A 72,089-nucleotide genomic window follows, 5' to 3' on the forward strand; every position below is an offset into this window, starting at 1 on the left:
ACAAACTGTTAATGATGAAAATATTTTAACGGGTAGGTAGTACCAGAGGAATATTTAGATTTCACATTAATAAGGTACATTGTACACTCTTCGAATCTGATTCAACAGTCATCTACTATCCTACTTACAACTACCGATATACGTATCCGTTCACCACAAAATAACCATTTCCATTCAAATTTCATATTTGGATTTTGACCTATCAGAATCCAACAAGTAGCATAATGAAGAAAACATTAGATATAATATAATTTGTTAGAAACAAACGGATTAACTAATTGAAATATTGTTAAGATTCCACGCTAACTGTTCCTAGCTAACTATTCCCAGCTAACTGTTAATTCCGTATTACATTTTATTTATCGCAATTTAATTTATCGTCATTTAATTTCTGTTATTTACTTTTACGCATTTTAAATATGGACACATGTACACAATACGTCGGATTAATTCTGAGACAATACGTTGTACACGGGTCATGATATATATTTATTTATTTTACGTACTTTAAATAACGGGACACGTATACAAGGTTTCGACTTATCATATCGACCCATCTATATATATATTTTTCGGAACAACCATAGACACTCTATATGTGAATGTTGGAGTTGGCTATACAGGGTTGAGATTGATTCCAAAATATATATATGGTTTGAGTTGTGATCAATACTGAGACCGGTACACGGGTCACGATACGTATTAATTAATTCGAATATTATATATTAAACTATATACGAACTATTGGACAATTGGACTGCTAACTTTGGACAATTAAAATGAATTAAAATATTGATTATAACATATGAAACTAAACGATTCTTCAAGTTTGCCACTTGATTTCATCTTAAACCTCATTTGAATCTCGACGATTACAATCCGCGTTCAAATCTTTCATAATCCTTGAGAATACCTCAATCGAGAAGTTGAACCAACCGCACTTCATCTACGGAAGAAAAGATATATGCACCTGAAAAACTCTCGAACCCAAAGTCATAGTTTAACACGTACCACGTCGAATTCTTTATCATTTATTAGCAAAAACAACCTTACGATTCCTTTTCAAAGTAGCCAATTTTGTCACAGCCCCAGCAGAACAACTTCGACCTTTCATTCGAATAAAGTCTTATTATAACTTTGATATATACGATTGGCTTTCCTCATCGTTACAGGGGAACCTTTCATATTCCATCATGTTATCATCAGCGTTTAATCATCTAAAAACACAATTCTTCTGAAACCACCTCGGTTTGATAACCGATGACCCAGATCCGTTAACTTTGAAAATGCTGACGAAGCAGCATGTTGTAGCCAAAAGTTGAAGACAAAGAATGGAGTATTGGAAACACTCAATAGAAAATTTAGCACCAAAAAGTGGATTATGCGAAACTATGAAGGAAACCGTGAACAAATCACAAAGAATAAGTTTGACTTCAAAGAATCTAAATGATTCAGTACCTGCTGAAACCGTTAGTAAGAACCCTACTCATTATTCTAAACCTTCCCAGATGATATTCTTCATCATCATCTTATCTTAGATATTATAAGATATCTTCATATCCTCCGTTATATGTATTCACCATATATCTGGAGATATTTTCACAACTATTCTTATCTGAGATCATTTATCTCTCCGTAATATCTGTGTTACAACATAAAAGAAACTGTGTTAGTTTCTAAATTCTGAAACCTTCGAGTTTAAAATAGGAATGTTTTGAAGCGGTGTTGGGAACTGATGCACGAGTTAGTATAATATAATGACACTTGATCAACGTCATTATATTACAGTAAGTCATGTTGAGTTTCTAATGAAATGTGATGATTTACGGTACCATCATCATGTGACATGTTACACGACTCTTTCATTCTACTCGATCTCTAAGCATATCACGGAAACATTTCCTTGATATTTCCGTTCTCCCGTAATTCCAACAGTTGCTAATAAATCGTGCTATTACATTTCCTTTCTAATTAGAAGATTTCCTTAAATTCCTTGAATTTCGAAAATCCACCGTGACTATGTCAAAAGTTAAATCTTTATCTCGATCTTTTGTGATAGCTCCACTCATACGCTTCAAGTAATCGAATTGTTTTATCTATATTAATCAATAATGATAAAACTCTATTTATCAACTCATATTCGTCATAAAAACAATTTTATTGTTAGCCATGACGACCTTTATCAAATTTCGGTGACGAAATTTCTTTAACGGGTAGGTACTGTAATGACCCGGAAATTTCCGACCAAATTTAAACTATAATCTTTATACGTTTCCGACACGATAAGCAAAATCTGTTAAGTTGAGTCTCAAAAATTTTGAACTATTTCATATATTCAATTAATCTTCGACTGTCCTCGACGATTCAAGAACAACTATTTGTAAATAGATACATATATATATTTAAATGTGTATATACCATTTAATTTAGAAATATTATTAGAAATAAATTTTACTATAAATCTGTATATATATAAAGTATATTGAATATACATATTTGGGTATGAATTCATTTAGTAAGCGGTGGTATCACTCGTTCATCATTTGTTGGTTATTTAAGCAAGTTAAATTCAAACTTATATTATTTTAAAATAAACGGTGATCCGAAAATGAGTTTTATAAATTTTAGGCTTATTAATAATATATTTGGAAGTAGTTTGACAATTTTCAAAACTTTTTATATTTTACTTAGGGGATGTGGGTGAATAATTAATGTAATTTTTATAGTTAATGACCAAATTTATACCATAATGATTGGAATAAATAAATATAATTACTGTTAAAATTTGGGAATGTTTCGAAGACTTTTAATCCGCCACTAGTTTACAACGGAGTACGATACAATACCCGTGTAAGAGTATCGGTAGATTAATAGTAATTTATATCCATGACTCTTGAATAATTACTCAAAGAGAACTGTGTTTGTCTCCCATTTAAGTGCCTCTTTCTTTTCTTTTCTATATATTATATGCTTATATGTACATGAAGAGAACTTAAAACTCAACTGAGTTTCTCATTTACTTCTTTACTTTCGAAAACACCCGACAACCACAACCATAACCCATCGATCATCATCATCATCATGTTATTATTGGATCACCTCTTACTTGATCATCACCACCACCTTACCACCTTAACTCACGACACCATTTTTCAACTTGCAACCATCGACCACCGAAACCATTCTCCATCAACAACCATGATCACCACCACACCCATATCAACACCATCGCCTCATCCACCATTTGAACCACCAACGAAAACCGATTGCAAAATACTGTTTATGTTACTGAATCCGTGACCCATGGTCATCATATCCGCCATCTCTCTCTCCCTCACTAGCTAGTCCATCTTTTGAACCTCTAAACCGACACCTCTTCTATCACTAAAACCACCATTGATATCCTTTCTCTCTCATCTTTCTCTCTCTAAATTAAAATCACCACAACTACCTGCAACGATCCTTACTGTTGGGTTTCAAACCATCAAGAACCAAAACCCTATTTAAACGAGCTTGTACCTGCTGTTACACGTTATTGATTGAAACCATCATCCTATCGCTATATTTTTTTTCCTCGCTACAGCCACTGCTATTTTCCTTCCTGTTTTGATTTCTGTTGCAAACGAAGAAGGAGGAGGAAAGTTTGACTGTTGTACAGCGAATAAGTTTTTTTTTTTCTTTTCTATCACCCATCACCGACACTCTTTAAATTGTTTAATTATTTATGATGGAAAGGAAACATAGTATGAGCTGTAAAGGAAAAAAAAGGGGATGGGATATATATATAAATAATACATGACGGTTAATGAACCGATGGTTTTTCCATTTTATGTTTTTAACGGGCCAAAATTTTTGATCAAGTGTAATGATGGGTTTAAAGTTGGGCTGAAATATTTTATTTTGAAGTTGGGCCGACTATGGCTGCTGCTTGTTCGCTTATAGATCTGTTACCGAAGAATCAAACACAATCTTCTATTTAATTTCGTTTATACGTTCTATAGTACAAGATTATGTAAAACGATGATGATTATGAAACGTTAAAAGGTGATGATATCAATGATGATATACGAATTCGAATGACGATGATGGTTTTGTATGATGTTTAGATGATTAAGTATGGTGATGATCAATGAAGATAATATTAGATGATGATATTAGGATTAATGATTTGAATGATGAGGGTTACGAATTTTGATGTTATTGAATGATGATGTAGAAAAGATTAAATGGGTTTTGCTAGGAAGAAGAAGTAAGACAGAAATGTTACGGGTTAACCATAATTAAAATGGAATTTTAATCACAAAAATAGAAATGGTTGAATGGTTGGAAGTATTGTCGGGTTAGCGAGACGTCGCGGGTTCAAACCCGGACTTGGGAATTTTCTTAAGGGCTACTCCTTTAAGGTAGTAAAACTATTATTATTATTATTATTATTATTATTATTATTATTATTATTATTATTATTATTATTATTAGTATTAGTATTACTAAAATAAGAATTATTATTAATATTATCATTATTATTATTAATATAAATATAAATATTAGTATCATTATTATTAGTAAAATCAATATTTTTATAACTATTATTATTAACATTCATTATTCCTAAAAGTAACATTTTTTAAAGAGTATCATTTTTATAAAAATTATTATTTTTATTATTATCATTAAAAGTATCATTTTTATAGAAATTATCATTTTTGTTATTATTACTATTATTATTATAAAGCAAAAAACAGATATTTATTTATATTATTTTAACAATAATTGTTATCTATATAAAACTATAATTACTACATCTAACATAACTATAGTAATATTTTACATTAATTAGGTTATCAATGAAACACATAATAAAAATTAAATCACTAATAATAGTATATATATATATTTATTCGATTATAATTCTATGTCTTAATGTATATACAAATAATATAGGTTCGTGAATCCGAGGCCAACCCTACTCTTATTCAAAGATGTTATATGTATTTTTACTACAAAATACATTAGGTGAGTATATAGTCCCTTTTAAACTCTAAATATTTTGGGATGAGAATACATGCATTTTATGATTTACGTTATGGACACAAGTGATTAAAAATAAATTCTATGTTGAGTTGTACCATGGCATATTTCTTTATACTTGGTAGCTAATATTTACATGAGGAATGTAAATGCGAATCCTGTTGATAGATCTATCGGGCCTGACAACCCCAACCGGGCTAGACGACCAGTTTTCAACGGTTGCACAGTACTTCGTTTTTGTATACTACACTTGGTACGGTGTAGCGATTATTTAAGAATATGCTGCGATGATTTAAATGTTAAGTATGGTTACCAAGTGCTCAACTACTTTTACATACACTTGCGAGTGTATTATGTTTATAAATATGAAATCTTGTGGTCCATAGTTATAACGCTGCTAGCATCAAACCTATATCTCACCAACTTTATGTTGACGTTTTAAAGCATGTTATTCTTAGGTACGAATTAAGTCTTCCACTGTGAATGTGCTCATGTTAAGGACATTACTTGGATTCGATCATCGCGATGGAACTAAATGTTGATGACTTCGTCCAGGAGGATTAGGACGGGTTGTTAAAACATGTAGCAAGCGCGTAATCAGGCATAATAACTACAGCAGCCTAGATCGTTTACAGCAGCACCTAGCATGGCAATAGTAACAGTATCATACCGAAGTAACATGTTAAAAGCAGATAGTAGCATGCAGTAGCGAGAGTAAGCAAAAGCATACATCAAGTTTACATAGCAGTAAAAGGAAACGGTAGCATGCAGTAAGTCCATACAACAGTAGAGGTAAGCAGTGGCATGCAGTAGTATAACAGTAGCATGCAGCAGGTTCCGCAGAAACAAGTAAACTAGCAAGTTGTAGATTAGTCCTATTAGTGAATCCTACTCGAGTTGGTCTTAGACTCACTAATGCATCCTAATTCCCTACAACCAATGCTCTGATACCAAATGTGATGGCCCGTACAAAACCATCGTGTACGAATCATCAACAACAGGATCATTACAAGGTTAAGTACTATATGCTGTAATAAAAGAAGTTGCATTCACGATAAAAAGGTGACGTCATAACCGACATCAAATGTTTTACACCAACAGTATGCTTCTACGAATAGAAAACATGAATAAATGTATGTGACCCTTAGGTCGTTACAAAACATAGTTTCAAATGTATTAAAGTTTGAATGCAAGAATAACAGTTCATGCGGTGATAACACTAGAGCAGCGGGTGTCTACGACAAGACTAGCACGACAGCGGAAGCAAATAACCTTAAGCACCTGAGAAAAACATGCTTAAAAACGTCAACACAAAGGTTGGTGAGCTATAGTTTAAGTATAACAGTAATGTAAGGTAGGCCACGAGATTTCAGTACTACAAAGAGCGTTTCAAAAGTAATCCAAATCAGTATGTTTAAGTATATGCTCAACCGTGGGCACTCGGTAACTAACTTAACGTTTAATAATATATAATACCCCCTGAAAGTACACTTGGCAAGTGCGTATGTTTACGAAGTATTAAACACTCGTTAAATGCTAGCGCGACTAGCCCGAGTGGGGATGTCAAACCCTATGGATCCATATCTAAGATTCGCGTTCACCGGTTCAAAAACCAATGACTAAACGTTACCGAGCTAAAGGGAATGTTTCTGCCGTTGTATAACCCACACATATATAAGTTTAAGTACTCGTGCCTAGTATGTAAAACATAAAATCCGCATGTATTCTCAGTTCCCAAAATAAGTTAAAGTAAAAAGGGAATGCTATAACTCACAATGATAAAGTAGTCGTAAAGTCGAGTCGGGAAAAGTGTGCAAGTAATCGGTCCGAAAGTCCTCAACCTAAGTCAAATAGTACTAAATCAGTAAATCGTCCGAAAAGGTTTAAAAGTATGTAAATAAGGTCTTAAGGGTCATCATCATTCACCATCAAACAAAAGGCGTAAAGTAAGTTTCGTTTATGAAAGTAGTTTAAAACAAAGGCTGATTTCAGTCATTCACCACGGCCTCTACCCTTATTGAATTAAGGTGATACCAGTGGCCATGGCTCCGTATATGAGTCCTTTAAGTGTGGTAAAATTTACATAAGCAAACTCATCTTTGTTTGACCGTGGCGACGGTCTAAGTGCGAGTAGGTCAGAAATTTCTGCACAACGTTAAAAGGACATAGTGACGATCAAAGGGCCATAAATCCTAAACCGTAACTCGGATTAAGACGAGTCCTATATGAAAAGTTATCTACTCGAAAATATCTATTTGAAAATCATAATCACAACAGCCTAGGTCTACTGGTCTGTTACAGAAACAGCAGAACAGTAGGCTGTAAACAGAAACAGAAAGATAAATGGGTTCCGGTGGTTTTGGTGCTTGATGTTCATCATGGTTCTCATCCTTGATGCCTATAGCTTCAAGTGTACAACTCAATGATGTGTTTGCATCATCTTGACCAAGATTTGACCATCATAACCCAAGTGCAAGTCTAAGACATGAAGCACAACTCACTTAAGAGTTGTATGAAGTTTGATGAACCAAAGTTACATCAAAGTCTTAGATCTAACACATATATGAACTTTAAAACTAATAATAAGTTACAAACTTGAAATAAACTTATGAAATCAAGATCTTAAGTAGTAGAACATAGTTCTTAGTTAGATCTTGAAGATCCAAGACTCAAAAGTCTAGATCTAACATAAGTGTACAAAGTTATAATTAAAAAGTTTCATTTGCATGTTCTTGAACTTTTAAAGTTACTTTTAGTTCAAGATAAATGAGATCAAGACTAACTTGTAGTACTTGACCATTTAACTAACAAACATGAAATTAAAATGCATGATATAAAGAGATAAACTAAGTAAATAAGTAAAAGGTTCATAGTTGTTCATATTCAACCAAAGTTTGATCTTTAAGTAAAGTAAACTTTAAGTTTACTTCAAGAACTACAAGTATGATTTCAACACATAAACTTACAATCTTTGAAACAATAAAAGTAGAACATAAACTAGTAAGTTTAGTTCTTGGGTGTTCTTGAAATTACAAGATAAATGAAGAACAAACTAACAAGTTTGGTTCTTGAAAACTAGTAAGTAATAACAACAAGTAACAAAGTAACAACAACAACTAACAAAAATCAAGTAATTATACAACATCAAAGAACAAAGATGATGATGATTTGAGATGTCTAGGTTCGGTTTTACAAAGAAAAGAAGAAGAGAAAAAGTCTTCAAGTTACTTACAAGTTGAGAAAAAAAAGAGAGAAAATGTTATGCAAGTAAAAGTGTGTTGTTGTAATGAGAGAATGCAAGTAAGAAATAATGAAAAATTTTGAAACAAAACTCCCTTTATGCTATTGAGAGTGGACGGTTTAGAAGAGAAAGGGGGGAAGGAATTAGTTCAATGGACACTAGCATGTAAGGCTTAAAAGGTTTGGTTATTAAGGGTGCATGCATGGGGATTATGTGCAAGTATGTTGCAACTAGATTCTTCATGATATAACTAACTAGTTATAACTCTAAGTAATACTTACACATGGAATACATGGGCTATTCATCCATTAAAGTGTAGGGTGGGCTTATAAGGCCATATTCAAGAGTCCATTAACATTAATCAAGCCCAAGTTCCATTAATTCACAAGTTAATCCAATTAAAGCCCAAGTAATTAACTAACAACTTTAGTTAATTAAAATGATTAATAAAATTAATCATGAATGTAAATAATATTCAAAAATATTATTCGTAAAAGTTTCGTGTGTCACAAAGACGTTTCGGGCAATTTAAAGTCAAGTACGGGCAATCATAGCAACATGTAAATGTAATAACATACATTCGTTTAATCACACGTATTAATAAAAATAATTATTAATAAATAAAAGTTGGAATTTCCAGGGTCGTTACAGAATATCCGACCATACACTTGGTCACCCCGTTTCAAAACACGCAATCATCAAACTTCCCCCGATACTCTCACTATCGACTTTCAACCGATGCATCTTGTTCGTTACCTAACCGCTCTAACCCGAGAGAAAAACACCCTCTTGAGGCTCCCATAACAAACTCACATCTGTGAAAACACAACTCATATCGCTCGAAGTTTCCAAGACAAAAAACGTTTCTCACTAGCGTCATCAAACCTGAAAAACTTTCACCCTAAAAAACTGACCATATTCGAAAAATTATAAAATCCAACTGTCAGATCAGCCTCAAATTTTTACCGCGTGTAGATCAGTATGTCTTCTACCCGCAACCAAAAAAAACAAGTCGATCCAAGGGTTAACGAACCCCATATGAAATTTCTTCTACAGTAGCTCATGGAACTTCGAATTTGAAAGTTCACTCATTCTTTCGCACGGGATCACGAAGAACGAGAAAACAGATCCGACACCCGGATCTCCCAAAAAATCTCTCCGCAACGAACCCGTCGACCCAACCTCTGACTCCGTAACCCTTCGCGAAAAAATCACCATCATGATGCAATTAGCGTCCCAATTACACCATAACTTTTAAGAACCGTTACCCGAATTCCGATGTTATCTCGGTCCCAAAGTTTGATCGTTAACTCTATATGAACATTTTTAAATAAACATTGCATCCATTTAAGAGAAAAGATTACCCAAAAAGGAAATCCAAACATTTAAAAATTTTAAGACAAACCAACAGTAAATAAAGTTGACCCAAAATATCAACCAATACCCACAGTAATAAATGTATAAAAGCCTAATGCAATATAAATGTTTAAACATAAATCTACGACACAATATGCAGACTCTCTAGCCAGCGGAAGCATATGCAAAGCAATTAAGTACCTGAGAATAAAACATGCGAGTAAATGTCAACAAAAATGTTGAGTGAATTATAGATTTAGTATAACAACTGTATAAAATTAGACCACAAGATTTAATGTTAAAAAACATATAGTGAGCACTGAGTCCACCATTAACAGCAACTTCCTTTTTTATTTCTTTCTTTTTTTCTTGCTTCCAATTCGCCACCGTGCCAGTAAAACCAAACTTAAGTTCTGATACCACTTGTTAGAAATTCGGAAGGCCCCATCAAAACAAGTGATTTAAACCAATCACTTACCCACGAATGATAAACGAATAATAAAACATAAATAAATGAAGATAAACGACACGGGATTTAACGTGGTTATATCCCAACTTCAAAAAGCGTAGAATGGTTTACTCCACGGGTGCAAACCATCAATTTTTCACTATATTTTTCGTGCACACAATTACAATGAGTCAGGGTTACATTACATAGACAAAACTAAATAAGGAAATAATCTAAACTGACTTGTTGGCCAAGCTAGGCTCGCGACCGGGAAGCTTCCCTCGTGACCGCGAGATCTTCACTGAAGATTCTGGAACTTTCCTTTTCACGTCTTGATCTTGTTGCCCAAGTCATCCGATTTCTTTCCTTGTTTAAAGTTTTCATATCTCAACAAATAAAAGTGTTGCTTATCTTGATCAGGCATATAACTTTTTATTTTTCAATCATCTAACAACATAGCCAATACCATTGCCGCTTGAAAATCAATGTATCAAACAAACTGAAACTGAACCGGTGCATAATAAAGGTCATAAGCACCTAAAATGATTACAACATGAAAATAACTTGCCAAGAATTTTCAAATTCACTAACATAACTTATAGCAGCAATTTCTTCACATTTAGGAACAAATCAATCCGACATATTCATGTCAAAAAACAATTTTTAAAAGCCATCCAACATTACCCACAACCATCACAACCAAATTGATATTGCTCATTATATTATATTATATATATATATATATATATATATATATATATATATATATATATACATATATATACATATATATATCGCAATATCGGTCCTAAATATCATGGTTTCACGTTCGTTGTGTGAAGTTTTGGTACTTATTTAGATGGAAAACTGAGCTTGCGTATGATAGAGGGAAAACTTGGATTCATGCTAATTTATGAGTTTTTATTTGAAGTGTATTTGTCATCCGAGCAGATCTAGTGAGCCGAAAGAAAAAACGCCTAAAATAGTAGCAATCCCCATCAGGGAACTCAACACATCCCCATTGGGGATCTACATGATTTTATGAGATTTTGATCAGAAATACTTCCCTAATGGGGATCTCCATAGATCCCTATAAGGGATCTCCAAGCCAAAAACTTGATAAAAAGCTGAAAAAGAAGGATCACCATCAGGGATCCCTACTTCCCTATCCGGGATCTCTACTTCCCTAACCGGGATCCCAACTTCCCTATCCAGGATCTGCTACAAACGGGGAAAAACTTATAAAACCTAAAATTCGAGCTGCATACGGGGAACTTATTTTTGACGATTTGGGAGCTAGGGTTGGGCGATTTTGGTCATTCAAAAGCCATTCTCACCAAATCTAAAGGGCTTTCATCTAGAATTGAAGATTGGATCATTACAACACTGTTGGTACTCTAGATTTCATCTCTTTAGTGATAAAACTATGAATTCTTATTATTTTCATTGTTTGTTGGATTTTATGATCATGTTTGGCTAAAACCCTTAGTGTTTGCTCAGATGTAATAGCTTTTGATTGTTGGATTGTTCTTTATCTCATGGGTTTAATGTTTGATTGATTTAGTTTATTTAAGTTTGGTCAAAGAACCATTGCTATGCATGCTTTCTACTTTAATTCAATTATATATGTTATCAATTAGTTATTGTGAGATAATTGATGGTAGATAACGTGTACTTCAACACATTTAGTGATCTAGACGATTTGGGCTTTGATTTTAAGTGATTGTATTAATGAACTAATCGGTAATTGAATGGTAGGTTCGCATCATAATCATGATAATTACATTGAGTGATCTTTGTAGTTAGGATTTTAAGTGATTTTAATCTGAATCAAATCTTAATAGCTAAATCTAATTGATTAATGATTATTGTGTTCAATCAAAAGATCCATTATTGTGCAAATTGGTTACTTTACTTTAATTACATAATTTGTTACCTAGTTTATGTGAATTTATTAATGATAAACGGATTATGCTTCAACTCTTAGGAGATTTAGACATTTACATGTGAGTGTGAATGGTACGTAATTAATTGGTAATTTGATAGCACAGTCGTGTATTTGCTCCGAATGATCGGTGTAATTAAGGTTTTATGTGAGTTTAACCTAGATTGAATCACAATAGTTTTATCATGTATGATTTGATTGTTTCGAATGAGATTAATGTGAGCTAGTCAAGTTTGAATAATTGAATTATAACTTATCAGACATTTAATCGGTTTTAATTGAAAGAACAATCCACGTCACTAGTGAATCATCTGAGTGAACACTGTTTCGTCCATCTGGTTATTCGTTTTATTTATTTTCAGGTTATTAGTTTATTCAAACCCCCATTTTACAACATAAATCTTCAGAATAATTATCAGTCTTAAAATCTTAAACGCTGATCCCTGTGAACGAATTCGTAACTATATTACAATAAGATTAGGTGTATCTAACGCATATCACAAATACACCAAGATTACCACCAGTAAACAAATGTTTGCAAAAATTGAAAAACAATAATGATAATCAAACTGTTGGGGGAAAATGTGGGTTAACATGGAATTATGCTTAATGACTATACTAATCTTAACCCATAACAATAAGTGTTTTGATGATGACATATGCATATAGCTAAAGGTGATGGTAGACATCTTAACATAAATAAACAAGTTCACTAATCCACATTTACTCTAGCGAAAGACCAAAAACCAAATAAAACTTAAAACTGAAAACGTAAACTACACGGTTAGGACCAAGGTCAACTGCAGGTCAGACTGTGGAGACTTGCACTAAGATTTACGAAATCTGAGTTGCACGGTCGACTCCACGACTGACTGTGGATCAGCCGCAGAAACCTACTGTCCCGATTTTGATCAAAAAATGTTTGACCACTCCCGGGCATCTATAATTCATGAAACCTGTTCAAACATGCTTAGGATAGTTTTGAAACAACCCAACCCGTACTCCATACGATAATTTTTTTTTTAATACACATTTATGCGCCAATTAAATATGTAAATCATTTCATAAGTTCCATTTAAACGTACATCAATTTAAATGTTTACAAAAGGCACGAAAGCCATTAATTAAGTTTAATACTAGTTTGACCAACAACAAATGATAGTTTATAATCCAAACGACCTCGAGCATGGTTTGGGGCTAAACTACCCAAAACGTTAGGCCAACTTCAAAAGCTAACACCAAAAGCACCCCCGACAACATAAGCGGGAGACTACTAGTCCAAACGTATGCCCTTACCCTTGTCCAAGCCGGAACCTATAAAATGGTAAACAACGAGAGGGTAAGCAACGCTTAGTGAGTGCAACAATTATACATACATATATATAACCTACTTACTTGCAAACACTTACCAAATCTGCATACATACTAGTTACATGCTTAGCATACATTTCATAAGTATAACGCTAAGTACCACGATAGCAAGGCTAGTATAACAATAGCATATATCACAACAACACATTATGCTAAAATACAAGTATAACGATGATGTTCACAACATCCATAGTACTCAAGATCTCAAGACTAGCCCAACGAATGGTATCGTCAACATCGAACTTAAACCCCATTCACCTACATTAATGTGGTATCGTCAACACCGAACTTTAAACCCACATATGAGGTATCATCAACATCGAACTTTAAACCCTCATCAACTCACTACAATAGTCGTATGGCATCGTCAACATCGAACTTTAATTCCATACGTGAGGTATCGTCAACAACGAACTTTAAACCCTCATCACAACACAATATACTCTAGTGTATGGTATCGTCAATAACGAACTTTAAACCCACACCCCACAAGTAAATAAATTATATACATACACATATAATTATTCCACTCACCTTGTCACAAAGATGATGATTTAGCACTTCCGAGCTTCAACGCAATGTACCTAAATCATTAAGTGCACATTCAATTTCACAACTAGTGGGATTAACCACAATACTCCCACTTGAGCATTTAATGACCCAAATTGCATTAAATGACTCAACCACTCACAACCGCCCATAAATGGCCAAGTCTCGACTTTAATCACTAAGACTAGTGAATTAAAGTCTATTAACTTCAATTAACACAAAACTTAGGGTAATCCATACCCATTTCATCTAATTAGGTCAACTAGTACATTTGACCCATTTTACATTACTTAGACTCATAATCAAGTCAAACTTACCCATTTACACTTCTTTCATAAATCTTAAAGTGCATTAGTGACTAGCAACACCAATTGGCACTTACAACCTCAAATCACAAGGCCAAAACCCTAGATTATGGCTATTAGGGTTTCATTACAACAACATAACCCAAACTCACCCATTTTACCCTCAAATGGGTCATACAAATCTCTAGTAACCCAAACCCTAGTCATTAATCAATTAAAACTCAAAACTTAGAGTTAGAACTTACCGAGACTATCCACGTGTAGCTAGAGACAAGGAGAACAACTTTAAATCTCGCTCCTAGGTTTGATTCACAAATCTCCAACTTCAAATCTCAAGATCAGGCTAGGTGGGTTTTGTGTTTTGGGAGAGAAATAGGAAAGAAAATGGAAATTGTGACGATCGCTCCAAATCCATATGGACGAACATGTCATTCATTGATTTCATTGCGAGATATTTGATCGCTATATGATACGTTTTGTAAACATTGCATTCTTTTGAAAAAGCATACCATAAATGAATATTTAATTCCAAAGTTTTCGACATCTGATGATTTCTACATATAGATAATCACCGTAAATAATAGTTTACAATAATACTTCCGTTGACAATGCAGTCAAAATGGATACATGATGATGGTTTTGTGAATGAAATGTTTTCTTGAATAAAGCATGCAAGACTCCATGCACATAGCTTGTATCACATATAAGCAAACAGCGGAAGACTTCTAGGGAACCTGAGAATAAACATGCTAACAAGTGTCAACACAAAGGTTGGTGAGTTCATAGTTTTAGTGTTTCGCATAATCTGTATATAAAAGTGGATCACAAGATTTCAGTTGTTTCATCCAGAAACGTTTATCAAAATATTCTACAAGATTGAGCACCCTGGTAACTAAACTTAACGTATATATAATTTGTACCCTTTGTATAATCATCTTAATAATACACGCAAACCAACGTGTACGCTTCTCAAATAGCATACGTCCGTTAAAAGGCTAGTGCTCTAGCTCGGACGGGGATATCAAGCCCTATGGATCCATATACTACTACTCGCGCCCACCAGTTCTTATAACTGACAGTTACTAGTTACCAAAGCTAAGGGATTTTCGGTTCAAACTCAGTGTAGAATTAAGTATGTACTTGTATCCATTGCGTTTAAAATAAAGTGCATGTATTCTCAGCCCAAAAATATAGATTGCAAAAGCAATTAAAAAGGGATCATATGAAACTCACGCATATAAATCTAGTATTTTCAGTATTTATAAACAGTCACATGTATTCTCAGCCCAAAAATATATTGAGTAAAAGGGATCATATGAAACTCACCTTAGCAGCACATAAAGTTGTTCATCGTAATGTGACCGAAACTCGGAAATCAAATAATTGTAGATTTCAACCTAGAGAACATATGTTGGTCAATAAATGTCTATCAAGCTAGGTCAGGTCATAGTGTATCACAATCCTAATGCTCGAGATCGACATACAAAAGTTATCCAAAGTCGTTTCAAAAAGTCAATTTTGACAGTTGCTTAACCAAACGAGACGTGTTTTATATAAGGATTCATTTACTCGGCTGGTAATATTCAAAAATCCAGTTTATCAACCTTACAAACAAGTTGTTTAAATATTAATTGCAGATTCAAAAGCAAATCCAATTATCGTCAATTATAATTCAGTTGACCATATCTTTTGATTCGTTCTTCGAAACTATTCGATATCTAAATGAAAAGTTATTGATTTTTCGCTAGCTTTCCAAAAACATGTATATCATATACCTTTTACCAGTAATATATGTATTTAATTCATGATTCATTATAAACTGTTTAGCGATAAAATTTAGCATACAAGCATGTATAAATATATATACTCGAGCACTAGACATGGATACACAATTAATATATAAAAGATAAAATATAATTGCTTACGTATCAATATTGTAGAAAAGTACGTAGACGCAACGGAGATGATAAACACTAGGTTTGATTCATATATATACCCCCGAACATTACCCATAACCTCCTTGGCAATAACCCATAATTTCCTTAGCTCTAGCTTGCTCGTAAACCATTTTTGAAATCGTTTAGACATAACCTCGTCGTAGTATTTTATGTATAATACTAATAATTATTATACTACTGATAATAATAATAATAATAATAAGATTAATAATAATATTAATCTTAATAATAATAATAATAATAATAATAATAATAATAATAATAATAAATATAAATATAAGAGTGTGAGAGAGAGATGGATGGAATGCATCAAAAATCAGAAACGATCGAGCTTTTATACATGTTTGCTGAAACTGATGCCCATGCAATCGCATGGGCTTTCAGTGCAAATGCCATGCGATCGCATGGCCTGTCTGGACAGCTCACTTTCGTTTGTTTTCTTGCTTGTCGACATATTATTTAATTATATATATAATATATTTAATTTATATAATTAATTATATATTATATTAAATTCACATGCATAGTTGACTTGTACTTTTTATTCCGATAAGTCGTACATCATCACTCGACTTATGTCCCGGTTCCGTTTTTTCGAACATCCTTTCGTACGCTGAGAAAACTTGTACATTACGTTTCGCGACTCGTACCTTTGTCAAAATATAATCTTAAATTGTCCATAAACTATACCACTCGAGATATAACTTATACTTTTGAGTGTTTTGGTCATTTACTTCTATAAATCATCTTCTCGTTATTTGTTAATATATATATAATAACAATTCGTTTTATGACCAAGTTAATATTATATTTTATCGTATTGTTAAATATATATTTTCAATATTAATAAACACGTTTTAAAATACATATCGCAAGTTTATTCATATCTAATTCCAACAGTTAATATTCCTTATTATTGTATGTGTCCAAATTACGTTATTTAAACAAACACTTTAATATTTATTTCAAATATCGTTAAAAATGAACGATTTCTTAAATCAACGTGGACCTCACAACAGAGACTCGTAATAATATTATAATCCTTAAGGGATTCAATAAATATCTTTTAATTCAATCGTTTTGCATAATCTTTTATCTCCGTAGTTAAATATATCGATCAGGTAATCAAACCAATAAATTTTAATTCACAGTATCATATACTCAACACTTTGTTACGTTTTCAAGTTATAGTATATGTATCTATTTACATATAATTGTTCACGAATCGTTGAGAACAATCGAAGGATAATTGAATAGTTCAAAATTTTTAGATACAACTTCATAGACTTTGCTTATCGTGTCAGAAATATTAAACCATATTGAGAATTTAGTTCAGAATCAGTCGAAATTTTCCGGGTCATCACAGTACCTACCCGTTAAAGAAATTTCGTCCCGAAATTTGAGTAAGGTCGTCATGGCTAACAATAAAAATGTTTTCATGACGAATATGAGTCGATAACTAGAGTTTTATCACTGTTGAATAATATGGATAAAACAATCCAATTACTCGAAGCGTATGAGAGAAGTTATCATAAAAGAGTGAAGATGAGTAAATACATGTTCACCTTAGCTGGTGACGTAGTCACAGTTGATTTCCGGAATTTAAGGAATAGAAAAACTTCGTAATCTAAATAAGATTTGATTCTTTGGGACTTAAGGAGATTAAGATCTTCTTTAATTATATGCGGTCATCTGTCTTGATTGCTCTGTCTGTTATTTCGCTATAAATTGACCTCTTCCGTTTCATTATTTTCACCACTCCTACATCTTCTTCCTCATTTCATACTTCCAAAAGATCGTGAAATGCTTCATCCAGTTCTGATTCTTGATATACTTCTAACTTTCATATCTGTCATTCTTCTCTTTCATCTACCACCGGAGGATTTTATTTACTTTTACTTTTACCTTGGGGTTATAGTGTTTTTAATTCTCCCGTGTCTTTATGTTGCAATACATATTGATATACACGGTTTGTAATTTATGTATTGCTGTCGGGCTTTATATCTTTCCTTATTTTTCAGAGTCTCTGCTTCTGTCTTTCTATAATCATCGACATCCACAGTTAATGCTCTCTTTTATTTGCTACGATTTATACCCTAATTTCTGTTTCGGAGCTTTGTCCTTTTGTTTCTTCTTCTTGCGATTAAGCACCGCTTGTAATGGTCCAGAAGTCGCAGATTTAAATTTCGAAATGAACATTGTTAATGTTCTAAGAAAGAAATGGTAATGGCACGATCTTGATTTGTTAAATTACCAGAATACCCTGGAAAAGACCGAATCATCAAGAAAATACTTTCTTGATATTTTTAGAGGTTAAATAGAATACAAGAGTCGTGTGACATAATACATAATGATGTTATGATCTGTTAATCATCACGTTCCATTTAGAAACTCAACATAACTTACTGTAATATAATCACGTTGATCAAGTGTCATTATATTATACTAATTTATGCTTCAGTTCCCAACACTACTTCAATAACATTCATATTTTAAACTCGAAGGTTTCAGAATTTAGAAACTAAAATAGTTTCCTTTATGATGATACAGATAATGCAAGAAGATAAATGATTTCAGATAAGAATAGCTATGAAAATATCTTCAGAAATATGGAGGATATTTATAATGAAAGATACGTTGATATCTTAGAATTTCTAATATCAGAGGATGATGAAGAATATTGTCCATGAGGGTTTAGAGTCAGGAGCAAGGTATTCGTTAATGACTTCAGCAGATACTGAATCATTTGGATTCTTTGAAGGTAGGATTAGTCTTTGTGATTTGTCCACAGCCTCCTTCATAGTTTGCTCAATCCGTTTTCCAGTTCCAAACCTTCTCTTTTTCTGAGATTTGCCAACACACTATTTTTTTATTATCAAACTTTTGACTGTTACGGTTGTCTACAGTTTCTGCTGCTTCATTCAGCTTTTTCAAAGTTCCAAGAACTAGTTTGCAGTTTAAGGTGTTTTTCAGAAACTTCACATTCGAAGTATGTAAGTCCAGGAGATAGACGTTATATGTACACATATATCTGTTGGCGTAGACATGCTGCGAAATTTCAAAATACTGATTGCTGATTCCCAGTAATTGACATGATAATTCTTGTTACAAGATGCGGATAAGTAAATGATGGGGTTTCGATAAATATAATGATTTTTCGAAAAATCAAGGATCAATGAAGTTGTTGGTAAGTTTACTGCTAATGTGGTGGAATATAAACGGTTCCCCGGTAATGATGACGAAGGGCAAACTTATATATTAAGGTTATAATGAGGCTTATTCGAATGAAAAATGGGTGTGACAAAATTGTCTATTTTAGAAGGGATTGAAAAGTTATTTTTAGCTAATAAATGCCAAAAGGTCTAACACAAATACGTGTTAAATTATGACTTTGGTTTCAAGAGTTTTTCAGGTACATAACTGTGGGTATCATGTGGTTGGATCATCATCTCGATTGTTCATTGTTTGGAATGTTTTCAGAAATTTCGGATGGTTTGAACACGGATTGTATATATGATGTTCTAGCACAGTTTTGAAGTCAAAGTATAGCTTTGAAAGATGTAGGAATCTAAGAGTGATGATATCGATTATATTTCGACTTGGATTCTGATATGTTAAAATCAGAATATGTAATTGAATTTGAACGAGTATGGTTGTTTTGATTTCTACGAAAGAATATATCTCGTTGTGAAAGTAATGAGTATAATTGATGATTGCTGAATCAGATTCGAAAAATGTAACATATTAATTGTGACTTTATAAATCTCTCGGGTATTACCTACCCGTTAAAATATTCTCACTATTAACAATTTGTACAAAAGAATTACAATCTTCATGAAAATATACCTTCATATATATTTTCCTTAGAAGTAATCCTGGATTTAATGAGTTAATCATAATATTAATCTCATCTGGTTTTCGACTAGAACTAGAACATATAATCTTTAAAACTTTTAGAAACTACATATTCTCTGCAGAATATTTCTTTGATGAAGTTATGAATCAATACTTCATCATTTGTTGTTATTGGTATTCCTGTGTATCTACAGGGCATATGACACCGATGTTCGTGGAACGGATTGTAAAGTTGAGGTTTACGATACTGTTGTGGTTGATGGTGGTAATGGTACTGTTGATGCCGATGATGCTGTTGGTGCTTGTAACCTTTGCACCATATTCTCTAAAGCCACTACCCGAGCGCGAAGCTCGTTGACTTCTTCTATTACACCGGGGTGATTGGCAGTTCGGACGAGCGGATGAATAAGATCCAGAATTTGTGATAGTATATAATCATGACGAAATACTCTGGAGAGAGAGAGAAAATGGTATCTCGAACAGGTTCGCCGGTGAGTGCTTCAGGTTCATCGCCAATAGGGCAATGTGGTGGATGGAAGGGATCACCTTCTTCTTGTCTCCAATGATTGAGGAGGCTACGAACCCATTCCCAATTCATCCAGAATAGATGATGGCTGATTGTCTGATCCATTCCGATTATGCTACTTTCGGAGCTCATGTCAAATTCCATATCGGAATAGCTGTCGAAATCTGAGGAATTCGAACTTGATACGTGATCCATCTTGTATAATCAGAGAATTGATTTTTGATATGAGATAGATTATAGGATTTAGTTTGGTATTCTCCGATACATAATTTACATATGTATATATAATACCAAAATTCCATAAATTACGGAGAAATTTTTAGAAGATGTCAGGAAAAGTTTACAGTAACCGATATGCTAAGATATATATTAGCAGATACGCTAAGATATGAATTTTTTCTATACACTATTCATGCAATAGTTGCAGGTAAACGTGTCTAGACTTAAGAATGATAAGCATGTAATTTCTGACAAGAAATGATAAGCAAAACTCGGTAAAAACAGATACGGTCATAGTCCAGACTCACTAATGCATCCTAACAATTACCAGTTAAACACACTAATGTAAATTCTGGTTCCCTATGACCTCAAGCTCTGATACCAACTGTGACGATCGCTTCAAATCCATATGGACGAACACGTCATTCATTGATTTCATTGCGAGGTATTTGACCTCTATATGATACGTTTTGTAAACATTGCATTCTTTTGAAAAGGCATACCATAAATGAATATTTAATTCCAAGGTTTTTGACATCTGATGATTTCTACATATAGACAATCACCGTAAATAATAGTTTACAATAATACTTCCGTTGACAATGCAGTCAAAATGGATACATGATGATGGTTTTGTGAATGCAACGTTTTCTTGAATAAAGCATGCAAGACTCCATGCACATAGCTTGTATCACATATAAGCAAACAGCGGAAGACTTCTAGGGAACCTGAGAATAAACATGCTAACAAGTGTCAACACAAAGGTTGGTGAGTTCATAGTTTTAGTGTTTCGCATAATCTGTATATAAAAGTGAATCACAAGATTTCAGTTGTTTCATCCAGAAACGTTTATCAAAATATTCTATAAGATTGAGCACCCTGGTAACTAAACTTAACGTATATATAATTTGTACCCTTTGTATAATCATCTTAATAATACACGCAAACCAACGTGTACGCTTCTCAAATAGCATACGTCCGTTAAAAGGCTAGTGCTCTAGCTCGGACGGGGATATCAAGCCCTATGGATCCATATACTACTACTCGCGCCCACCAGTTCTTATAACTGACAGTTACTAGTTACCAAAGCTAAGGGATTTTCGGTTCAAACTCAGTGTAGAATTAAGTATGTACTTGTATCCATTGCGTTTAAAATAAAGTGCATGTATTCTCAGCCCAAAAATATAGATTGCAAAAGCAATTAAAAAGGGATCATATGAAACTCACGCATATAAATCTAGTATTTTCAGTATTTATAAACAGTCGCATGTATTCTCAGCCCAAAAATATATTGAGTAAAAGGGATCATATGAAACTCACCTTAGCAGCACATAAAGTTGTTCATCGTAATGTGACCGAAACTCGGAAATCAAATAATCGTAGATTTCAACCTAGAGAACATATGTTGGTCAATAAATGTCTATCAAGCTAGGTCAGGTCATAGTGTATCACAATCCTAATGCTCGAGATCGACATACAAAAGTTATCCAAAGTCGTTTCAAAAAGTCAATTTTGACAGTTGCTTAACCAAACGAGACGTGTTTTATATAAGGATTCATTTACTCGGCTGGTAATATTCAAAAATCCAGTTTATCAATCTTACAAACAAGTTGTTTAAATATTAATTGCAGATTCAAAAGCAATTCCAATTATCGTCAATTATAATTCAGTTGACCATATCTTTTGATTCGTTCTTCGAAACTATTCGATATCTAAATGAAAAGTTATTGATTTTTCGCTAGCTTTCCAAAAACATGTATATCATATACCTTTTACCAGTAATATATGTATTTAATTCATGATTCATTATAAACTGTTTAGCGATAAAATTTAGCATACAAGCATGTATAAATATATATACTCGAGCACTAGACATGGATACACAATTAATATATAAAAGATAAAATATAAGTGCTTACGTATCAATATTGAGATTCAATATTGTAGAAAAGTACGTAGACGCAACGGAGATGATAAACACTAGGTTTGATTCATATATATACCCCCGAACATTACCCATAACCTCCTTGGCAATAATCCATAATTTCCTTAGCTCTAGCTTGCTCGTAAACCATTTTTGAAATCGTTTAGACATAACCTCGTCGTAGTATTTTATGTATAATACTAATAATTATTATACTACTGATAATAATAATAATAATAAGATTAATAATAATATTAATCTTAATAATAATAATAATAATAATAATAATAATAATAAATATAAATATAAGAGTGTGAGAGAGAGATGGATGGAATGCATCAAAAATCAGAAACGATCGAGCTTTTATACATGTTTGCTGAATCTGATGCCCATGCAATCGCATGGGCTTTCAGTGCAAATGCCATGCGATCGCATGGCCTGTCTGGACAGCTCACTTTCGTTTGTTTTCTTGCTTGTCGACATATTATTTAATTATATATATATATAATATTTAATTTATATAATTAATTATATATTATATTAAATTCACATGCATAGTTGACTTGTACTTTTTGTTCCGATAAGTCGTACATCATCACTCGACTTATGTCCCGGTTTTGTTTTTTCGAACGTCCTTTCGTACGCTGAGAAAACTTGTACATTACGTTTCGCGACTCGTACCTTTGTCAAAATATAGTCTTAAATTGTCCATAAACTATACCACTCGAGATATAACTTATACTTTTGAGTGTTTTAGTCATTTACTTCTATAAATCATCTTCTCGTTATTTGTTAATATATATATAATAACAATTCGTTTTATGACCAAGTGAATATTATATTTTATCGTATTGTTAAATATATATTTTCAATATTAATAAACACGTTTTAAAATACATATCGCAAGTTTATTCATATCTAATTCCAACAGTTAATATTCCTTATTATTGTATGTGTCCAAATTACGTTATTTAAACAAACACTTTAATATTTATTTCGAATATCGTTAAAAATGAACGATTTCTTAAATCAACGTGGACCTCACAACAGAGACTCGTAATAATATTATAATCCTTAAGGGATTCAATAAATATCTTTTAATTCAATCGTTTTGCATAATCTTTTATCTCCGTAGTTAAATATATCGATCAGGTAATCAAACCAATAAATTTTAATTCACAGTATCATATACTCAACACTTTGTTACGTTTTCAAGTTATAGTATATGTATCTATTTACATATAATTGTTCACGAATCGTTGAGAACAATCGAAGGGTAATTGAATAGTTCAAAATTTTGAGATACAACTTCATAGACTTTGCTTATCGTGTCAGAAATATTAAACCATATTGAGAATTTAGTTCAGAATAAGTCGAAATTTTCCGGGTCATCACAGAAATAAAAATGAAATAAATGGATGTGTGGTGGAGAGTTAATGCTCCCATCAGATTTACATGTCAAATTACCATTTTGTCCCTCAAAGTCATTTAATTTAAGCTAAAACCGGAATCAGAACTGCAGAACTGTCGCGGCGCGACCTTAATCGTCGCGGCGCGACACATAAAGAGAAAATATACCCTTCTTAAGCCAACTTCTGATCCCAATTTGCTTGTTATGCCGCGGCGCGGACCCAATTGTCGCGGCGCGGCCTAAGGCTAGAACTGGACAGCTCGGCCAACTTATACACTTTTCGATTTTATTTACATTGCACAATCCAAACCCGCTTCCTATGTTCACCTAGCCTTCCACAAGAGTCTCACAAGACTTAACGCTAACCAAACCCATGATTAAACTTATACATGCACACATTATCAAGTGCACATATATGTATATATATATATATATATATATATATATATATATATATATATATATATATATATATATATATATATATATATATATATATATATATATATATTCATACATTTACGCATAAGCTAACGAGTTATAAACGTACAAATGATTAAGTAGGTACCTTTCGATACGTACGGGAAAAACGGGATGTTACAAGTTTCCTCCTTCATTCCCAAAGGAGTTTTGGTCACCAGAACACTAATCTTGGTTAATCACGCCTAATGACACAGTAATGACGATTAAGCCTTGATTAAGGAAAACACATAAGTATTTTAGAAAAACATGTACATCTAAAATGCATCTAGACATTTTTAGGATGGTCACCAAATCCTAACCAAGAGTTGCTATTTCCCTGTACATGTGTCGGACATTAATGTATGTTTATACATTAATCTTGCAAATGCCACTTTGCAAGTAAAACTTACAGAGCCTTAGTTAATTGTTATGATATCACTATATGGTTTATTATAAGATTACTTTGTGATCTCTTGCTAGTCATTGCATGAATATTACTTGACTACTTGCTATTAGTACTTGTGTATTATTTGACTACGTGTTAAGTGTTAAATGATAAGTAGTTATTTAATATATGTATGTATGAACCATGTCTTGCTATGTGTTACAAGTTGGATTCCACCAACTAGTATTTGGACTACTTCATTATATGCTTGTGTTACTTGAATAATATTTGGAATGTCATAATCTAGTAAACTTGAAAGAGAATAAATATTAACATACATAGGTTTGCTTAAGTCTAAAATTAAGTCTATGAATAAGTTTAAACTTGATTATGTTTAATTGTTATTACTTGCTTAATTTGTCAATACATCATTAACACACTTAATTAATTACAAACAAGTTCAAATTTGAATACTAGCATGCCTTGTGATTAAAGTGGGTTTGTGTCATCAATGACATGTTGACCAACCAATATAGATTTAGCAAATGTGTTAATTACAAATAAAAGATTACGACAAAACTGAGATTGCCTCAAATGATTATCATGACTTGTATCCAAGAATGTTAGACTTTTCACTTTGAACATGATAAGTCACTATCAAGGCAATACATCAAAGATAAATGGACATTTAATGCATATAGTACTTGTATATGATGTTGACTATCTTTTTGCATGTGTTAAATGAAGTAAAGTGTCCAAGGAGTGATCTCCAAAACTGATTCAAACGGCCTTACAACGGGTATATAATTTGGATTAAACCGCGTGCGGTCGACCCACGGTCAATCGTAGGTCAAGCCGCAGACAGGGCTGACTTTTTATATCTCCATATAAATAGCAAGACTTGGAGAACTTTGAAGACTTGGATCTCTTGCATGCTACAACTCAAAATCATCATAGAATCACAAGAACATAACATTCATACATATGTTTGTGATTAGCAAGAGAAGTTTTATAATCTCACAGATTATAAAAGGGGTGTTTGTAAACTTACTTTTAAATTCTAATCTTTGTAAGTTTGCATAGTGTTGTAATAATCCTTAGAATTATCTTAGGATTGTCATCACTATAAAAGAGTGAGTCTTTGTACTTTGTAATTAAAAGCATATGCTAGCTTAGCTATCTTCTTCCTTAAAGGGAACTAGGGAGTTGATTAATCTCATTGGAGATTAATACTTGTCCAAATTGAAGACAAGTTGATCTAAGTTGGAAGTAATCTTTCAAAGGGATAGAAGGATTATGTTTGTTGTCTAAGGAGAAGTACAAGGCTTGTAAATCGGATTTCCACCGGATTTGGAGAAAGGTGTTTAGTGAAGCAAGAAATCTCGATTAGTGAATCGGAGAGTGGATTAAGGTGGATTAGTTAACATCCACCCGAACCACTATAAATCCTTGTGTTTATGCTCTTTACTTTACTATTACAAACATAAACACACCACAGTTTGAGTTGATTAAGGTGCTCAACTATTGTTCAAATCTTATTGATCATCGAAAAAGTTTTAAAAATCGTATTAAATAACTATTCACCCTCTTTAGTTACTTACACTAACGTATTTTCAATGTAAAATCACATAACCAAAGTTCTGCTTTAAAAAAATAAAATAAAAAAAAAAAAAAAATAAACCCACCTAAGATGTAATCAAGATTTTTCAAAGCAAATATCAAATAATCAAATACGCAATCGATCAGAAATTACCTACTAATCATTAGCGTAAAAAATTTAAGGGGAAGAGATACTAACAATTGAATCGAACATGTATGGTGGTCATAATAACAATGACGACGGTGATTGGGATGAGAACCCTAAAACTTACCCATCTGAAAAGATTGATGAGAAGGGTGTAAGAACCTTAACAAGTTTTCACTACCTTTACGATATTGATAAGAAAATCTATATACATAAGTACAACATACATCCTTATATATTCTAGATTGACAATTCATGATACTTTTTATGGACAATAATACTAACACAACATTATAGCTTTCTCTTAATTTTTTTTTTTTATTTATGAAAATCGTTATTTTAAACTTTAATAAGTTATTTGCAACTTACGAAATTTATTAGTTATAACTAACAACATATAAAGTTTAAATGTAAACATAGATTGTGTTCTCTATATTCAGTATATCTATAACTTAGAAGGGTAAAACCGACCCTCTGGTGGCCCCATACTGACCGTTCCCACGACCAACATCTGAGAGGTAAATCGGGTAAAACTTAGAAGTTTATCTCATGGATTGAAATATTGTTGTATTTAAATTAGCTTGTTTCGTACTTTGAAATAAAATGGCGTAACTTAATAAAATTTTGTTAGCACATTTATCAGATGTTTCCCATAGAGCATCCAAAACGACGTGACCAACCCTAATTGCACACTTTTTATTGTGTCAAAAATCCTAGATGCGTCATTGCTTACAAATTATCATGATAGTCTAAACAACAGTCCGAATATTTCTTCAAAATATCTGGCATTATGTCTTTCATCAAATATTTCTTCAAAATATCAATAATGTTTGTTAGGTGTGGAATCTGCAATGAGAAAAGAAATGAAAGGAAAAGTGTGTGAAAGTAAACAAAATAATACTATTTCACTCTATCTAACAAACTAACTTGCACCAAATGACTACATATGTTTCTCAAGTCTGAATACAACTCTAACCGAACTTGTATGATTGTTGTCCACATATATATGCATAAAATATTTACCCAACAAGAAGCATACATCAATTATTCACTTCTGACTACTTCAGACGAGTTCTTTCATGCCTGAAAATTATAGAAAGTGACAAGTATTTGGTGCACCATTGTTAACACATTGCTTAAATCGACTTTTCGGTGTACCATTGTTAACACATTGCTTATATCGCCTAGATCGCAAATACATTGGTACATTATGTACATATTGAGACCGCTAAAATCTAAAGGCTTAGGGTGCGTTTGTTTACCTCTTAATGGAATGGTTCAGCGAGCTTCAGCATTCAGCTCGTTTGTTTCTGACCTCTGAATGACTGATGATGCTGAATAGTTCAGCATTCAGTGTTGAACCATTCAAAGCTGAAATCCTCTCTTAACCATTAAGCACCTACTTATTATTAAATATTCTCTTTAATTTATATCATTAACACTTGTTAATAAACTATATTGTAATTTTTATTCATGTCAATGATTAATAAGGTAATTTTACATCATTCGTTAAAAATGATTATCAAACAACTTATTGTCATTCAAAAGCAACATCATTCAGAACATTTGAATCATTCAGATTCTGAACCATTCAGCGCTAAATCATTCAGTTTTATCAAACGCACCCTTAGTCGGTCACCAACGCTTAAATTTGTCGCTGAATTTATTGGGTAGGAGCAATAACTAGTCCTGCAAATGTCACATTTTACATTCAACAGGAAAGCAAATAATTCAATTTTACAAAAATACCAAATTCATCATCACAAATGCAAAACAAAAATCTATCTTCACAAAGAAGCAAGAAGTAAAAAATACCACAGAAAACAACATTCCTTTCATATCGAAATGAACGCTCCAACTCTAAATCAGCTATTATGATAAATTACAACCCAAAAAGAATCTAGTAATACGAAAAACAAAAAGAAGAAAAAAAAACAATTCTCGGTTTATAAAGAAGCGCTCGTTCATGAAGATGTTAACAGTCGCTTGATCCCCGTTTTCTGCTCAGTAGTAAGTCTTGTAGGAAACTTAATGTTAAATTTGACCCTTAAGTTACCTTTTTTAGTAGGTTCTTTAGGTATAGGCATACCTTCACCTTTAACTACCTCTTCGTAAGTCGGGCTTATAACCGAGTTGACCGGGATGGTCAAATTTCGACCATCGAGCGTTGTGACTTGTGCAGTATAACCAGTTAGAGCTTCTGCTAGTGATATCTTTTGGGTAGCAACTAGATCATTGCCATCTCGTTTGAAGACGGCATGTGGTTTCTCATCAATAATGAAAACAAGATCGGATGGGATTACACCTCGTTGCTCGTTTCCTTTTTCGGGGAAGGTTATTTTTGTACCCTTTTTCCACCCAGGTTTGACTTCTATTGTAAGAATTTCTTCCACTGTGGTTGTTCTCCTGTAGTCAAAATCGCACAAGACAAACAAGTACAAATCCGTGAGCCAACAGTTTATGATAAAATCTGATTGTTACCATCCCATTACCCAAACGGCGCGTTGGCATGGGAACTAACCCGTCCGCTTTGCCTACAAAGGCCCAAAAAATTGGTCAACGCTAAAAAATCGGGTCCGAGTCGATAAAAGCCAAAGTTCGGCAAAAAATTTAAAAACTAGTGTTCTAATCTATTTATGAGATATTTATGTTTAATACATTTACATGTGTAATACATGAATGTTTATTTTATTTATTGCTAAAAGTTAACGTTGGTCAACGCCAGACTCCCGTTCGTGTCTCGACTATTTCCCTCTAGTCATGTATAGTAATCAACCAAATAGAAATACAGGCAAAATGTCACTACGTTACAATCCTAGATTGCTAGATAAGTTAAAAGTTAAACGTACTAACATAGATTGCGCATTAATGAATACCAGAATCAAAAATCCTATGGACATAAAGATTAATACTAGCTCCGGTTAGATTCTCATTAAAAGTAAGGCCAAATGATTCGGTAATAATTTCTTGTAGCGTTTAGCAATTGAAAATTAAAACTAGCTACTCCACAATGCAATGAATATTATCCACAAATCTTAGGACTAGAGACCTAGAGTTCGCAATGTCGACAATTCAATTATGGTCGAATCGATTTGGCTTGTGTGTTACGTAAAACACGTAAATTAAAAACATTTAACTAAAAGGGGCAAGTGGTCCAAATTGCAGTCATTAGTCTAATTCATGATCATAGATCTCCTAAATCATTTTAGTCACAGATTTGCATCATTATCGTAATTCGTACTACTGTTTTTGTTCACAATTAACGCATTGATTACAAAAATGATAATAATAATTAATAACTAATATTAACATGTTACTCGACCCGCCCATCTCACAACCTTTACCTAGAACTATCCGTGTTACAATTGAGCATGGCCACCAGAAATATGTCTGAAACAACATAGCCTGATGGTAAATGCAGTACGATGCATTAAATAGAAGATTAAACGTATGCTACGGTTCCTAATATTAAAAACAACTTTGGAAATATTTTTCCAATTAATCAAGCCCACAAGTCAGAAGTCAGATCTTTGCTGCTCGGGCTAATTTATCCCATAAACATTGTAGCATTAGGTAAGCCACTGAAAACAGCTAAAGACGTTTTGAAAAGCATTTTTATCACCAATTCAATATCATTATATTAATGAAAAAAGGAATCAACTACGAAGTTCGTTCTTGGGCTGATGTGCACACACCTTATGATAAACCTGGTAAAAAAAATTAAAGAAAAAAGACAGTCATATATAGCCATTCTGTTCAATCAATTTTGAACAAACTTGTGTCGTTTACAAACTTCCCTTAAGTTGGTGTCTCAAAGATCACAAATTACAAACATGAACTACAATGCGTTCTAGAATCTAAACCATATATTCTAAGGCCTAAAAGAGAAAGAAAAAAAAAAGATTGAAAACTAAATTACTTGCGACCACATAAACTGAAGCTTCATACACCATTAACAGAATGACATCTACCACACCCAAAACTCGTGATTGAATGCTTTACACCCATGTGTAGCGACCAGCATAAAACAACTATTATATCTCATTTAGTATACAACAACGTTTATGGGAAGTCTATTAAGATAAATAGAGATATATATGTGTGTATACGCATTTTTTTTCAAAAAAAAAATTTAAGACTTTTAAAAAAATAAAATAGACACTAAACTTCCCCTTGTGGAATGCATTTGAGTATCTAATACATCAATCTTCAAAATACCTCTGTTACGTAAAGAGCCACTATATGAACACCAAGGGGCTATACTGAAAAAGGGCATGGAAAGCAAATAAGATCACCTATATTTGATAGTTGTGTGACAACAAGGGCCATTATAAACACGTAATAAACAGATAAAAGGTGAAAAGCTAAGTACTTTCCATAACACTCTATGTTATATCCTACTCGTAACTATTGCTCGATTTCAATGGAAACAATTTTGTAATGTTAGCAGTACATAGTTGAGACATGAGTCTAATATGCAGGCAAGTTTACCAGGACTCTACATTCGTTAAAAAGAACGCTGTATTTATTATATTTTCAGTATTTTTAGCAGGAAGCATGCATATATAAATGGCTTAAATGCTGACATAACAAATCATCTTTCTGGGAATCGCATGTGTTTATGACAATTTACAAACTTTAAATGGTTTAACAGTTTTTCAATGTTGCATGTTGTATTAACGACTTGCGAAGTCTACTGACCATGTACGTGAAAGTGAGTTTCTATTTATTGCAATTTTCCATTTACAGAAAAAGAAAATTAATCGAACTAATTTACCACTCGTTGATGTTTATCGACCTATATTCAAATCATGCATGATTCCCGGTAATTATTTACCAAATTAGAAAACTTTATGCAATTAGCATCCTATCTAAACGGTGCTCCGCAACATATGCAAACTAAACTCATATTTCCCCTAAAATTTCTTCATGATTCTTATTATTAGCGTCACTAAACTGGTTATAGTTTAATGTAATCTTACAATTCAAAAAGCTGAATGTTCAAGAACTATTATATCACATTGAATACACATTGACCGAATTCATTAAATAGCCTAATACGTCAAGAAACATGACATTAATTCAATGCACAAGTAACTTCAAAACATAGTAAACACAAATCAATTATCACACAAACCAAAAACTTACCCAGTAGCATCGGTACCGTCCCTCGAGATCTTCATCTTCTTCGTTGTCCCTTTATACAGATCCTCTAAACTACACGGCAATGCACGTTCAATAGCAGCTCCTTTCCTAGGCGGCATACTACCAGACCCTTCACCACCACCACTAGCACTTCTAAACTGCGAAAATATATCATCACCAAACATACTCCTCGGAAACTGCCCGCCCGGCCCGCCACGTGACCCGCCCATATTATCTCCCATTCCTCCAAACGGACTCGAAAACCCAAAAAACTCCGAGAATATATCGTCAGCGTTTCTCGGATTAAATCTGAAATTCGCCGAACCACCATCACTTGACATACCCGAAAACCCACCAGCACCTGGTGGTGGCATTTGCCCCTTGAGTCCCTCCTCACCATACTGATCATAAATAGCCCTCTTTTGTGGATCACTCAAAACCTAAATCAAACAAAAAATACAAAACCCTAGCTAAACTTAATCAATAAATAAAAACCCCAATAAAAACACATAATTCACCTTCAAAGTTTGTAAATTTAAACCTTAATTCCACTAATTAATACATACCCATATCAATTTCAGTTAAATTAATCAAATTTCAAAACTTAACGGAATTCACAAAACTGAAATTGAATTAAAAATTTCCAAAATTGGATGAGATAATATGAAATTAAAGTGTGGTAAACAGAGATAATGATAGACATACATCATAAGCTTCAGAGATAGTTTTGAATTTGGCTTCAGCATCTTTTTTATTATTAGGGTTTTTATCAGGGTGCCACTTCATGGCGAGTTTACGATAAGCTTTTTTCAAGTCATCATCTTTAGCGCTGCGATCGACTTGAAGGACCTTGTAGTAATCAACACCCATGATTATGATGATTTTAAGGTTTGATTGTTGTTGAGGTTGGTTTGTTGATGAATATTTGTATTTATGGGCGTATTTAGTTCAAGTTTTTATTATTAATAATGGTGGTTTCGAGAAGGTTTTTTGGTATAATGATGACGTGGAATGTGAATGTATGGGTGACAAGACGCTGTGTTTGGACGAAACTAGCTGGAGCTTATAGTTGGAGCTGGAGCTGGAGCTGTAGCTTATTTTTGAAGGTGGTAGAGGGAGCTTATTATTTTTTATAAATGTTTGGTAAGCTAGCTGGAGCTTATTTTTCAGTTCATAAGGTCTACTTTTTTTCATAAGCTACTATAAGTAGGGTGTGTTTGGATGAAAGTAGCTGGAGCTGGAGCTTATGAGATAGAGCTGGAGCTAGAGCTTATTTTTTAAGCTGGTAGCTGAAGCTTATTATTTTTTATAAGTGTTTGGTAAACTAGCTAGAGCTTATTTTTCAGTTCATAAGCTCTACTTTTTTTCATAAGCTAGCTTATTTTTTCAGAGCTTATGATTTTCATAAGCTCTACTTTTTTGGTCTACCAAACGAAGCTTATGATTTGGAGCTTATTAAAATCATAAGCTCAAGCTCCTATAAGCTCCCATAAGCTCCAAGAAACTCGTCACCCAAACACACCCGTAGCTTATTTTTTCAGAGTTTATGATTTTCATAAGTTTTACTTTTTTTGTCTACCAAACGAAGCTTATGCCTTGAAGCTTATTAAAATCATAAGCTCAAGCTCTCATAAGCTTCCATAAGCTCCAATAAGCTATGCGCCAAACACGGCTGAGTTGGAATGATTTAGGCCCAACAAGCTGCTCTTTCCTTCTACAAACGCCACTTTGGATTTTGCACGCCTAATATTCATAAAAAACAAAAAAATAATATAAAAAAAAAAGGAAACATTGTCATCACCGTAATTATCCTTCCAAACTTTACAAGCTTAAAACTTTCGAATAAATAGTTAAATAATAATTAACGGCGAGCCAGAATATCATATGGTTTGTCACAACATAATACTATGTAATTAGTATAAAAATATATATGGTTTTTTTTTTTTTTACATAAAGCTAGATTTTGAATAATCATTACTCATTACTCACAGAACTTAAACTAGATCTTTGAAAAATTATATCTTTGTGAATTAATTTTTCAAAACCCTTTTGACTTTTGACACATTAAACTGACTAGATGGGTATTCGTTGGGCCCATGAATATGGATATTATAGGCATAGCTTTTTATCTATAAATTATAGCTTGTTAATTGAATTGAATTTACTGGGTATTTTTTAAGGGAGATGATTCTCACACACTGTTTTTTGATCCTCACACACCCTTTTACCCTATTATTATGGAGGAGTTCAAGTAAATTGGTGTGTGAGTATCAAAAAACAGTGTGTGAGAATCATCCCCCATTTTTTAAGTTGGGCTTCAATTGATGGTGTCACATTTAAAAATAGCCCAAATTGATGGTGTCACTCTTAAAGATCGCAAGTATTATATACTAGACATCTATCGGGCTGTTACTATTTTGCCTCATTGGTTGGTGTCACGTGCTCACACAAGAGTGTGTGTGGCTCCGCCTCTGATTTGAAATGTCCCGTTCATATTGATTATAAACGTTTCATATTAATTAATTTCGTTGCGAGATTTTGACCTCTATATGAGACGTTTTTCAAAGACTGCATTCGTTTTTAAAACAAACCATAACCTTTATTTTATCGACAAGGTTAAAAGGACACCACCTAGATTATCCAGAAATGATAATCTAAAAATATCACACTTACACACTACCAATACATATTGGTTTACAATATTAATATGTTACAACAAAGTAAATCTCGAATGCAGTTTTAAATAATATCACACAAGCATGCTGACACCAAATCTTGTCCATATTTTAGCATGCAACAACGGAAGCTCTTAATAATCACCTGAGAATAAACATGCTTTAAACGTCAACAAAAATGTTGGTGAGTTATAGGTTTAACCTATATATTTATCAAATCGTAATAATAGACCACAAGATTTCATATTTCAATATACATCCCATACATAGAGATAAAAATCATTCATATGGTGAACACCTGGTAACCGACATTAACAAGATGCATATAAGAATATCCTCTATCATTCCGGGAAATCCTTCGGACATGATAAAAACGAATTCGAAGTACTAAAGCATCCGGTACTTTGGATGGGGTTCGTTAGGCCCAATAGATCTATCTTTAGGATTCGCGTCAATTAGTATATCGGTTTACTAATTCTTAGGTTACCAAACAAAAGGGGCATATTCGGCTTCGATCATTCACCCATATAATGTAGTTTCAATTACTTGTGTCTATTTCGTAAAACATTTATAAAACTGCATGTATTCTCATCCCAAAAATATTAGATTTTAAAAGTGGGACTATAACTCACTCTAACAACCCGTCCTAATCCATCAGGACGAATACATTACATTTGATTACATCGCGAGGTACTTGACTTCTATATGATACAATTTTACAAACATTGCATTCGTTTTTAAAAGACAAACTTTTATTACATCGAAAGTTGACGGCATGCATACCATTTCATAATATATCCAACTATAATTGACTTAATAATAATCTTGATGAATTCAACGACTCGAATGCAACGTCTTTTGAAATATGTCATGAACGACTCCAAGTAATATCTCTAAAATGAGCAAATGCACAGCGGAAGATTTCTTTCATACCTGAGAATAAACATGCTTTCAAGTGTCAACCAAAAGGTTGGTGAGTTCATTAGTTTAATATAATCATTCATTTTCATCATTATAATAGACCACAAGATTTTCATTTCTCATAAATATACGTCCCATGCATAGAGACAAAAATCATTCATATGGATTGAACACCTGGTAACCGACATTAACAAAATGCATATAAGAATATCCCCTATCATTCCGGGAAATCCTTCGGACATGATAAAATAACATCGAAGTACTAAAGCATCCGGTAGGGGTTCGTTAGGCCCAATAGATCTATCTTTAGGATTCGCGTCAATTAGTAGATCGGTTTACTAATTCTTAGGTTACCAAGCAAAAAGGGGCATATTCGGCTTCGATCATTCAACCATATAATGTAGTTTCGATTACTTGTGTCTATTTCATAAAACATTTATAAAAATTGCGCATGTATTCTCAGCCCAAAAATATAAAGGGTAAAAAGGCAAATGAAACTCACCTATTGTATTTTGTAGTAAAAATACATATGACGACATTGAACAAAAGTAGGGTTGGCCTCGGATTCACGAACCTATATCATATATATATATATATATATATATATATATATATATATATATATATATATATTAAAACATATAAATGGAGATCACATCATTTTATTTATTATTATATATTATTTATATATATATTTGTAGTTATATAGAATTTATTTTAAATTCCATTTAAAAACATATACTTATATTATATTTTAAATTATATGTTATATATATATATATATATTAAATTGATTAATATCTATTCATTTAGTTATATTAATATATATATATATATATATATCTATATATATATCTATATACATACATGTATGTATATATATTATTATTATTATTATTATGTTTGAAAATCAATAGTTTTTACCTGTAATTATTTATTTAGATAATGTTAATGTATATAGTTATATGAAGAAAAAAAATCAATATAGTTATAGTATATGTATTAAATACATTTTATATATAAAATTATTTATTTGTAAAAAAAATAATAGTTTTTAACATTAGTGAGTTACTAATAATAATAACTTTATTAATAATGATAACACTAATAATAATAATAATAATATTATTATTAATAATGATAATAATAAAATACTAATAATTATAAAATGATACTAATTAAAGAAAATAATAATAAATTTTGTTGTTTTTATGTTAATGATAATAATAGTAATCCTAAACATGTTAATAATAATAATAATACATATATTAGTAATGACATTCATAATAATAGTTATAATCCTGATAATAATAACACTAATTTATAATGATAATCATAATAACAACCCCTAGTTTCATTAAGCATATTAATAATACTAACAAATAATGATAATATAAGCAAATATTAATTATATTATCAATAACAACGATAATAAAATTAATATTAACAATAATAATAATAATAGTAATAATAATAATTTTTAAAATTTAAAAACTACCTCAAAGGCTCTTCTAAAAAGAAATGTCTTAGACCGGAATCAAACCCGAGACCTCTCGCTCACACCACAACACCCTCAACCATCGGACCATGTTTGTGTAACACCCTCAACCATCGGACCATGTTTGTGTATCTGTTATGTTCTAACATTTTATAAATATAAGACGTATATACTTCTGTTTCCCTCTTCATCTTCATCTTCATCTTCTGCACCATTAATTCGACCATGTTACGATTTAACAAACATCACTACTAATATGAGGTTTGAATTAAACCTAAAACATAAATGAAAAATGCCTGTAATTGAATCTGTATTAGATTAAGCAAAAAAATAAAAAATAAACATAACAGCAAACTGTTGTATCTTACGGTTTAGAAAAGAAAAAAAAATTGATCATGAGTTTTACAAAGTTTTAGCAAAAGGTTATAAAATGACTTGTGTTTCAAATGATCTATAAAAACGTTTTCAATCATCAATTGAACTCAAATTATAACAGATATCTCAAATTTGATCAAAGAACATTCGTTTGACTTTTTACCTTTTAAACTTTGACTCCACAATTCTCGATCAAAACAAGGAATTGGCTCTTGAAGCTTTGCAGAGAGATTGTATAGATTATTCCTAACAAGACTACATTAACAAATTTTGACAAATCATTCGAATTCGAATTTTTGGTAAAAAGATAATACGCACAGGGTAGCGGTTTTGTTTAATTGAATTTTGATGTTATCTTTTTGAATAGCAGCAAATAAATAACATATATCAGTAATTGATTGATGTATATAGCATGTATTATTGGTGAGTTGTTGTTTTGTTGTGAAGATGGGTCGACATGGAGTCACAGACTCACAAACGAACAGAATGACAGGGAAAGCACAAATAACAAAAAAATATATATATATATATATATTAAGTCTGATGTGATTCTCATACGCATAATTATTTTAATTTTATATATTATGAATTATTATTAATAATTAATAAATATAAATACATTAATAGTAATATTACTTATAAAATAATAATAATAATAATAATACTGTTATAATAATAATATTTAAGACAACGATAATAATTTTTAATAACAATAATGTTAGTAAGGATAATAATAACAATAATATTTATATGATAATCATGCTCATAATCGAATAAGTGAAATAACAAATTAATTGGATTCAAGTTTGTAATTTTGTGATGGTGGGCTACATATATTCACAGGTGTAATAGCATAATACATTTAAAAAGAAAAAAAGAAAGAAAACTGAATCCTATGTTGAATAAAATAAAAAGAAAAAATTACGTGTATGATTATATATATATATATATATATATATATATATATATATATATATATCAGTATTATATTCTGTATATGTAATTAGCTGTATTTATACATCTATTTATATATATCTTTATATATATATATATATATATATATATATATATATATATATATATATATATATATATATATATATATATATATATATATATATATATAATTTATATGTTTTGATAATTATCAAGTATAAATATATTAATACTATTAATAACACTAATAATAATATTACTAATAATAATAATAACAAAGATAATAATAAAAATGATAATAGTAATCTTATTAATGATACTAATAATAATAATACTAATCATTTTAATAACTAGAATCATAATTATAATAATAATAATATTAGTATTAATAATATAACTGGTAGTTTTTATAATAATACTTATAAAAAAATGATAAAGAATAAATAATGTTAGTAATGAGAATAATGATAATTGTTAATAACAATATAATCAATGAAATTTTTAATAATAATAATAATAATAACTAAGGATATTAAATCTTAATTAATTTAGACTTTTAATTTTTCTTATAATAATCTATATATAAAATCTTTATTTTGATAATCATAGCTTTACAATTAATGATAATAATATTAATATTAATACTGAAAGTGATAATATTATTATAAAAACAACTACGTCTTAACTTGTAATTTCATATAATATATTAATATCACATATTATTAATTTTGTAATATCTAATAATTATTTAATGTATACAACATATATTGAATCGTCGGGAATGGTCAAAAGTTAAATGTATTCATATAAACAGTTCAAGAACTATTGAGACTATACAATACAGACTTTGCTTATTGTGTCGGAAACATATAAAGATTAGGTTTAAATTTGATCAGAAATTTCAGGGTCGTCACACTCACTTTCACAGATTTTTACTTCGTCGGGAAGTAAGACTTGGCCACTGGTCGATTCACGAACCTATAACAAATATGTATATATATATCAAAGTATGTTCAAAATATATTTACAACATTTTTAGTACGTTTTAATGTTTTAAGTTTATTAAGTCAGCTGTCATCGTTAGTAACCTACAACTAGTTGTCCACAGTTAGATGTACCGAAATAAATCGATATATATTATCTTGAATCAATCCACGACCCAGTGTATACACGTCTCAGGCTAGATCACAACTCAAAGTATATATATTTTTGGAATCAACCTCAACCCTGTATAGCTAACTCAAACATTACTGCATATAGAGTGTCTATGGTTGTTCTAAATAATATATATACATTGGTCGATATGATATGTCAAAACATTTGCATACGTGTCTATGGTATCCCAAGATTACATAATTATTAGAATACATGTATGATACAATATAAGTTAGCTAGGATATGATTAATATAGATTTGTTACCAATTTTCACGTAGCTACAACAAGCAAAATTATCCAATCTTGTTTTACCCATAACTTCTTCGTTTTAAATCCGTTTTGAGTGATTCAAGTTGCTATGGTTTCATATTGAACTTAAGTTTATGAATATAAACAGAAAAAGTATAAGTTTATAGTCAAAAATACAGATTACAAGTCGTTTTTGTAAAGGTAGTCATTTCAGTCGAAAGAACGACGTCTTGATGACCATTTTGAAAAACATACTTTCACTTTGAGTTTAACCATGATCTTTGGATATAGTTTCATGTTCATAAGAAAAATAATTTTCCCAGAATAACAACTTTTAAATCAAAGTTTATCATAGTTTTTAATTAACTAACCCAAAATAGCCCGCGGTCTTACTACGACGGCCTATATCCGATTTTGCGGTGTTTTTTGTGTTTTCAGGTTTTAAATCATTAAGTTAGCATATCTTATAGATATAGAACATGTGTCTAGTTAATTTTAAAAGTCAAGTTAGAAGGATTAACTTTTGTTTGCGAGCAAGTTTAGAATTAACTAAACTATGTTCTAGTGATTACAAGTTTAAACCTTCGAATAAGATAGTTTTATATATATGATTCGAATGATGTTATGAACATCATTACTACCTCAAGTTTTGTGGATAAACCTACTGGAAATGAGAAAAATAGATCTAGCTTCAAAGGATCCTTGGATGGCTTGAAAGTTCTTGAAGCAAAATCATGACACGAAAACAAGTTCAAGTAAGATTTTCACTCGAAATAAGATTGTTATAGTTATAAAAATTGAATCAAAGTTTGAATATGAGTACTACCTTGTATTAGAGAGATATCTTAATGTAAATAAGAAAGATTTCTTGAGGTTGGATGATCACTTGAAATGGATTTGCAAGATTGAAAGTAAGCTAGCAAACTTGGAAGTGTTGTTGGTGTGTTCTTGAGTAGTTGTTTTGTATCTTGGTTTATGTATAGATTTATGAACTAGATTGAGCTAGATCTTGATGAAGATGATGAAGAACACTTAGAACAAAGGAAGAACACTTGAGAGAGAGTAATTTGATTCAAGAAAATTGAAATGTAAATGTGTTTGTGAGTCCTCTAGTTCATGTGAATTTAGGGGTTCCATATAGGCTCCATTAGTTTGTAATTTTGTGAGATATTTCATGCTAGATGTTAAATTATGGTTCCCAAATGGTTAGGTGACTCACATGGGCTGCTAAGAGCTGATCATTGGAGTGTATATACTAATAGTAAATACATTTAGAAGCTGCATATTGTACGAGTACAAATACGAGTGCATACGAGTAGAATTGTTGATGAAAATGAATGAGGATGTAATTGTAAGCATTTTTGTTAAATAGAAGTACTTTGATAAGTGTCTTGAAATCTTTCAAAAGTGTATGAATACATATTAAAACACTACATGTATATACATTTTAACTGAGTCGTTAAGTCATCGTTAGTCGTTACATGTAAATGTTGTTTTGAAACCTTTAAGTTAACGATCTTGTTAAATGTTGTTAACTCATTATTTATTATGTCTAATGAGATGTTAAATTATTACATTATCATGATATTATGATGTATTAATATATCTTAATATGATATATATACATTTAAATGTCGTTACAACGATAATCGTTTCATATATGTCTCATTTCGAAATCCTTAAGTTAGTAGTCTTGTTTTTACATAAGTAGTTCATTGTTAATATACTTAATGATATGTTTACTTATCATTTATCATGTTTATATATAGTGTATCAATATCTTAAAATGATTCATATGTAATTAGTAAGACGTTGTTATAACGATAATCGTTATATATATCGTTTTCGAGTTTCTTAATTCAATAGTCTCATTTTTATGTATATAACTCATTATTAAAATACTTAATGAGATACATACTTATCATAATATCATGTTAACTATATATATAACCATATATATGTCATCATATAGTTTTTACAAGTGTTAACGTTCGTGAATCGCCGGTCAACTTGGGTGGTCAACTGTCTATATGGAACCTATTTCAATTAATCAAGTCTTAACAAGTTTGATTGCTTAACATGTTGGAAACACTTAATTATGTAAATATCAATTTCATTTAATATATATAAGCATGGAAAAGTTCGGGTCACTACATGATTAACAGTTTAAAACGTAACAAATACACAACAGAACTTAGGAATATGTAAATGGCCGATTACTGGTAATTAACCGGAAGGTTTGGGATTTACTAGGTAGGAAGATACTAGATGTAGTTCGGCTTTCTCTGGCCAAGAATGTCGCCTACAACATCGTGGGTGAAATCACTACTGAAGGAGTGTTGACTGCATTGTCCAACATGTACTAGAAACTCTCGGATTTATATAAAGTCTTCTTAATCATGCAACTAGTTACGTGAGGATGAAGGAATGATCTTATGCAGCTAAATCATGTGAACGAGTTTAACTTGATTTTGGCTCGTTTAAAATCACTTGGGGTTAAGTTTGTGGATGAGTTTGAAGATTTGTTTCTTTTATCTTCGTTGCCCGAAAGTTGGTTTAGCATGGTTACAGCAGGTAGTGGTCCATCTGGAACTACTAAAGTTGACCTTTGAAGGGATTCAAGATTTAATTCTTGAGGAGGGAATCAGAAGGAAAGATTAAGCTGAGACATCTAGTTCTCTTTTGAGTGCATCAGGAAGAGGTAGGGGTAGAAGTAGAAGCAGGACAAGATCTAAGAGACATCCATCACAAGTGAGAAACATTGTTTGTAGGAATTGTTAACAGATCGGTCACTTTAGGTCGCAGTGCCCTGGTCTGAAGGCGGATGAGAGCACATCGACAGTGGTTAAATATGTTTTGATATGCTATGAGAAGTTTCTTGACGAATCTTGAGTTTTAGACTCAGGTGCCTCGTATCACGTGTCCCCGTATCATGTGTCCTCATACATGAACGAGATGTTTATTTCAGGTGGTATTCCGGTAGAGTTCGAGTTGTGAACGGAAAATTACTTAATGTTGTAGGTATTGATAACCTTGCCATAAAACACTTAGATTATATTTGGATCTTGAGAAACGTGAGGTTCATTCTCAAGCTCGCGAAAAGGTTGATGTCGATTAGGAAGTTGGATGATGAAAGGTGTCATGTTCTATTTGGAGATCAAAAGTGGATGGTATCTAAGGGCGATCTGACCATTAATTATGTATTTAAGAGGGAACCATGTATATGTTTGAGATTCCTATTGAGGAACGGCTAGGTGGGAGGTTATGTGCTCAAAATCCTATCATGCTCGAACTCTCTTTTGTTGAGGGGTCTTGGTTGAGTGGGAGCTCTATAAGACATAAAACTAGTTGAAAATCGGGCTTTAGTAGGAGCATTGAAGTCACTAAACAAGTTAGGCGATTCAGAAGCACTAGAGATTTCAAGACTTCAGTTAGATCACCTCCAACAGAAACTATGTTGCAACTGACTGGAGAATATAAACAAGATATTCATGTGGGAGTCACTGGTATTACTACATCAGTACAGTGGGAGTAAACTCGGGTTGACGAATTGGGATCGTCATAATTCGTGTGCACGTATGTGTTCAATATTCTAATGTTAAAAGGGAAAACGTTAAAGTGGAAGATCAAGAATGTGGTGGTGTTCTCTCACAAGTACCTTGATGGTTATATCTACGTGTTTGATCTACTGGGTTGTTTATTAATTATTGGAAAGGTAGACCGAATATATGGCATTTTGTACAAATGGATCACTTGGGTGATGAGGTTGCTAGAGTCGGGTCTGACTCCGAACCGACATCTCACAGTCTAGTGAGGATATGAGATGATTGGCAGAAACAGAGAGAGTTGGATTGATCCTAAGCGAGTAGAGACGATTCGATTGTAACCCAGTTTAAGATGTCGAAAGTCTTCCTTCACATGACTTGGAAGTGCGGTGTGTCCTAGGTTATTTATCCGGCGTTATTTTCAAAAGGGGTTTGTCATACCCCCAAATAGGGCCAGGGAAATATGTGATGACCCGGGAATTTCCGACCAAATTTAAACCTAATCTTTATATAATCCCGGCACGATAAGCAAAGTCTGTAATATTGAATCTCAAAAATTGTGAAATGTTTTCATTTATGCAATTACTCTTTCACTGTTCTCGACGATTCACGAACCTTTAATGTATATATAAATGATTATATATATATATAGTTATATATAATAAATTAAGTATGTTACTGAACTATTATAAGATAATTTAAAATAACTAAAACTTGTTATTTGAATATGTAGAGAATATTGATTGTAAATGATTTCAAACATTATTTGTTAACATTAACAAAGGATTAAATATATACCTTGAATTATTTGCTTCAATATAAATAATTAATATATTTACTTAAGTAACAAAACTTTTTATTCAAAACAATATTATATACATAATATATATATATATATATATATATATATATATATATATATATATATATATATATATATATATATATATATATATATATATATATATATATATATATATGATTACAATACCTAATTGATGATTATATGTATATCGTAATATACTAAAATGTATAAATATTAAATATTAAATATATGATGTTATATTTTGAGTTTAATTGTTTTGATATATATATATATATATATATATATATATATATACATAAATATATATATATATATATAATTAATGCATCCATCCAAATAATAGAAATTGATATTTGAAACATGTAAATTGTTATATTATTATTAATATTATAATTAATTAATACTATTATGACAAATATTATTATTAGTAACATTTATAATATTATTATTATCATTTTATTTTTATCATCAATATTATTAATTATTAATGAATTTTTTTTAAGATCATTGTTATTATTAAGATCATCATATTATTATTATTAAGTATTTTGATTATTAGTAAAATTATTAATTATTGTTATTATAAAACTCATAAATGTACTGATTGAGAATTATAAACCGTTTGATGTAGCAATCATACAGTATGAATTTTTTTTTGTTGTCTCTAAAATCTGTACTAGATCGAATCTAATTTCAGATATAACCAAAATTTGTTTCCAATCACTTTCAACTTTTATTTTTTATTTTTTTTCACCTTCTGACTTATTCCTGCTGTAGAGAAGTTCTGTTATAAAGCTCGAATCAATCCTGTGTTATTGAATTCAAAAACAACCTTACAATATCAACTATCAATTACATTTCATTTTACAGCTTTTAATTTATTTATTTTTTTTAAAAAAGGGGAAGAACACTGAATATACTCTGTTAATGTCCACTTTTATTAACAGTCCAATTTCGATTAAAACTTCAAAAAGTAATAATGTGGTTTCGTTAGGATTCCTTTGCTTAAACTATCTACAAAATTTCAAAACCCAATTCGTAATATCAATTACGAATTTTCGAGTCAAAGATTTGGTTTTAAAAAGTCAAAATATGTTCTTCAATCAAATTCGAAATTTCTGTTTCAAGTTGAGTTAAATTGATAATTTCTATAGATTCTAAAAGAGATTTGAAACATAAGTTGTGTTATAACCTTTGGCTAAAACCTTATAAAAATCGAAATCAATTTCTTGGTGTTCTTAATTTTTTCGCGACACAGAAACAGCAACATGGCTGCTATTTTTTTTTAAAACCAATTCATTTACATTTGCTTACTATGTTTCATTTATATATCATAATTCGATTCATTATATATAACTGGTTTGGATGATTAATTTGTTCTGGTCGATCGACTGTAATGATGAAGGAGAAGAAGGGACAGAGTTATATTAGATATATAAATACAGATTGGGTAGTTAATCAGGAAAAAAGGGCGTGGCAGAATGGTTAGGTTATGTGTTGGTTAGCGGGAGGTCACGGGATCGAGTCCCGTCAGTGATATTTTTTTTGTGACTTTCTTCAAAGGTTGTTATTCCTTATTTTTATTATTTCAATTATTATTATTGTTATTATTATTAAGTATTAAGAATATTATCGTTATTATTATTGTTATGGTTATTGTTAATACTAGTATTAGTAATAAAAATTGTCATCATGTAAATAAAGATTACTAATATAACTATTATTACTACTATTAATATTATCATTATTGTTATGATCATTATTATCATTAGGTATTAAAACTATTATTATTAGTATTAACATTGTTATTATTAACATTATATTATTTAAGTAAAGTATCATTTTATTACTAGAACTATTATTATCATTATTAATTATTATTCTTGTTATTGTTATTTGTATTATTATCACTAGTTATAGTTATTATTATTATCACATGTATTATAATTATTATTAATATTAATGTTAAAATTAGTATTAGTTATCATTATTATGATTAAGATATTATTATTATTATTATTATTATTACTATTAAGTATTTGAATTATTATTAATAAGCATTATGAATGTTACTTATTATTGTTACTACCGTTAATATAAGTAGTAATTACCAACTATTATTATCATTAACATAACCCTAGTTACAATTATAATTATTATTATTATTGTTATTACTAATAATATTATTATCAATATAGGTATTAACATTAAATAATATGATTATTAATATTATCTTTGTTAATCTCAAATACTATCATTTTTAAGCAAATAATTTTTTTTACATAAAATATATTAATTATATATACTACACTTATATTAAAACTCCACATAAATATATATATATATATATATATATATATATATATATATATATATATATATATATATATATATATATATATATATATAAAACCTACTAAAATTATTTATATAAACACTTACAAACAATATTCATATAACTATAACAAATTATCGATTTTTAAATATAATATCAAACAAGTACGTATATCAATATATTAATATAACTATAAAAATATTAACCATTTGAATAAACATACAAGTTAAAAACATATAATATTAATATAAAAATAATGTAATTAATAAACTTATATATATATTCATTCGAATACGATTATATGTATTAATGAATATACAAATGATTTAGGTTCGTGAATCCGAGGCCAACCCTATATTTGTTCAATGCCGTTCTATGTATTATTACTACAAAATACATTTGGTGAGTTTCATTAATCCCTTTTTAAATGCTTTCGCAATATATATTTTGGGACTGAGAATACATGCGCTGCTTTTATAACTATTTTACGAAATAGACACAAGTACTTAAAACTACATTCTATGGCTGGATTATTAAACCGAATATGCCCCTTTTTATTTAGTCTGGTAATCTAAGAATTAGAGAACAGACACCCTAATTGACGCGAATCCTAAAGATAGATCTATCGGGCCCAACAAGCCCCATCCAAAGTATCGGATGCTTTAGTACTTCGAAATTTATATCATGTCCGAAGGAGGATCCCGGAATGATGGGAATATTCTAGTATGCATATTGTGAATGTCGGTTACCAGGTGTTCAATCCATATGAATGATTTTTGTCTCTTTGCATGGGATGTATATTTATGAAAAATGGAAATATGAAATCTTGTGGTCTATTAAACTTATGAAATGATTACTTATGTTGAACTAATTAACTCACCAACTTTTTGGTTGACACTTTAAAGCATGTTTATTCTCAGGTACGAAAGAAATCTTCCGCTGTACATTTGCTCATCTTAGAGATATTACTCGGAGTCATTCATGACATATTTCAAAAGATGTTGCATTCGAGTCGTTGAGTTCATCAAGATTATTATTAAGTCAATTATAGTAGGATATATTATGAAATGGTATTCATGCTGTCAACTTTTGATGTAATGAAAGATTGTATTTTCAAAAACGAATGCAATGTTTGTAAAATGTATCATATAGAGGTCAAGTACCTCGCGATGTAATCAACTGTTGTGAATCATTTATAATCGATATGGACTTCGTCCGGATGGATTAGGACGGGTCTCTACAGTTGGTATCAGAGCAGTGGTCTTAGCGAACCAGGTCTGCATTAGTGTGTATAACTGATAAGTCGTTAGGATGCATTAGTGTGACGACCCGAAAATTTCTGACCAAATTTAAACTTAACCTTTATATGTTTCCGACACGATAAGCAGAATTTGTAATGTTGAATCTCAAAAATTTTGGAACTACATTCATGTAATCAATTACCCTTTGACCGTGTTCGACGATTCACGAACAATTATGTGTATATAGATATGTATATATAATATATAATATTAACTGAAAACATTAACAAAGTATTAGATATATGATACTTTACATGAACATATTTGTTTCGATATATTTATCGACAGAATTAAGAGATAATATCAAATAATTAAATTATCAGATACATTATGATATGATTACGGGCCTATGTTATGAGGTCCACTGTGATTTAAGAAATCTATTCTTTTTGACAACTCAATACTTAACCAGTATGATAAAGATAACGATATTTATATTTTATTTTATTAAATATATAAAACGATTTAAATTAATATTATATATATTTTTTTATATGCGTATTATACGTACATAGTTTTATACTTTTACTATACTTTAACTTTACCTTTACTTTACTTTACTTTTACTTTACATTAACTTTAATAATTCATACTTTAATAATTCACTTTAATAATTCATACTTTAATAATTCACTTTAATAATTCATACTTTAATAATTCACTTTAATAATTCATACTTTAATAATTCACTTTAATAATTCATACTTTAATAATTCACTTTAATAATTCATACTTTAATAATTCACTTTAATAATTCATACTTTAATAATTCACTTTAATAATTCATACTTTAATAATTCACTTTAATAATTCATACTTTAATAATTCACTTTAATAATTCAAAAATCTATTATAAATAGAATTCAATAGGTTTCATTATTTCATAGAAACTTGAAAATATATTTCTCTAAACTCTCTATATCGAATTACATATATATATATATATATATATATATATATATATATATATATATATATATATATATATATATATATTTACTTAGTATTATTTCAAGATATTATTAGTATACATAAAATACTACGATGGAGTTATATTCAGACGATTTCAAAATAAGTTTTCAAATGGGATAGAGCTAAGGAAATTATGGGTTATAGCTATGAAGGTTATGGGTATTGATCGAGGGTATTGCTCGTGAGGTCAACCTAACGTTTATCATTTTCGTTGCGTCTACGAACTTTCCTGCAATATTGAATCACAATTTTGATACGTGAGCATTCATATCTTATCTTTTATATATTAATAGTGTATCCCTAACTAGTGCTCGAGTATATATGATTATGCATGTTTGTATGCTTAGTTTCGTCGTTAAATAGTTTATGATAAATCACGAATTTGATACATATGCTACTGAGATAAGTCATATGATATGCATGTCGTTGAAAAGCTGAAGAAAAAAATTAATAACTTTTCATTTAGAAATCGTGTGGTTTCGATGAACGGATTAAAAGATATGGTCAACTGAATTATCATTAATTTTAATATTATTATTAAAACGATTATTATAACTGTTATCAGTTGATGTTATTGCTAAAATTATCTTTATTACTAAAAATTAATATTGTTATTGAAACTATCATTTTATTATTTTTATCATTATCATTATTATCAATATTATTTTATCAAATAAATATGCGTACAAAGATATTTTTACCACACGTAATGTAATTACATTAATAATACATACCACTATATTTTTATGATATTAAGTGAATTTTATAAATTTTATTACTTGAGATATATAAAAGTATATTTTTATCATATATGAATTTTAATATAAATTTTTATTTATTAATAAATGACTTGTATTATTTAGTATAATAAGATCTGATAAATATATTTAAATATATAAAACTACTATATATAAGTTATATAATAAACATGTATAGATTTTGGAAGTCATTTTGGGTAAAGTTGACTTTTGTTGACTTTTGCATGTCGGTCTCGAGCATTAGGATTGTGATACACTACGACTTGACCTAAATTGTTACACAGATATTGACCAACATATAAATATATATACTTAATATAGGTTCGTGAATCCGAGACAAACCCTGCACTTGTTCAGTGCCGTCATATACATAATTGCTACGAAATACAGTATTATGAGTTTCATTTGCTCCCTTTTTAGATATATTTTTGGGCTGAGAATACATGCGCTGATTTATAAATGTTTTACGAAATAGGCACAAGTACTAAAACTAATTCTATGTGGGTTTAAACCAGAAATATACCCTTAGCTTGGTAATATTAAACTACTTGTCTATGTACGGCAGGCGCGAATCCTAAAGATAGATCTAATGGGTCTGACAAACCCCATCCTGACTATGGGATGCTTTAGTACTTCGAGGTTATTTTAAACACACCTGATCTGGTGTACTTCAGAGGGTAAAACATGAACGTTAAGGCTTGTTACCGGGTGCCTACAACTTATAGAATACTTTTATACACTTGCGAGTGTACGGATATTTATAAAAAAACTGAAATCTTGTGGTCTATTACTATTACGGAAATGATGGATTATGATAAACTAATGAACTCACCAACCTTTTGGTTGACACTTTAAAGCATGTTTATTCTCAGGTATTAAAGAAATCTTCCGCTGTGCATTAGCTCATTTTAAGGATATTACTTGGAGTCATTCAAGACATACTTTGAAAGACGTTGCATTCGAGTCGTTGAGTTCATCAAGATTAATATTAAGTCAATTATAGTTGGATGTAATATGAAATGGTATGCATGCCGTCAATTTTTGATGTAAAGAAAGTTTGTCTTTTAAAAACGAATGCAATGTTTGTAAAACGTATCATATAGAGGTCAAATACCTCGCGATGTAATCAACTATTGTGAATCGTTTATAATCTATATGAACGGGTCCTTTCAGTTGGTATCAGAGCGGTGGTCTTAGCGAACCAGGTCTTGCATTAGTGTGTCTAACTGATAGTTGTTAAGATGCATTAGTGAGTCTGGACTTCGACCGTGTCTGCATGTCAAAAGTTTTGCTTATCATTTTTAGTCGGAAATCATCTACTTACCATCCTTAGGAAATTACCTGCTTATCATTCTTAAGTCTATACACGTTTTCCTACCTTTAATGCATAATAGTGTATAGACGAATTCTTATCTTAGCATATCTGTTACTGTGAACTTTGACTGACATCTTTCAAAGATTCCTCCGTAATTTATGGGATTTTGGTATTATATATACATATGTAAATTATGTATTGAAGAATACCAAATCTAAATTCTACAATCTATTTCATACCAAAAAAATTCTTTCCCTGATCATACAAGATGGATCCCTCAACCAGTTCGAGTTCCTCGGATTCCGACAGCTATGCCGATATGAATTTCCACATGAGCTCCGAAAGCAGTGTGACCGGAATGGATCAACCAATTACCTATCATCTATTCTGGATGAATTGGGGATGAGTTCGTAATCTACTTAACCATTGGAAACAAGAAGAAGGCGATCCCTTTCATCCACCACATTGCCCTCTTGGCAATGAACCTGAAACACTTACCGGCGAACCTGTCTGAAACACCATTTTCTCTCTCATTTCCAGAGTATCTCATCATAATTGTATACTACACCAAATTCTAGATCTTATTTATCCGCTCGTCCGAACCGACAATCACCCCGGTGTAATAGAAGAAGTCAACGAGATTCGCGCTCGGGTAGTGGCTTTGGAGAATATGGTGTAAAGGTTACAAACACCAGCAGCAGCACCAGCAGCATAACCAGTACCACCATCAACAACATCAACAGTACCATTACCACCACCAACAACAACCGCATCGCAAACCTCAACTTCACAATCTGTCCCACGAGCATCGACGTCATACGCCATGTAGATAACAAGGAATACCACAACGATGAAGTATTGATTCATAACTTCATTGGGGAAACATTCTACGGCGATTATGTAATTTCTAAAGTTTAGAAATTATCTATCCTAGCCTTAACCATAAATCAAATGAGTTTAATTTAATATTAACTCATTAAATCAATATTACATCTGAAGAAATATACACATATATATATTTCCATAAAGACTGTAATAAAATTCTTTTGTACAAAATATTAATTGTGAAATTTTTTTTAACGGTAGGTAATACCCGAGAGATATATAAATTCACAATTAATATGTTACATTCTTCGAATCTGATTCAGCAAATCATCCATTATACTCCCTACTTTCACAACAATATACATTCTTTTATAGAAATCAAAACAACCATACTCATTCAAAATCTAATTACATATTCTGATTTTGAAATCTCAGAATTCGATTCAAGATATAACCGAAATCATCACTCTTAGATTCCTACATCTTTCAAAACTATACTTTGACTTCAAAACTGTCCTAGAACCTCATTTCTATTCATGGAACTCACAAAAAATATTTGTATCATTCAAAATCTTAGAACATCATATGTATATTAACAATTACAATATGTGTTCAAACACTTCAAAATTCCTAAAGACATGCGAGATGATGATCCAACCACATATTACCCACTATCATGCATCTGAAAAGCTCTCGAAACCAAAGTTATAGTTTAACACATATCCGTGTCAGATCCTTTGATATTTATTACCAAATATAATTTTTCAATCTCTTTCCAAAATAGACAGTTTTGTCACAGCTCCAGCAAATCACCTTCATTTGTTTATACGAATAAACCTTATTATAACAATTACCCCTTCATCATTGTTATCGGGGAACCTTTCATATCTCGCCACATTAGCAGTAAACTTATCAACAACTTCATTAACCTTCGACTTAAGTCTCTCCGAAAAGTCACTATACTTATTCATTAAAACCCCATCATGTACTCACCTACATCCTGTAACAATAATTGTCACACCAACTACTGGGAATTAGCAATCAGTATTTTGAATTTCGCGACAATTTTACGTCAAAAGTTATACATATAACGTCTATCTCCTAGACTTACATACTTCGAATGTGAATTTTCTGAAAAACATCCCAAACTATGAACTAGTTCTCCGAAATTGGAAAAATGCTGATGAAGCAGCAAAAACTGTAAACGACTTTAACAGTCATAAGTTTGATGATAAAGAATAGTATGGTGGTAAAGCTGAGAAAAAGAGAAGGTTTGAAACTGGAAAACGGATTGAGCAGGCCATGAAGGAGGCTGTGGACAAATCACAAAGACTAAACCTGCCTTCAAAGGATCCAAATGATTCAGTGTCTACTGAAATTGTTAGCAAACAACTTACTTCTTATTCTAAACCTTCACAGACAAATCTTCTTCATCATCCATATTATCGTATCTTTTATTATAATATCTTCGATATTCCTGAAGATATTTTCACAACTATTCTTATCCGAAATCTTTTATCTCTTCGCAATATCTGCGTTACAACATAAAAAGAAACTTTGTTAGTTTCTAAATTCTAAAAAAAATATATTTGAATTTAAAATAGGAATGTTTTTGAAGTAGTGTTGGGAATTGAAGCATGAGTTAGTATAATATAATGACACTTGATCAACGTGATTATATTACAGTAAGTCATGCTGAGTTTCTAATGGAACGTGATGATTCACAGAACATACCGTCATCATGTACTGTTTACACGACTCTTACATTCTACCCAATTTCCAAACATATTAAGAACATATCATCTTGATAGCTCTATATTTTCGGATATTCTGGTAATTTGCCAAATCAAGATCGTGCCATTAAGATTTTCTTCTTGGAACATTAACTATGTTCATCCAAAAATTCATATCTATGAATTCTGGACCATTATCCGCTTGACTTAAGGTCGGGAAGAAAAAACGAAAGCATGAAGCTCCGAAATATAATGGAGAATATAAAGCCCGATAACAATCCCGAAATTACAAACCGTGTATATCAATGCGTATAGCAATATAAAGACATGGGAGAATAAAAAACACAATAACCCCAAGGTAATGGTAGAAGAAAATAACTTCCTCCGGTGGTAGATGAAAAAGAAGAATGACAGATATGAAAGTTAAGAGTATATCAAGAATCAATACTGGATGAAGCATATTAACGAATGCTTTAAAGTATGAATTGGGGAGAAAGACTAGAAGGTGTGAGCTATGGAAATAAAGAAACAAAGGGGGTGGAATTATAGTAAAATATCAGACAGAGAAATCGAGACAGATTATCGCATTTAATCAAAGAAGATCCTGATTTTCTTAATCTCCGAAGAACCAAATCTTATTGCAAAGATTTTCTTTAAATCCCATGAATTCCGAAAATCAATCATAACTACGTCATCGGTTAAAACGAATATACGTTTACTCATTTCACTCTCTTGCGATAGCTTCACTTATACTCTTCGCGTAATCAAATTGTTTTATCTATATTACTCAATGATGATAAAACTCTATTTATCAACTCATATTCGTCATGAAAACATTTTTATAGTTAGCCATGACGACCTCGATCAAATTTCGGGACGAAATTTCTTTAACGGGTAGGTACTGTGACGACCCGGAAATTTCCGACCAAATTTAAACTTAACCTTTATATGTTTCCGACACGATAAGCAGAATTTGTAATGTTGAATCTCAAAAAGTTTGGAACTACATTCATGTAATCAATTACCCTTTGACCGTGTTCGACGATTCACGCACAATTATGTGTATATAGATATGTATATATAATATATAATATTAACTGAAAACATTAACAAAGTATTAGATATATGATACTTTACATGAACATATTTGTTTCGATATATTTATCGACAGAATTAAGAGATAATATCAAATAATTGAATTATCAGATACATTATGATATGATTACGGGCCTATGTTATGAGGTCCACTGTGATTTAAGAAATCTATTCTTTTTGACAACTCAATACTTAACCAGTATGATAAAGATAACGATATTTATATTTTATTTTATTAAATATATAAAACGATTTAAATTAATATTATATATATTTTTTTATACACGTATTATACGTACATAATTTTATACTTTTACTATACTTTAACTTTACCTTTACTTTACTTTTACTTTACTTTAACTTTAATAATTCATACTTTAATAATTCACTTTAATAATTTATACTTTAATAATTCACTTTAATAATTCACTTTAATAATTCATACTTTAATAATTCACTTTAATAATTCATACTTTAATAATTCACTTTAATAATTCACTTTAATAATTCATACTTTAATAATTCACTTTAATAATTCAAAAATCTATTATAAATAGAATTCAATAGGTTTCATTATTTCATAGAAACTTGAAAATATATTTCTCTAAACTCTCTCAATCGAATTACATATATATATATATATATATATATATATATATATATATATTTACTTAGTATTATTTCAAGATATTATTAGTATACATAAAATACTATGACGGAGTTATATTCAGACGATTTCAAAATAAGTTTTCAAATGGGATAGAGCTAAGGAAATTATGGGTTATAGCTATGAAGGTTATGGGTATTGATCGAGGGTATTGCTCGTGAGGTCAACCTAACGTTTATCATTTTCGTTGCGTCTACATACTTTCCTGCAATATTGAATCACAATATTGATACGTGAGCATTCATATCTTATCTTTTATATATTAATAGTGTATCCCTAACTAGTGCTCGAGTATATATGATTATGCATGTTTGTATGCTTAGTTTCGTCGTTAAATAGTTTATGATAAATCACAAATTTGATACATATGCTACTGAGATAAGTCATATGATATGCATGTCGTTGAAAAGCTGAAGAAAAAAATTAATAACTTTTCATTTAGAAATCGTGTGGTTTCGATGAACGGATTAAAAGATATGGTCAACTGAATTATCATTAATTTTAATATTATTATTAAAACGATTATTATAACTGTTATCAGTTGATGTTATTGCTAAAATTATCTTTATTACTAAAAATTAATATTTTTATTGAAACTATCATTTTATTATTTTTATCATTATCATTATTATCAATATTATTTTATCAAATAAATATGCGTACAAAGATATTTTTACCACACGTAATGTAATTACATTAATAATACATACCACTATATTTTTATGATATTAAGTGAATTTTATAAATTTTATTACTTGAGATATATAAAAGAATATTTTTATCATATATGAATTTTAATATAAATTTTTATTTATTAATAAATGACTTGTATTATTTAGTATAATAAGATCTGATAAATATATTTAAATATATAAAACTACTATATATAAGTTATATAATAAACATGTATAGATTTTGGAAGTCATTTTGGGTCAAGTTGACTTTTGTTGACTTTTGCATGTCGGTCTCGAGCATTAGAATTGTGATACACTACGACTTGACCTAAATTGTTACACAGATATTGACCAACATATAAATATATATACTTAATATAGGTTCGTGAATCCGAGACAAACCCTGCAGTTGTTCAGTGCCGTCATATACATAATTGCTACGAAATACAGTATTGTGAGTTTCATTTGCTCCCTTTTTATATATATTTTTGGGCTGAGAATACATGCGCTGATTTATAAATGTTTTACGAAATAGGCACAAGTACTAAAACTAATTCTATATGGGTTTAAACCAGAAATATACCCTTAGCTTGGTAACATTAAACTACTTGTCTATGTACGGCAGGCGCGAATCCTAAAGATAGATCTAATGGGTCTGACAAACCCCATCCTGACTATGGGATGCTTTAGTACTTCGAGGTTATTTTAAACACACCTGATCTGGTGTACTTCAGAGGGTAAAACATGAACATTAAGGCTTGTTACCGGGTGCCTACAACTTATAGAATACTTTTATACACTTGCGAGTGTACGGATATTTATAGAAACTGAAATCTTGTGGTCTATTACTATTACGGAAATGATGGATTATGATAAACTAATGAACTCACCAACCTTTTGGTTGACACTTTAAAGCATGTTTATTCTCAGGTATTAAAGAAATTTTCCGCTGTGCATTAGCTCATTTTAAGGATATTACTTGGAGTCATTCAAGACATACTTTGAAAGACGTTGCATTCGAGTCGTTGAGTTCATCAAGATTAATATTAAGTCAATTATAGTTGGATGTAATATGAAATGGTATGCATGCCGTCAATTTTTGATGTAAAGAAAGTTTGTCTTTTAAAAACGAATGCAATGTTTGTAAAACGTATCATATAGAGGTCAAATACCTCGCGATGTAATCAACTATTGTGAATCGTTTATAATCTATATGAACGGGTCCTTTCAATTAGTGAGTCTGGACTTTGACCGTGTCTGCATGTCAAAAGTTTTGCTTATCATTTTTGTCGGAAATCATCTGCTTATCATTCTTAGGAAATTACATGTTCATTATTCTTAGTCTAGACACGTTTTACTGCATTGACTGCATGAATAAGTGTATAGACAAAATTCATATCTTAGCATATCTGACAATTCATATCTTAGCGTATCTGACAATTCATATCTTAGCGTATCTGACAATTCATATCTTAGCGTCTCTGACAATTCATATCTTAGCGTATATGTTACTGTGGACCTTGCCTGATATCTCTCGTAAATTTCTCCTTAATTTAAAGGATCCTGGTACTATATGTATCTATGTAAATTATGCATTGAGAATACCATCCAACTATCAATTACTGTCACTAAACTCTTCATATCAAAAATCTTTCCGGAGATCGCGTAAGATGGCCTCTACGAATCGACCAAGTTCCTATGACTCCGAAGACAGCGTGACAGGAGCACATCAATCAATCAACTATCGTGATTACTGGAGAAAATGGGGGTGGGTTCGCGACATACTCACGCTGTGGAGAAGGGAAGAAGGTACTCCATATCATGAACCGAATCTACCACCTAACCTTGGAGTACTCGACCCGCTCACCGGCGAACCTGTTCGCAACACCGTTTATACCCTTTTTGCCAGAATTTTTTGTCTTGAGACTACCATTAACGGAACTAGAGAAGATATCCAATCTCTACCTCACACTTATAACCAACCAGGGTTAGTAGAAGAAGTTAAAGAACTCCGAGCTCGAGTGTTAACTTTAGAGAGCACGGTACACAGTTTGCAAGCACCGTCAGTATCACTAACACCAGTTACATCACCAACCTTAGCACCAACAGCACTAGTACCACCAATAATAACATCCGCATCACCAGCTTCGACACCTCATTCTGTACCTCGAGTATAATCATCATTCTACATAAACTATCTTCGTTCTTCATGGCGATTATGTAATCTCTAAAGTTTTAGAGATTATGTACTCTAGTTCTAGCCGTAAATCTGATGAGTTTAATATCACATTGACTCATTAAATCCATGATTACGTCTGAAGAAAATATATATTTATATATGTTTTCATAAAGATTGTAATTAAAATTTTTATTGTACAAACTGTTATTGGTGAAAATATTTTAACGGGTAGGTAATACCCGAGGAATATTTAGATTTCGCATTAATAAGTTACACTGTACATTCTACGAATCTGATTCAACTGTTATTTACTATCCTACTTACAACCACAGCTGTACGAATCCGTTCACCACAAAATAACCATTTTCATTCAATTTTATATTTGGATTTTGACCTATCAGAATCCAACAAGTGGCATAATGAAGAAATAATGGACACAATAAAAATTGATTAGAAACAGACTAATTAACAATATGAAATTTTGTTAAGAAACCACGCTAACAAGATCCTAGCTAATTGTTCCTAACTAACTGTTAATTCCATATTACATTTTATTTTATCGCAATTTAATTATCGCAATTTACATTCTCGTAATTTTATTTATCATCATTTAATTTCTGTTATTTACTTTACGCACTTTATTTATCGTTATTTAAATTCTGTTATTTATTTTACGCACTTTAAATATCGGGACACGTATACAAGGTTTTGACATATCATATCGACGCATCTATATATATTATTTAGAATCACCATAGACACTCTATATGCAGTAATGATCGAGTTCTCTATACAGGGTTGAGGTTGATTCTACAATAATATATATACTTTGAGTTGTGATCGAGTCTGAGACATGTACACGGGTCACGACACATATTAATTAATTCGAATATTATATATTGTTAACTGTAGACTATCGACTATGGACTAATAATATTGGACAATTAAAATGAATTAAAATATTGATTATAACATATGAAACTAAATATTTCTTCAAGTTTGCCACTTGATTTCATCTTAAACTTCATTTGTATCTTGACGATTACAAATCTGTGTTCAAAATCTTTCATGATTCTTGAAAATACCTCAATCAAAAGGATGAACCAACTGCACATTACCTATGGAAGAAAAGATCGATGCATATAGTTATGCACCTGAAAACTCTCAAAAATTGAGTAAACGTTTAACGCGTAGCTGTGCTAATTCCTTTAGTGTTATTATTACCCAAAATAACTTGGTAATTCCTTTCAAAGTAGCAAATTTTGTCACAGCTCCAGCAAATCAATTTCGACTTTTCGTTCGAAACAGCCTTATTATCACCTTGATTTATATGTATGTTCCTTTATTGTTACCGGGGAACCTTTTATATTCCACCATATTACCGTCAGCATTTAATCATCTAAAAACACAATTCTCTTGAGATCACCTCAGATCGATAACCAATGATTCAGATATGGTAGCAGTAAATGTAGAGGAATCGACAATCAGTACTTTGAAAACTCACAGCATATCTACATCAACAGTTATATGTATAACATTTATCTCTTAGAATAATGATCTTCCATTCTGAAATTCTGACAAGCACCCAGTCTGCAAACTAATACTCTGAATTTTGAAAAGTTGAATGAAGCAACAAAAAAACTGTAAACGACCTTAATCATCAGAAGTTTGGTGATAAAGAATAGAATGTTGAAAAAGCTCAGAAAAGTTGGAACTGGAAAACGGATTGAGCTAACCACGAAGGAGACCAAGGACAAATACAAGGACCATACCATATATTCAAAGAACTCAGGTAATTCTGGATCTGATGAAACCTTCAACGAATATCTTGCTCCGTACTCATGTTAAAATCTTGCGGAAAACCTTTCTTCATCAACCATCGAACTTAGAAATTCCAAAATATCATCATCAATATCTTCGTTATTTCTGAGGATATTTTCATAAATATTCTCGTCTGAAATTATATACCTTCTCGTGCTTCCTGTGTATCATTATATTGGAAACATTCATTAGAAAATTTAGTACCAAAAAGCAGATTATGCGAAACTATGAAGAAAGCCGTGGAGAAATCACAAAGAATAAGTTTGACTTCAAAGAATTCAAATGATTCAATGTCTGCTAAAGTCTTTAGTGAATATCTTACTCTTTACTCTAAACCCTTGCAGATAATAATTCCTATCATCCCCTGATCTTAGATATCCCGAGATATTATGGAATCTTTCATTATAAATATCCTCCATATTTCTGGAGATATTTTTATAACTATTCTTATCTGAAATCATTAATCTCTTCGGGCTATCAGTATTACATCATATAGAAACTGTTAGTTTCTATATTCTGTAAACTTTCGAGCTTAAAATATAAATGTTATTGAAGTAATGTTGGGAACTGATGCATGAATTAGTATAATATAATGACACTTGATCAACGTGATTATATTACAGTAAGTCATGCCGAGTTTTTAAATGGAACGTGATGATTTACAGATCATAACGTCATCATGTGCCATGTTACATAACTCTTTCATCCTACTTAACTCCGGAACAAATCAAGAAAATGTATTCTTGATGGTCCTATCTTCCGTGATGTTGATAAATTTGAAAATCAAATCGTGCTATCACGTTCCTCCCTGCTTAGAACATTATAATCATTCGAGACTCTATATCTACAAATTCTGGACCATTAATCACTTGACTTGAAGTCGGGAAGAGAAAATAAAAGCATAGAGCTTTGAAATATAAGGGAGAATATAAAGCCCGATAACAACACATAAATTACAAACCGTGTATATCAATGTTTATCGCAACATAAAGACACGAGAGAATTAAAAACATTATAATCCCGAGGGCGAAGTAGAAGAAAGCAGATTCCTCTGGTGGAAGTTGGAAAAGGAGAATGATTGTTGCGATAATAAGGATGAGAACAAGGATCAGAACTGGATTAAGCATTTTCAGAATCTATTGGATGTATGAAACAAGAAGGAAAGTATAGGAATGGTGAGAATAATGGAACGGAAGAGTTTAATTTATAATGGAAATATCAGACAGAGTAATCAAAGCAGATCTCCGAATTTAATTAGAGAAGCTTAATTTTCTTATTCGCCGAAGAATCAAATCTTTTAGATTTAGAAGATTTTCTTTAAATCCCTTGAATTCCGAAATTCAACCCTGGCTTCGTTAAAAGTTAAGACGTACCTTATTTTCTAAATTCAACCATGAATAGTCAAAAGTTATGATGAAACTTGTCTTTCTCATTTCACTCTTTTGTGATAACTTCACTCGTACGCTTCGCATAATCGAATCGTTTTGGCTATAGTACTCAATGATGATGAAACTCTATTTATCAATTCATAGTCTTCATGAAAACATTTTTATTTTTAGCCATGACCACCTCACTCAAATTTCGGGACGAAATTTCTTTAACGGGTAGGTACTGTGATGACCCGGGAATTTCCGACCAAATTTAAACCTAATCTTTATATAATCCCGGCACGATAAGCAAAGTCTGTAATATTGAATCTCAAAAATTGTGAAATGTTTTCATTTATGCAATTACTCTTTGACTGTTCTCGACGATTCACGAACCTTTAATGTATATATAAATGATTATATATATATATATATAGTTATATATAATAAATTAAGTATGTTACTGAACTATTATAAGATAATTTAAAATAACTAAAACTTGTTATTTGAATATGTAGAGAATATTGATTGTAAATGATTTCAAACATTATTTGTTAACATTAACAAAGGATTAAATATATACCTTGAATTATTTGCTTCAATATAAATAATTAATATATTTACTTAAGTAACAAAACTTTTTATTCAAAACAATATTTTATACATAATAGATAAATAAATATATATATATATATATATATATATATATATATATATATATATATATATATATATATATATATATATGATTACAATACCTAATTGATGATTATATGTATATCGTAATATATTAAAATGTATAAATATTAAATATTAAATATATGATGTTATATTTTGAGTTTAATTGTTTTGATATATATATATATATATATATATATATATATATACATAAATATATATATATAATTAATGCATCCATCCAAATAATAGAAATTGATATTTGAAACATGTAAATTGTTATATTATTATTAATATTATAATTAATTAATACTATTATGAAAAATATTATTATTAGTAACATTTATAATATTATTATTATCATTTTATTTTTATCATCAATATTAATAATTATTAATGAATTTTTTTTAAGATCATTGTTATTATTAAGATCATCATATTATTATTATTAAGTATTTTGATTATTAGTAAAATTATTAATTATTAATTATTGTTATTATAAAACTCATAAATGTACTGATTGAGAATTATAAACCATTTGATGTAGCAATCATACAGTATGAATTTTGTTTTGTTGTCTCTAAAATCTGTACTAGATCGAATCTAATTTCAGATATAACCAAAATTTGTTTCCAATCACTTTCAACTTTTATTTTTTATTTTTGTTTCACCTTCTGACTTATTCCTGTTGTAGAGAAGTTCTGTTATAAAGCTCGAATCAATCCTGTGTTATTGAATTCAAAAACAACCTTACAATATCAACTATCAATTACATTTCTTAATACAGCTTTTAATTTATTTATTTTTTTTTAAAAAAAGGGGAAGAACACTGAATATACTCTGTTAATGTCCACTTTTATTAACAGTCCAATTTCGATAAAAACTTCAAAAAGTAATAATGTGGTTTCGTTAGGATTCCTTTGCTTAAACTATCTACAAAATTTCAAAACCCAATTCGTAATATCGATTACGAATTTTCGAGTCAAAGATTTGGTTTTAAAAAGTCAAAATATGTTCTTCAAACAAATTCGAAATTTCTTTCAAGTTGAGTTAAATTGATAATTTCTATAGATTCTAAAAGGGATTTGAAACATAAGTTGTGTTATAATCTTTGGCTAAAACCTTATAAAAATCGAAATCAATTTCTTGGTGTTCTTAATTTTTTCGCGACACAGAAACAGCAACATGGCTGCTATTTTTTTTAAAACTAATTCATTTACATTTGCTTACTATGTTTCATTTATATATCATAATTCGATTCATTATATATAACTAGTTTGAATGATTAATTTGTTCTGGTCGATCGACTGTAATGATGAAGGAGAAGAAGGGACAGAGTTATATTAGATATATAAATACAAATTGGGTAGTTAATCAGGAAAAAAGGGCGTGGCAGAATGGTTAGGTTATGTGTTAGTTAGCGGGAGGTCACGGGATCGAGTCCCGTCAGTGATATTTTTTTTGTGACTTTCTTCAAAGGTTGTTATTCCTTATTTTTATTATTTCAATTATTATTATTGTTATTATTATTAAGTATTAAGAATATTATCGTTATTATTATTGTTATGGTTATTGTTAATACTAGTATTAGTAATAAAAATTGTCATCATGTAAATAAAGATTACTAATATAACTATTATTACTACTATTAATATTATCATTATTGTTATGATCATTATTATCATTAGGTATTAAAACTATTATTATTATTATTAACATTGTTATTATTAACATTATATTATTTAAGTAAAGTATCATTTTATTACTAGAACTATTATTATCATTATTAATTATTGTTCTTGTTATTGTTATTTGTATTATTATCACTAGTTATAGTTATTATTATTATCACATGTATTATAATTATTATTAATATTAATGTTAAAATAAGTATTAGTTATCATTATTATGATTAAGATATTATTATTATTATTATTATTATTATTATTATTATTATTATTATTATTATTATTATTATTATTATTATTATTATTATTATTATTATTATTATTATTATTATTATTATTATTACTATTAAGTATTTGAATTATTATTAATAAGCATTATGAATGTTACTTATTATTGTTACTACCGTTAATATAAGTAGTAATTACCAACTATTATTATCATTAACATAACCCTAGTTACAATTATAATTATTATTATTATTGTTATTACTAATAATATTATTATCAATATAGGTATTAACATTAAATAATATGATTATTAATATTATCTTTGTTAATCTCAAATACTATCATTTTTAAGCAAATAAATTTTTTTACATAAAATATATTAATTATATATACTACACTTATATTAAAACTTCATATAAATAAATATATATATATATATATATATATATATACATATATATATATACATATATATATACATACATACATATATATATATATATATATATATATATATATATATATATATATATATATATATATATATATATATATATATATATATATATATATAACCTACTAAAATTATTTATATAAACACTTACAAACAATATTCATATAACTATAACAAATTATCGTTTTTTAAATATAATATCAAACAAGTACGTATATCAATATATTAATATAACTATAAAAATATTAACCATATGAATAAACATACAAGTTAAAAATATATAATATTAATATAAAAATAATGTAATTAATAAACTTATATATATATTCATTCGAATACGATTATACGTATTAATGAATATACAAATGATTTAGGTTCGTGAATCCGAGGCCAACCCTATATTTGTTCAATGCCGTTCTATGTATTTTTACTACAAAATACATTTGGTGAGTTTCATTAATCCCTTTTTAAATGCTTTCGCAATATATATTTTGGGACTGAGAATACTTGCGCTGCTTTTATAACTGTTTTACGAAATAGACACAAGTACTTAAAACTACATTCTATGGCTGGATTATTAAACCGAATATGCCCCTTTCTATTTAGTCTGGTAATCTAAGAATTAGAGAACAGACACCCTAATTGACGCGAATCCTAAAGATAGATCTATCGGGCCCAACAAGCCCCATCCAAAGTACCGGATGCTTTAGTACTTCGAAATTTATATCATGTCCGAAGGAGGATCCCGGAATGATGGGGATATTCTAGTATGCATATTGTGAATGTCGGTTACCAGGTGTTCAATCCATATGAATGATTTTTGTCTCTTTGCATGGGATGTATATTTATGAGAAATGGAAATATGAAATCTTGTGGTCTATTAAACTTATGAAATGATTACTTATGTTAAACTAATGAACTCACCAACCTTTTGGTTGACACTTTAAAGCATGTTTATTCTCAGGTATTAAAGAAATCTTCCGCTGTGCAATTGCTCATCTTAGAGATATTACTTGGAGTCATTCATGACATATTTCAAAAGACGTTGCATTCGAGTCGTTGAGTTCATCAAGATTATTATTAAGTCAATTATAGTAGGATATATTATAAAATGATATGTCTGCCGTCAACTTTCGATGTAATGAAAGATTGTCTTTTCAAAAACGAATGCAATGTTTATAAAATGTATCATATAGAGGTCAAGTACCTTGCGATGTAATCAACTGTTGTGAATCGTTTATAATCAATATGGACTTCGTCTGGATGGATTAGGACGGGTCTCTACAGTTGGTATCAGAGCGGTGGTCTTAGAGAACCAGGTCTTGCATTAGTGAGTCTAACTGATAGTCGTTAGGATGCATTAGTGAGTCTGGACTTCGACCGTGTCTGCATGTCAAAAGTTTTGCTTATCATTTCTAGTCAGAAATCATCTGCTTATCCTCCTTAGGAAATTACCTGCTTATCATTCTTAGTCTAGACACATCTTACTGCGTTGATTGCATAAATAGTGTATAGACAAAACTCATATCTTAGCGTATTCGCTAATTCATATCTTAGCATATCTATTACTGTAAACCCTGCCTGACATACTCCGTATATTCCTCCGTAACTTATGGGATTTTAGTATTATATATGCATATGTAACTTATGTATTGCAGGGTACTAATCTACATCCTATAATCTGTTTCTTATCGAAAATCCTTCAGCTAATCGCACGAGATGAATCCCTCAACCAGTTCGAGTCCCTCAGATTTCGATAGCTATTCCGATAGTTATTCCGACAGCTATTCCGATATGGATTTCCACTCGAACTCCGAAAGCAGTATAACTAGAATGAATCAACCAATCAGTCCTCCTCAATTCATTTAATGAGTTCGTAGTCGACTTAATCAATGGAGACGCGAAGAAGGCGATCCCTTTCACCAACCAAATTTCCCTCTTGGTAATGAACCTGAAGCACTCACCGGTGAACCAATCCGAAACACAATTTTCACTCTCATTACCCGAATATCTCGCCATGATTATATTCTATCTAAAATTCTAAACTTTATTCATCCGCTCGTTCCTACCGACAATCATCCCGGAGTAAGAAGTCAACGAGTTTCGTACCCGAGTTGTAGCCTTGAAAAGTATGGTGCAAAATGTACCAGCTTCAGCAACATTACCGGCACCAACATCAACATCACAATCTGTTCCACAAACATCAACATCATACGCACCATAGATACCAAGGAGTACCAACAGCAATTAACAATGAAGTATTAATCCATAACTTCATTAATATTCCGCGAAGAATATGTGGATCCTAATAATTTTAAGGATTACTTATTCTAGCTCAAACCGAAAAGCAAATGAGATTAATATCATATTAACTCATTAAATACATGATTACATCCGAAGAAAATATATATGTATATATATTTTTATAAAGATTGTGATTAAAAATTCTTTCGTACAAACTGTTAACGATGAAAATATTTTAACAGGTAGGTAATACCCGAGGAATGTTTAAATTTCACATTAATAAGTTACACTGTACATTCTTCAATTCAGATTTAGCAGTCATTAACAATACTGCCCAAATCCACACTTATACGTATCCGTTCACCAAAGAACAACTATTTTCATCCAAGTGTAATTTCATATTCAGATTTTGACCGATCAGAATCCAAGTCAAGATTTAACAAGTGGCATAATGAAGAAAACATTTGACGGAATAAAATTTGTTAGAAACAAACAAATTAACTATGAGAAATTTTGTTAAGAATCCACGCTAACTGTTCCTAGCTAATTGTTCCTAGCTAACTGATTACATTTTATTTATCGCAATTTAATTATCGCAATTTACATTCTCGCAATTTTATTTATCGTCATTTAATTTCTGTTATTTACTTTACGCACTTTATTTATCGTTATTTAATTTCTGTTATTTATTTTACGCACTTTAAATATCGGGACACGTATAAAAGGTTTTGACATATCATATCGACGCATCTATATATATTATTTGGAATAACCATAGACACTCTATATGCAGTAATGATCGAGTTCTCTATACAGGGTTGAGGTTGATTCTCAAATAATATATATACTTTGAGTTGTGATCGAGTCTGAGACATGTACACGGGTCACGATATGTATTAATTAATTCGAATATTATATATGAATTATTGAATTTCTAACTGTGGACTATCAACTGTGGACTGCCAACATTGGACAATTAAAATGAATTAAAATATTGATTTTAACATATGAAACTAAACAAATCTTCAAGTTTGCCACTTGATTTCACCCTAAACCTCATTTGTATCTTGACGATTACAATCTGTGTTCAAACCTTTCATGATTCTTGAAAACACCTCAATCGATAGGATGAACCAACCGCATTCCATCTACGGAAGAAAAGATTGATGCATATAGTTATGCACTTGAAAAAAAAAACTCTTGGAAACTGAGTAAACGTTTAACACATAACTGTGTTAATTTCTTTAGTGTTATTATTACCCAAAATAACTTTGCAGTTCTTCTTCAAAATAGCCAATTTTGTCATAGCTCCAGCAAGACAACTTCGACTTTTCGTACGAAACAACCTTATTATAATGTTGATATATACGCGTGCTCTTTTATTGTTACCAGGGAACCTTTCATATTCCACCATATTACCATCAGCGTTTAATCATCTAAAAACACAATTCTCCTGAAACCACCTCGGATTAATAACCGATGATTCAGATATCATATCATTAAATGCAGAGGAAACAGAAAAATGGTAGATGGTCTAAACGGCCAAAAGTTTGATGATAAAGAAAGGAGTGTTAGGAACGCTCGATAGAAAATTGGGTATTGAAAAAAAGATTGAGCTACCCATGAAGGAGACCAAGGACAAATACAAGGACCAAACCCTATATTCAAAGGATTCAGGTAATTCTGGATCCGTTGAAATCTTTAGAGAATATCTTGCTCCGAAGTCATGTTAAAGTCTTGCGGAAAATCTTTCTCCATCAACCATCGAACTTAGAAATTCCAAAATATCATCATCAATATCTTCGATATTTCTGAGGATATTTTCATAAATATTCTCATCCGAAATTATATACCTCTTCGTACTTCCTGTGTATCATTATATTGGAAACATTCAATAGAAAATTTAGTACCGAAAAGCAGATTATGCGAAACTATGAAGAAAGCCGTGGACAAATCACAAAGAATAAGTTTGACTTCAAAGAATCCAAATGATTCAATGTCTGCTAAAGTCTTTAGTGAATATCTTGCTCCTTACTCTAAACCCTTGCAGACAATAGTTTCTATCATTCTCTGATCTTAGATATTCCGAGATATTATCGTATCTTTCATTATAAATATCTTCCATATTTCTGGAGATATTTTTATAACTATTCTTATCTGAAATCATTAATCTCTTCGTGCTATCAGTATTACATCATATAGAAACTGTTAGTTTCTATATTCAGTAAACTTTCGAGCTTAAAATATGAATGTTATTGAAGTAATGTTGGGAACTGATGCATGAGTTAGTATAATATAATGACACTTGATCAACGTGATTATATTATAGTAAGTCATGCTGAGTTTCTAAATGGAACATAATGATTCACAGATTATAACGTCATCATGTGTCATGTTACATAACTCTTTCATTCTGATTAACTTATGAACATATCAAGAAACTATATTCTTGATAGTTCTATTCTCAGTGATTTAGGTAATTTGACAAATCAAATCGTACAATTACGTTCTTTCTTGTTTAGAACATTAAGTTCATCCGAAGCTTCATACTTACGAATTCTGGACCGTTACTCGCTTTACTAGAGGTTGAGGGGATAATAAAAAGGCAAAGAGATCCAACATATAAGAGAAAATATAAGGCCCAATAACAACACGGAGGTTACAAGTCATGGATATTGATACGAATAACAATACAAAGATACGGTATAATTAAGAATAGTATCACCCCAAGGTAATAGTAGAAGTAAACAGATTTTTCTGGTGGAAAATTAAAAAGAAGGATGACAAAAATGATAATTAGAAAAATATCAAGGATTAGAATTGAATTAAGCATTTTCACAATCTTTTGGATGAATGAACTAAGAAAAAAAGTATAGGAATGGTGAGAATAATGGAACGGAAGAGCTTAATTTATAATGGAAATATCAGACGGAGTAATCGAGGCAGATCACCGTATTTATTTATAGAGATCTTAATTTCCTTATTCGCCGAAGAATCAGATCTTATAGATTTCCAAGATTTTCTTTTGAATCCCTTAAATTCCGGAATTCAATCATGACTAGTAAAAGTTATGACGAAACTTTATTTTCTCATTTCACTCTTTTGTGATAGCTTCACTCGTACTCTTCTAGTAGTCGAATTATCTTATCCATGTTACTCGACAGTAATAAAACTCTATTTATCAGCTCGTATTCGTCAAGAAAACATTTTTATTATTAGCCATGACCACCTCACTCAAATTTCGGGACGAAATTTCTTTAACGGGTAGGTACTGTGACGACCCGGAAGTTTCTGACCAAATTTAAACTTAATCTTTATATGGTTCCGACACGATAAGTAAGATCTGTAATGTTGAGTCTCGAAAACTTTATAACTATGTTCACATATTCATTTGACCTTTGACTGTGCTCGACGATTCACGAACATTTTGTGTATATATATGTATATATAAGATCTAGTTATATTAATTGAAAACGTTAACAAAGTATTAGATGTATAATACTTTACATGAACATATTTGTTTCAATATATATTTAATATAATTATAGACGGAATTAAAAGATAATATCAAATGATTGAACTATCAGATACAACGTGATTATGATTACGAGTCTCTGTTATGAGGTCCACTATGATTTAAGAAATCTATTCTTTTTAACGATATTCGGAAATTGGTAAAGTGAATTACAAGTAAGAACAAAAGTGTCAATTAACGGGAACTAGACAAGGGTTAATGGAGTTTGCTGTACTTTTTCCTATATAGGCGTTTAACTAGTTAACTTTCATATTATTTAGAGAAGTTTAATTTGAACTTATATGATTTTAAAATAAACGGTGATCCGAAAATGAGTTCTATAAATTTTAGGCTTACTAAAACTGTATTTAGGATCTAGTTATTTAATTTTAACATTTTTTTATATTTTTCCCAGAATTGAGAGGGACAGTTGATGTAATTTTTATTTGGTAGTTAATAATCAAATTTTATATCTTAATGACCGAAATAAATAAAGATAATTACTGTGAAAATTTGGGATTTTTCTGAGTACTTTTTATCCGCCACTGATTTAACAACGGAGTACGATTTAGCAGACCGTGAAAAGTGTCGGTAGAGTTTATATATGGTTCACACGTTTTATATTTATAATTATTAATATATTAATATTATTAATTATTAATTATTAAATATTATTATAGATATAGAGTACATGGGTGATCAAACCCCACATTCCATTTGTTTGTTTTTGTTAATTGATACCCTAACTGTAGTTAATTGAATGACTTTCCGTTACCTATCTTTTTCTATCAATATCAATCTCTAAATATCTCTACCTATTTATGATATAGATAAATACATATTTATATGCGACACATCTCATTCCCTATATTTACATGTACATACACGGGAGCATTTACAGAAATATATTTAAGACTCATAAGTCAAACACTTCCTTATTATGAATCTTTTTTTTTTCTCTCTTTTGTAGAACAACCGAACACCCTATTCCATATCACTTCTCTCTCTAATCTTGAATCGCCACCATAAACCACGGCCTCTATTTTATGTTTCGATTACAACCTTCATCACCATGATCACCACAAGCCATGGTCACTTCCCATAACCATAAACCACCATCTTCATATTTGAACCATCAAACACACACCACCTTGTTTCTTTCTCCTCCTCTTACGGTTGTCAACATCAAACACCTTCCATCCATACAACCGCCATCCTCCATCATGCAACCTCAAAACCAACACCAAACAAAACTCCACCTATTGTCTGTTGTTGCAGGTCGTTTTCGTTCCTATCTGGCAGCCGTAAAACCCAACCATCAATGCACCTGAAACTAGTATTTTCTTGTTCTTGTTCAGCTCAAACCATCGATACAAGGCTGCTGCAAATTTTCCTTTATTTTATTTTTTTTCTTTCCTTATCTTCTCCTGTTCGATTCCCAACACAATAGCAGCTGGGAAAAACCACACCAAACCGTCCCAAAAATCATTCTTTAAACTGATTCTGTGGTATATTGACAGCGACTACTACTGTGTGACTTTTGCTTGATTTCTATTTGGTGCACGATTAAAATCACCACAACATCCCCAATGAATTGTTGCTACGTTGATTATATGGTATTCTGTTACTGATCGAGCAAAATAAACGAAGAAGATAAGTGAACCGTAGTGATGATAAATAAAGAAGGTGATCACATGGGTTACGAAGAATGATAATAAGATAAGATGATGATAGAATTTGGAAAACGAGTTAAAATAAAATAAGCTATGTGATATTTCAGATAAAATAAACTAGCTCAGATGGTTGGGTGTGTGGTCTTGGAACAAGAGGTCCTGAGTTCGAGCCAAGACTGCTGCAAATCATTTATTTCTTTTTATGTTTTGGGCCGAGAGCTTGTTGGTTGGGTTTGTAAATTGGGCCGTTGGTGTTAGCCCAAGTCCAATAGTTAATAGGCCTTGTGAACTAACTGATGGAAGGGTTAAATAAATTTCAATCCGGGAGGTAACAGATAATACAAAACAGTCGAATGGTTAGGTGTTGAGTTGGTGATCGGGAGGTCGCAGGTTCGAGTCCCGGCTTGGGCGATTTATTATTTTTTTTGAGCCTTAAGGTAGTAACTATTATTATTATTATTATTATTATTATTATTATTATTATTATTATTATTATTATTATTATTATTATTATT

General features: G+C 30.8%; 1 protein-coding gene across 1 annotated transcript; it reads right to left on the reverse strand.

Moving 5' to 3' along the window:
- Nucleotides 1–28,480: 28,480 nt before the first annotated feature.
- LOC139876262 (uncharacterized) lies at nucleotides 28,481–32,813 on the reverse strand. The gene is made up of 3 exons (XM_071863563.1): nucleotides 32,578–32,813; nucleotides 31,876–32,312; nucleotides 28,481–29,133 (listed from the first exon to the last, which is right to left on the reverse strand). The coding sequence occupies exons 1-3, from the start codon at nucleotides 32,740–32,742 to the stop codon at nucleotides 28,692–28,694; spliced, it is 1,044 nt and encodes a 347-aa protein (XP_071719664.1). The 5' UTR covers nucleotides 32,743–32,813; the 3' UTR covers nucleotides 28,481–28,691.
- Between the last annotated feature and the right edge of the window lie 39,276 nt (nucleotides 32,814–72,089).

The sequence above is a fragment of the Rutidosis leptorrhynchoides genome, chromosome 11, assembly GCF_046630445.1.
Source record: "Rutidosis leptorrhynchoides isolate AG116_Rl617_1_P2 chromosome 11, CSIRO_AGI_Rlap_v1, whole genome shotgun sequence".
NCBI classification, from domain to species: domain Eukaryota; kingdom Viridiplantae; phylum Streptophyta; class Magnoliopsida; order Asterales; family Asteraceae; genus Rutidosis; species Rutidosis leptorrhynchoides.

Excerpts from the sequence above, each read along its gene's own strand:
- LOC139876262 (XM_071863563.1), bottom strand. The coding sequence starts at position 32,742 with ATGGGTGTTGATTACTACAAGGTCCTTCAAGTCGATCGCAGCGCTAAA. Across the intron at positions 32,313-32,577 it reads CTATCTCTGAAGCTTATGAT|GTTTTGAGTGATCCACAAAA; the intron begins GTATGTCTATCA and ends TGTTTGATTTAG. Across the intron at positions 29,134-31,875 it reads GACGGTACCGATGCTACTGG|GAGAACAACCACAGTGGAAG; the intron begins GTAAGTTTTTGG and ends TTTTGACTACAG.